General features: G+C 41.9%; 2 protein-coding genes across 2 annotated transcripts; both read right to left on the bottom strand.

Annotated features, from left to right (window-relative positions):
• Positions 1–13,492: 13,492 nt before the first annotated feature.
• Positions 13,493–18,446, bottom strand: LOC137094159 (uncharacterized). Its single transcript, XM_067459488.1, has 2 exons — positions 17,072–18,446; positions 13,493–13,755 (listed from the first exon to the last, which is right to left on the bottom strand). The coding sequence occupies exons 1-2, from the start codon at positions 18,191–18,193 to the stop codon at positions 13,753–13,755; spliced, it is 1,125 nt and encodes a 374-aa protein (XP_067315589.1). The 5' UTR covers positions 18,194–18,446; the 3' UTR covers positions 13,493–13,752.
• A 12,515-nt stretch (positions 18,447–30,961) lies between these two features.
• On the bottom strand, positions 30,962–64,732 carry card14 (caspase recruitment domain family, member 14). The gene is made up of 21 exons (XM_067459461.1): positions 64,291–64,732; positions 63,587–63,724; positions 63,162–63,368; positions 62,736–62,854; positions 61,893–62,045; positions 61,646–61,765; positions 59,712–59,837; positions 59,427–59,576; positions 59,229–59,339; positions 58,615–58,733; positions 57,395–57,444; positions 53,889–53,949; positions 53,582–53,798; positions 50,805–50,931; positions 48,746–48,983; positions 48,145–48,208; positions 47,407–47,521; positions 35,729–35,893; positions 32,115–32,233; positions 31,417–31,532; positions 30,962–31,266 (listed from the first exon to the last, which is right to left on the bottom strand). The coding sequence occupies exons 1-21, from the start codon at positions 64,499–64,501 to the stop codon at positions 31,059–31,061; spliced, it is 2,934 nt and encodes a 977-aa protein (XP_067315562.1). The 5' UTR covers positions 64,502–64,732; the 3' UTR covers positions 30,962–31,058.
• Between the last annotated feature and the right edge of the window lie 7,357 nt (positions 64,733–72,089).

Genomic DNA, 72,089 nt, shown 5'->3' with positions numbered 1-72,089 from the left:
AGAAGTGTGTTTTTGATGGAGTGGTGACGATAAAGGTTCACGATCGTGCTTTGGAAGCAGGTGGTGAGTAAAACTTCTTCAAATGTCTACACTCTAATGCTGGGTTGTTTAAACCCAATATTGGGTCAAATATTGACTAACCCAGCAATTGGGTTGTTTTAACCCAGCGATTGGGTTGTTTTAACCCTGTGGTTGGGTTAAATCTTTGCTTAAGACAACCAAATCGCTGGGTTAAAACAACCCAACTGCTGGGTTAGTCCATATTTGATCCAACATTGGGTTGTTTTTTACACAGAATTTTTTAGAGTGTATGTTGTTAGTTATCGGCGCGTGAGTAAACATAAGTAAACAACACGAACGTATAGTTAATTTATCAATGAAGCATGCGATGTAACTTATGGCTTATGTGTTTAAATACATTTCTTTAGCTGACCACTATAGGTGTCTGTTTGTTTATTGTAAAACCACCCCAAACATAAACCTAGGGGACATTCACACAAAGCACATTCAAATGCACTACTCCATTGTTCCCTTTCGAGAGGTTCCTCGTATTGCGTATGGGAAAAACTCCTTTTCTTGAGAATATGAAGCAAAACTTTATTAATAATGGTATCTATGTTAAGCGCAGTGCAGCTGCACGGCAATAGCCCGGCGCGAGGAACGCTCTGATTGGCCGGGTTGCGGCAAATGCATGAACCTATGGTGAGGCAGCTGAGAGGAACCAACCAATGGGGGCGCTCCAGAGAGACCGCCGAAAAAGGGGATTATATTAGCATACAGGAGGCTATACAAGACCCTGATTCCATAGGTCTCAGATTTTATCTCCTTCATCAACACCATCGCTAACCTCCGGAATCAAGCAAACCGCTGTCGAAAAGCAACCAGCGGAACATCACTGCAGCCCTGAGGACGGCGGATTCCCACCGGGTCTCTGCCTTCAGGCACCTGCATTCCAGCTGCACCATCCGGTGTTAAATATCCTTTATTCTGTGTGTCTATGTTGTGTTGTGCGCGCGTGTGTGTGTGTGTGTGTGTGTGTATTGCTGTTGCAACGCCACTTCAAAGAACTTCAGGCTTGTTATATGCAAAGATTCTCTCCCTCTTCCGAATAAGCCCCGCGGAAAGACGGAGCACTCCTCACTCTCCCTCTTCTCTCGTTCCATCGCGCTGTAGAAGCGCTGCGGACAGACAATGTTAGAGGACATGAGCAATCTCAAGCCGATCACTCTCTCCACTCTGCTGCCACCGCGGCTCCTTTCCTCCACCGCCGCCGTAGAATTTTCTTTCCTCTTCTCTCGTTCCGTTGCGCTAAGAAGCGCCGCGGACAGAGAATACTAGAGTAAATAAACAAACTCGAGCCAAAGCTCTTGTCACTATGCTGCCGCCGTGCTGGAGAAGCACCGCAGACAGACAGAGTTTTTCCTCACTCTTCCTCTTCTCTCGTTCAGTCGTGCTAAGAAGCGCCGCGGACAGAGAATACTAGAGTTGTCACGGTTCATCAGTCCGTCGTCTCTCTCACTGTGTGTTGTGTGGTGGTGTTGGGGGCGTGGTTTCTGATTATTGCCTGAGCACTATCACCTGCTGCACTCATCACCGCTGCCTTTATATACGTGGCACTAACTGCACACATTGTCAGATCGTTTCAGGCTCTGTGGTCCCTGGTGTGTGCTGTTCTCTCCCGGGAGATCGTCTCTGTTCCGGATTCCTGGATTCCCGCGGCACTTCAGCCCACTGCTTCCCCTGCGTCACGAGCCCCTGACCAGCTCACCGCCTTCACCGTTTTCTGGACCTGCCTGATTGTCCTGTATCCTGCCTGCCCGTTCTGAGTCTCTATGGTCTTCGGACTTTATGTTCTTCGTGCAGTTCTGTCAATAAATGAGTTATCGCATTTGGATCTTTCAGTCTCTTTCTAGTCCGTGACAGAACGATCTGACCACAAAATGGATCCAGCGAGAGTTGCAGGACTGCAGGAGTATCTCGCTAACAGTAACCAGAGGATGGATCGCCAGGATGAACAGGTGACAGCGACCACCCAGGCGGTACAGGCTCTCGTGGCGCAGGTGTCCGAGCTCTCCACCCAGCTTCAACAACTCAGACAACCCGCTGCGCCAGCCCCACCGACGGTTCCCCAGAACCCAGTCAACATCGGCGGCCAGCACGAGCCCCGCATCCGCACGCCGGAACGCTACGCAGGCGAGCCTAATCTGTGTAGATCCTTTTTAACCAGATGCTCACTGTTTTTCTCATTACAGCCTATGACATTCGCCACTGAGAATTCCAGAGTGGCATTGGTTCTCAATCTGCTGGCGGGCCGTGCTGCGCTGTGGGGAACGGCGGTTTGGGAGAACCAACATCCATGCTGCTCCTCGTTCCAAGCACTCTCGGAGGAGATGAGACGGGTCTTCGATCGTGCCATAGTGGGCCGCGAGCCGGCCCAAAGACTGGCGGAGCTTCGCCAAGGCAATCGACCCGTCTCCGATTACATCATCGAGTTCCGGACTTTAACAGCAGAGTGCAAATGGAACGAGGAGGCGCAGTGGGATTATTTCCTGCATGGGCTGGCTGACCGTGTCCAACGGGAGATTTTCACACTGGAACTACCCACTAATCTTAACGGACTCATGGAGTTGGCTGTGCGAGTGGACTCACGCCTAGAGTACCGTGACCAACGTTTTCAGACAAGGAGATTATCAGAGTACCGGGAGTTTCTGGCCAATGACACGGTCAGCCCACCCATCGATCACGAGCCCATGCAGGTGGGGAGAGCTCGGCTTTCCCGGGAGGAGAGAGAACGCCGGAAGACGGGAGGTTTGTGTCTTTATTGTGGCGCGGCGGGGCATTTCCTCAACCAGTGTCCGTTAAAAGAGCGAGCCCGACAGTAGAACGGGGGTTACTGTCGGGTGGAGCTGCGTTGGGGAAATCCTCGTCCGTGACTCTCCTGCCGGGTAGGTTGCAGTGGGCCATCGGATCCCATCACTGCCAGGCGTTGGTGGACTCCGGGGCAGAGGGTAGTTTTTTGGACCGCCACCTCGCTTCACAGCTCCAGATCCCCCTCACCTCCCTCCCCAACCCCATTGCTGTGCACGCCCTTAACGGACAGACTCTTCCCACCATCACACACACCACTGACACCCTCACTCTGATCATATCGGGCAATCACACAGAGACTATCAAATTTTTCATCACGGACTCCCCCCTCATCCCCATTGTCCTCGGTCATCCCTGGTTGCTGAAGCACAATCCCAGGGTTGACTGGGGACACAATTCAGTAATTGGTTGGAGTAATCAGTGCCATGCCTCTTGTCTTGTTTCTGCTCGTTCGTCTGTGTCTTGTTCTGTGTTTCAGGAGGAGACGACGGATTTATCTAACGTGCCTGCGGAGTACCTCGACCTGAAGGAGGTGTTCAGTAAGTCCCGGGCTGCTTCTCTCCCTCCCCACCGTCCCTATGACTGTGCTATAGACTTACTGCCAGGCAAGTCTCCGCCCAAAGGCAAGTTATACTCTCTTTCTTTACCTGAGAGGGAGGCCATGGAGAAATACATTTCTGATTCTCTAGCCTCCGAGTTCATCCGCCCCTCTTCTTCTCCAGCGGGGGCGGGGTTCTTTTTCGTGAGTAAGAAGGATGGTTCTCTGCGACCTTGTATTGATTACCGGGGGTTGAACAACATCACGGTAAAGAATACTTATCCTTTGCCGTTGATGTCTTCAGCCTTCGAGAGGTTACAGGGAGCATCCGTATTCACGAAATTGGACTTACGTAATGCTTATCATTTGGTGCGCATAAGAGAGGGGGATGAGTGGAAGACGGCATTTAATACCCCTAGGGGCCATTTTGAATATTTGGTTATGCCCTTCGGGCTTTCCAACTCCCCCGCAGTCTTCCAGGCACTAGTCAATGACGTGTTGGGAGACATGGTCGATCAGTTTCTGTATGTCTACCTGGATGACATATTGATTTTTTCTTCGTCTCTCCAGGAGCATGTCCAACACGTCAGACTAGTGCTTCAGAGGTTGCTAGAGAATGGGCTTTTTGTCAAGGCGGAGAAATGCGCGTTCCATGCACAGTCTGTTCCTTTCCTTTTATATCGTCTCATCCGAGGGAATGCGCATGGATCCTGACAAAGTTAAGGCTGTGATAGATTGGCCAAGTCCAGATTCTCGTAAGGCCCTACAGAGGTTTCTGGGATTCGCCAATTTCTATCGGCGTTTTATTCGCAACTTCAGCCAACTAGCCGCGCCTCTGACAGCGTTGACCTCCTCCAGAACTGTCTTCAGGTGGTCTGGTGCAGCCGAGGTTGCATTTTCCAAACTTAAGAGCTGCTTTGTTTCGGCTCCCATTCTGGTGACCCCTGATCCATCTAGACAGTTCGTGGTGGAGGTTGATGCGTCAGAGACGGGGGTAGGTGCAGTTCTTTCCCAGCGCTCTTCCTCGGATGACAAGATGCACCCGTGCGCATTTTTTTCTCATCGTTTATCCCCAGCCGAACGCAATTACGACATTGGTAACAGAGAATTGTTGGCAGTCAAACTTGCATTGGAGGAATGGCGTCATTGGTTAGAGGGGTCAGAGGTACCTTTTATCGTATGGACCGATCATAAGAATCTTGAGTACATCAGATCTGCTAAAAGACTCAACTCTAGGCAGGCTCGGTGGGCCCTTTTTTTCGGACGCTTCAATTTTTCTCTATCGTACCGCCTGGGTTCCAAAAACATCAAACCCGATGCTTTGTCGCGCGTTTTTGACCGCTCCGAACGCCCGTCTACTCCCGAGTGTATTTTACCTGAGAGACTGGTTGTCTCCACACTCATATGGGAGGTCGAGTCGAGGGTCAAGTCGGCCCTAGAAGGGGTAACGCCTCCGCCCGGCGGGCCACCGAGTCGGTTATTTGTGCCAGAGGGAGTTCGGTCCGACGTTATACGATGGGGTCATTGTTCCAATGTAGCTTGCCATCCAGGGGTAAATAGAACTAAATTTTTGGTCAAGCAACGATTCTGGTGGCCTCGCATGGCTCGCGACATCCGGGAATTTGTTTTGGCCTGTTCAGTCTGCGCCATTGGTAAGACTTCTAATCGCCCTCCCGATGGGTTACTCCAACCGCTGTCAGTTCCTTCGAGACCCTGGTCCCACATCGCACTAGATTTCATCACCGCCCTCCCGCCCTCACAGGGCAAGACGGTTGTTTTAACCGTCGTGGACCGGTTCTCGAAAATGGTTCATTTTATTCCTTTAGCCAACTTACCTTCGGCTAAGGAGACAGCGGTAGCTGTCGTTGACCACGTCTTTCGTTTACATGGCCTTCCGATAGACGTGGTTTCCGACAGGGGGCCCCAATTTATTTCTAAATTTTGGCGCGAATTCTGCAAATTACTGGGGGCGACGGTTAGTCTGTCTTCAGGGTTTCACCCCCAGAGTAATGGTCAGACTGAGCGGGCCAACCAAGATCTTGAGAGAGGGTTGCGATGTTTAGCCTCCAAGAATCCTTCGTCCTGGAGCCAGCAAATCTCTTGGATTGAGTACGCCCATAATTCGTTACCAGTGTCGGGTACGGGCCTCTCGCCATTTGAGTGTAGCCTAGGGCACCAGCCACCACTCTTTCCCAGTCTGGAGTCCGAAGTCGCGGTCCCCTCCGCCCACGCATTCGTCCAGAGGTGTCGCCACACTTGGAGTAGAGCCCGCGAGACTCTGCTCCAGGTGCGTGCGCGCACCAAGGCCCAAGCCGATCGCCACCGGTCTAAGCCTCCCGTCTACGTCGTGGGTCAAAAAGTGTGGCTTTCATCCAGAAACATTCCTCTCCGCTCCGTGAGTAAAACTGGCCCCCAAATTTATTGGCCCGTTTCCTGTCACCAAAATTCTTAGTCCGGTGACAGTACGCCTTACTACCTCCTGCGTACGGGAGGATACACCCCGTGTTTCATATTTCCAAATTAAAGCCCGTGTTTTACTCCCACATTAATCCGCCAGCCCCGGTTCCTCCCCCGCCGCGTCTCGTAGATGGGGAACCAACCTATACGGTAAATCGTATCCTGGACTCGAGACGGAGGGGACGCGGATTCCAGTACTTGGTGGACTGGGAAGGTTACGGTCCGGAGGAGAGGAGTTGGGTTCCCGCTAGGGACATACTGGATCACTCCCTTATTGATGATTACAATCGACAGGTAGGTCCTCCTGGGAGCTCCAGGAGGCGCTCCTAGGGGGAGGGGTACTGTCACGGTTCATCAATCCGTCGTCTCTCTCACTGTGTGTTGTGTGGTGGTGTTGGGGGCGTGGTTTCTGATTATTGCCTGAGCACTATCACCTGCTGCACTCATCACCGCTGCCTTTATATACGTGGCACTGACTGCACACATTGTCAGATCGTTTCAGGCTCTGTGGTCCCTGGTGTGTGCTGTTCTCTCCCGGGAGATCGTCTCTGTTCCGGATTCCTGGATTCCCGCGGCACTTCAGCCCACTGCTTCCCCTGCGTCACGAGCCCCTGAGCAGCTCACCGCCTTCACCGTTTTCTGGACCTGCCTGATTGTCCTGTATCCTGCCTGCCCGTTCTGAGTCTCTATGGTCTTCGGACTTTATGTTCTTCATGCAGTTCTGTCAATAAATTAGTTAACGCATTTGGATCTTTCAGTCTCTTTCTAGTCCGTGACAAGAGTAAATAAACAAACTCAAGCCGAAGTTCTCGTCACTCTGCTGCCGTGCTGTAGAAGCACCGCGGACAGACAGAGTTTTTCCTCACTTTTCCTCTCTCGTTCAGTTGCACTAAGAAGTGCCGCGGACAGACTTTTCCTCACTCTTCCTCTTCTCCCGTTCAGTCGCGCTAAGAACTGCCATGGACAGAGAATACTAAAGTATATAAACAAACTCAAACAGAAGCTCTTGTCACTCTGCCGCCGCCATGCTGAAGAAGCGCAGCGGACAGAGAATACTAGAGTAAGTTAGACGAGCGAACTGGGGGTGTTGGATATGTCAAAGGGCGGCTTACGTCACGTCCGTTTCTCACTGCAGCACGCGCTTACTGCCAAGGAAGTTGTAATGGCTGCCTTGTCATAATAGCGTGCGACCTTTCCACAGCACGCGTTCGCTGACTAGAGATCTTACGTCATAGCACGCGCTCACTGTCAGAGCATAACGGCGTCGGAATATGGCTGCCAAGCTAAGCCTATTTCACTCTATCACTTCTTCCAGTCCCCTCTATTCAGGCGGCTGGAGAGGTTTTGACACTGTGGACAATGTGTCCACTACACAGTGTGCACCCCTACATAAGCACTGTTAATTCAGCCCCACAAAATCACAAATAAATCCCGCTGCGGCCGGATTATATGGACATGGACTTCCTTATATTCTTCCAGTTCCCTTGGTTCAGGTGACTGAAGATGTAAATATTGCAGTCAACTAGCCTGTGGTCAAACACGCCTGTCTGCACACACGTTTTAAGTCTAGACTAGAGCATAACGGCATTGTAGAATGGCTTCCATACCACCCGAACTTCCTTACATTTTCCCAGTTCCCTTAGTTAAGTGACTGGAGATGATTGAATATTGCAGTCAACTAGCCTGTGTCAAAGATGCTCGTCTGCACACTAATGCTGTGTGCGTTTACCCCTGTGGACTCACTCACTGGCTTGCGCCGTGGGAATTCTACGTAGGTTGCGCCCACTACACAGTGCGCGCCACTGCACATTATTTACAACAACACACAAAAGAGCTTTTTCTATCAAGTAAATGTGCCCACTTTACAGTCTGCACTTCTGCACCCAAGCACTTTTCACAAAGCGCACTCGCTCGCGACACGAGCACTATAAATGTGAGGCGTGCGCCCACTGCAAAGCCTGCGCCGCCAAAACTTAAACACTATCCCCACAGTGTTACAAGCTCAGTGTTACAGCACAAGCAACGGGGTTAACAGGCCCCTATTAATAAGCGGCCCTCCCTTGAATCTAATTCAACCCCTGGCTTCACGAGCCCAGGCCTGGCAGGCGTATTCCTGGTATATCAAATCGGGTGTTGGACATATAAAACTGTAGCGTTACTGTAGTTCGGTTCTTGGGAGAAAGGAAGAAGGCGGGGTCGGCTGGACTGGGACTCGGGTTTTTATTCAAACTCTCAATAACAAACATAACAGGCGCACGTGGGCGCATCAAACAGAAGCAGCTGCTCCAAAGTGTTAATCAGTCAATCTCTGCTTTCACGATCACTCTTCACAGCCAGCACACAGTCTCAGTCCCAGTCCAAAACTCTCTCTGTCTCGTCTCTCTCTGTCGTGGCTTTTAAGCCGTCTCTCCACGGCAATTACTGCAATCAGACACAGGTGTTATTCATTTGCACTTGACCCACTTACGCCCCGCTCGGCTCCGCATTCTCTCTCCCTCTGCCGATCCCGCAAAACCACGCCTCCCCCGCCACAGTTACTAGCTACAGTTTTGCTCGCAGACCCCCGTGATTCAAGCCGTGGTCGAGCCCTCAGTGAGAAGCAGTGTCAGTCACATGTTTCTCGCTGAAGTGTTAAAACTGTCGCGACAAATTCCTCGTCCCGAAAATGGATGGCGGTCTCAGGCCCATTTTTCAGACATCTGAACAAAGCATTTAGACATGATCGTTCAAGATGCTGACAGTGAAACAAATCCTCGCGCACATTCGCCCTGAGGATTGGTTTTTCACAATAGACCTGAAAAATGCACACTTTCACGTTCAGATAGCCCCCCCACTACAGGCCATTCTTGAGATTCGCCTTCGAGGGGCAGGCTTATCAGTAGAGTTTCTTTTCTGGGCACTGTCTTAGACTCAAGACACATGAACGAGTGGCTTACGTCATAAGAACCACCACGTCTTGGTAACGTACATAAAATCGCCAGGGCGGCCGAGATCAGACTCTTCACCGCATAGCTAAGCATCTCCTTTATGGGCAGAGCACAATCTGATCTCCCTAAGGGCGGCTCATGTGCCAGGTAATCTGAATCGGGGTCCGGACATGTTATCCAGAGGACCCATTCCCCCAGGGGAATGGTCTCTTCACCCGCAAACGAATCAGCTAGCATAACACTCGCTGCGCAATATTTTTCTGCAAACGCAGGGACGCCCTGGCCCACGTTTGGCCCAGACTCCCTCTATATGCTCCCTCCAATCGCGATGCTGCTGCAAACCATCAAAAAGATCAGGGAGACAGTATCCACAGTGCTTTTAATAGCCCCACTTTGGAAGAACCGCACATGGTTCTCCGAACTGATTCAGCTGTCAGAGACAGCCCCATAGCCCATTCCTCTGAGGAAATACCTCCTCACACTGGCGAAAGGGAAGATATGGCATCCCAGTCCCGAGTTGTTGGCCCTCCACGTATGGCCCATCAACGGGTATCCGGAAACCTCTCTGACAAGTTATGAACACTATTTCGGAAGCTATCAGGCAGCTCTGCTTTGAAGTGGTAATTGGTTTTCAAATCAGTGTGCTGCGCGAAACATCGATGCACACTCATGCGAAGTAGCGGAACTGCTCACTTTTCTCCAAGAGCTAATGGACGCCAAGAGGGTCATTACCCCTCCACGCTCAAAGTTTATGTCTCCGCAATAGCAGCTAACCACGCTCCGATCGCAGCACATTCACTAGGGAAAAGTGATCTTATTGCACGTTTTCTTAAAGGGGCCAGGAGATTAAACCCGCCTCGCCCTTCCTCAGTCCCTATTTGGGACCTTGCCGTGGTTTTTGAAGCCGTGAAGGGTCCCCCTTCCTAACTACTTCAGACCACGAGCTTGAAGCACTTATCACTCAAAACCTGGCCTTGGTCATGTGGCACTTCCATGGAAGAAATCTGTGCGGCAGCAGGCTGGGTCTCTCCGCCCACTTTTATCAGATTCTACAATTTGGAGGTCCCAGCTTTTACAAGCAGTGCTTTTCTCCGTCTAAGGGCTCTATCTGCAGATCTATTATTTTATGATATGCAATTTTTGCTGAGTTCAGCAATTTTTGCTGAGATTGTATATCACTCTTCCATCATTTATGGGCGCATAGTCATGTTTCATAAATGATTAGTTAATCATTTACTAATTACTTGTAACGGAATATACAAAACATAGATAAAATGTTAACATATCACTTGATAATCATTTATGAATGTTTTGTAAATTATAAGTTCATTATTAACAAACCACTTATAAATGACTTACAACTGAATGTTATTATAAAGTGTTACCAAAGGGGCTCTTAATGCTTCAGCATACCAATATGTTTTGGACAATTTCATGCTCTCAACTTTGTGGGAACAGTTTGGGGATGGCCTCTTCCTGTTCCAAAATGACTGCAAACCAGTGCACAAAGCAAGGTCCATAAAGACACGGATGAGCGAGTTTGGTGTGGAGGAACTTGACTGGCCTGCACAGAGTCCTGACCTCAACACGATAGAACACCTTTAGGATGAATTACAGCAGAGAATGTGAGCCGGGTCTTCTCATCCAACATCAATGCCTGACCTCACAAATTTATTTTGTCATAAACACACTCCTAAAACGTGTGGAAAGCCTTTCCAGAAGAGTTGTTTACGTGTTTACGACTTCAAGTCACTTCTGCAGAGCAAGATGGAGGTGTACCATCATTAACTGCATAAAATACAGCAAGTTTTTTAAACTTTTTAAAGAAAATTAAAAACATCTTGCTTCAAGTATGTTTTACTTTGTTTTAGGTTTTATCTTATTTTATATATATAATATATAAAATATATATAAGATATATAATCAAATGATGAAGCCACTCTAAATCGTATCATTATTGTATTCTATTACATAGCTCTTTTTTATATATATAAAAATGTGACAATATCACTGCTAATAAGTATTATAGTATTCTGCCACGTTTCTAGTCGACATGCCCCCAAGCTTATGCTGCTTTCACAGGCTATCGGAATTATTTTAGTTTATAAATATTAGTTTACTAGTTAAAAAAATGGACATGAATGTGGCATCCTCTCAAGTCAAAATTTGAATGTGATAAGCTCATAATTACAAGTTCAGAAGTCGGAAGTATGGAATTTCCGATAATATGTGAAGGCAGCATTAAAGAAAGTCTGAGCTTCCTACTTGTAAATACAAGTATGTGCAAGTGGCATGCATATTCAAAAGTGCATTTAAATGTGCATTCAAATCATAAATACGATCTTAAACGCACCAATATACTTATTTGTTAGACCCTACCATTTCATAGACTATGAGTTCCCAGTTATTAACATCATAATCTTTTTCTCCCCCCCCCCCCCCCCCCCGTTTTAAACAAAATAAAGTACATTTATAACATACTTTTGTGTTATATAGGGTATATAAGGGTATAAGAGGGTTAAAAAGTGCATTTTACTTTATTCTCTTAACCATTAGATGGCACAAACATTTTCTTAACCTCATTTAAAGTTGATTCTGTGCTAAAAAAAAATTAAATGTTTTAAAATGTTGAATATTTATGTAAATGTGAATTGAACAAAATATTTACTATATATTGAGGCGAAGGTCTTGTTAATGTTTTTCAGTTTTGTTCAAGGTAATTAAAGAAACTTTTTTTCAGTTACGGAAGAAAATGGTATTTGGGGTAAACATTATAATAAATATGGCTGACTTTTCCTTTTGATGACATGGTTGGAATAAGGTGGTAAATATCATAGGCCTATATTAAGTTTTACCTCTGTGGATGCCATCACCATATTTATTATGAAACCATTATTAAAAAATATATAAAATTAATTATATAATTTGGTGATCCAATCACAAGTGGTCAGCCAAGAAACATTACCGTTTACACCTGGTGTTAACATGGATTTTAATGGCATCTCATCCTGTGACCTCTTGCTTTCAGATTTCATTTCAAGTGCTTCCATATATTTGTGTCTCTGAAAGTTATACACCCCCCCCCCCCAACACCTACCCCAACCACACTCTAGATTGTGTGTATTTTTATCTATTTATTTTATTATCTATTCAAATTTTTAATAGATTTTAATTTTAATAGAAATACTAGCCTTTTAAATCTATTATTAGTTTAATGCTTCCTCTGTTTTCATTAGCACCTCTTCTGCTCTTGGCCCACCATTGCAGCAGTAATTGATAATTAAAGAGCAATAACTCAGCAGTCAGTGCAATCTCTCAGCAGGAGCTGCCCACCCCCAGCACACACACGTGCCAGCATGTGCCGAAACAGCACACATTATCACTACACACACACTGACAACTGACATACATATATACAAAAAATAACTGTTGTGTGTGATGGCTGGATTATGACTACACTGTATAGCATTAAATATCATGCATATATGAAACGTATGATAAAATACATATATTGATCACATATTGGTTTTTTTATGTTTTATAGGAATTTTCCATAGACATAATGATTTTTATACTGTCCAAACATATTCTATTCCTTAGCCCTATGCCTCTATATCCTACCAATCACATAAAACCAAAAAGTGAGGACATGGTTTTTGGATATTGCCATCTTTGTGGAGACATTTTGTCCCCATGATGTAGGGTGTACCTGAACCATGCATGTATGCACACATATTTGGCTCACTATCTTTGTGGGGACTCTTAATAGACATAATTGTTTTTATACTGTAAAAACTGTATATATCCACTTACACTAACTCTACCCCTAAAGCTAGTCATCTGTTTACCTATGATTTATAAGCTTGTTTCCCCAAGGGGACCTCAATTTAGGTCTCCACGGTGAGTCTGTGTGCATTCAGGTTGAATTCCCCACTGGGATTAGAACGAACACACACACACGCGCACACACACACACACGCGCACACACACACACACGCGCACACACACACACACACACACGCGCACACACACACACACACACACACACACACACACACACACACACACACACACACACACACACACACCTCAATCATTGGTCTTTCAGGTATCCTCTCCAAGTACATAATGGCCAGGCAGGGGCTGGCAGTGTAATAGATGTAATTTTGGGATATAGCACATCCCGGGTGAAAGGGGATTTAATGTTTCATCTTAGAAGCGATTTGGAGAAATGTTACCCCCACAAGAGACTCTTAATGCTTCTCTTAGATGATCACCTCCCTGTCTGAGTGCGTTTACAATTCAGGTTCCTTGTTGGATATCTACAAACGCAGGAGGTGTCTTTAAACATTGGTGGTAAGGAATCTAGGCTGACAAAGGGTAAATGTTCATATTATTGTTCAGATCAGGGAAACAACACAAAGCTATCGATCGATCGATCGATCGATCGATCTATCTATCTATCTATCTATCTATCTATCTATCTATCTATCTATCTATCTATCTATCTATCTATCTATCTATCTATCTATCTATCTATCTATCTATCTATCTACAGTCCCTGACAAAAGTCTTGTCGCTTATCTATTTTGTAGAAATACCTGATATTAACCTGACTTTTAATTAATCAATTGGTGTTAGAAATAGCTCATATGAAAAGCTAAATACCCTCCCAAATGATGTTTAATGCACTGTGTAGCAAAGTTCGATATGATAAGGAAGGAAGAGGACAAGGGGTCGGCTGGACGGTTGATGCTGTATCTTTATTAAACTCAATATCTTTGCCAACACACACTGTGGTGTGGTATCTCAATGAACAACGATCGCTCAGTCACTTCCGGGTCGGCACTTCCGGCTTCCGGTAACTCAGTCTCTGTAAGGGGGGGTTTGGCATCAACCGTCCGGGCTCTCTCTCTCCTCGATCTCCGGTTCCACTGATGTTTTATCCCCTCTCCGCGCTCATTACTAGAACAAGAGACAGGTGTTATTAATCTGCTTCCAACCCACTCACGTACCGCTTGTCCCGCGGCTCTCTCTCCCGCTGCAGACCTCGCTGAACCACGCCCCCCTTGCCACATACCCCCACCGCCCGACTCAGGCCGGGGAGCCGTCCGGCCTGCAGCCCCCCCCCCCCCCCCCCATTCCTGGAGAGGAAGTCGGCCACAGCCATCTGAGCACCCGGCCTGTGGACCACCTGGAACTTAAAAGGCTGAAGAGCTAGATACCAACGAGTGATCCGCGCGTTGGTATCCTTCATGCGGTGGAGCCATTGGAGAGGAGCGTGGTCCGAACAGAGGGTGAACTCCCGCCCCAGAAGGTAGTAGCGGAGGGTGAGAACGGCCCACCTGATGGCAAGGCACTCTTTTTCGATGGTGCTGTACTTAGCCTCTCTCTTCGAGAGCTTACGGCTAATGTACAGCACCGGCCGCTCCCCCCCCTCCACCTCCTGGGCCAGGACTGCGCCCAGCCCCCTGTCCGACGCGTCAGTCTGCAACAGAAAAGGGAGAGAAAAGTCAGGGGAGTGTAACAGCGGCCCGCCACATAGAGCAGCCTTAACTCGGGTGAAGGCCTGCTGGCACGGCTCCGTCCATTGGACCGTATCTGGTAGCCCCTTTTTAGTAAGGTCAGTCAGAGGGCTGGTGAGGTCCGAATAATTTGGAATAAACCGTCTATAATATCCCGCCAGCCCCAAGAACTGCCTTACCTCCTTTTTGGTCTTGGGCCTCGGACAGGTTGCAATTGCGGCGGTCTTATCAATTTGGGGACGCACCTGCCCATGACCCAAGTGGAAGCCCAGATACCTTACCTCCACCCGCCCAATTGCACACTTCTTCGGGTTGGCCGTGAGCCCCGCTCCCCTCAACGACCTCAAGACCGCCCGGACATGCTGCATATGCCGCTGCCAATCGTGACTGTAAATCACGATATCGTCCAGATAGGCAGCAGCATATGCGGCATGGGGACGCAAAATCCTGTCCATGAGTCGCTGAAAGGTAGCGGGTGCCCCGAACAAGCCGAAGGGAAGCGTGACGAATTGGTGCAATCCGAACGGCGTGGTGAAGGCCGTCTTTTCTTTGGACAATGGAGACAAGGGGATCTGCCAATAGCCCTTCGTTAAGTCCAATGTCGAATAAAATCGAGCCGTGCCCAGCCGATCAAGCAACTCGTCAACCCGCGGCATTGGATACGCGTCGAATTTCGACACTGCGTTCACCTTGCGGTAGTCCACACAGAACCTGACCGAGCCGTCGGTTTTAGGAACTAAAACGATCGGGCTCGCCCAGTCACTGTTGGACTCCTCTATTACTCCCATATCGAGCATTGCCCCTAATTCTTCCTGAACTACTTTTTTCTTGTGTTCAGGTAAGCGATACGGCCGGCTGCGAACTACCACGCCCGGCTCGGTCTCGATATGGTGCTGAATTAAGTCGGTACGTCCCGGTAGGGGCGAGAACACGTCGGCGAATTCCGCCTGTAGCTTTGAGAGATCAGTGAGTTGGGACGGTGAGAGGTGATCTCCCCCAGGGGCCAATGCGACCGATTGTGCTTTGATGCTCGCTTCTGGCCCGAGATCATCCTCTCCCCCGATCACCGTCGCCAACAACACTGATTCCACCTCATTCCATTTTTTCAGGAGGTTGAGGTGATAAATTTGCCGTGCCCCGTTCCTATCGGACCGTATCACTTCATAATCGAGGTCTCCCACCTGTCGTGCGACCTCAAACGGCCCCTGCCACTTCGACATTAATTTAGAGCTCGATGTAGGGAGTAATACGAGCACTTTCTCTCCCGGTGTAAATTTGCGTAGTCTCGTACCCCTGTTATACGACCGGCTTTGGCGGTCCTGGGCTTGCAACAAATTCTCCCTAGATAGCCGCCCCAAGGTGTGGAGTTTTGTTCGCAAGTCCAGCACATATTGAATTTCGTTTTTGGCCAAAGAAGGTCCCTCCTCCCAAGTCTCTCGTAGGACGTCCAGCACCCCCCGGGGCTGTCGTCCGTAGAGAAGCTCGAAGGGGGAAAACCCCGTGGAGGCTTGTGGGACCTCCCGCACAGCGAATAAGAGGGGTTCTAACCACCGATCCCAATTTTTGGCGTCTTCCTGTACGAATTTACGGATCATGGATTTAAGAGTGCGATTAAATCGTTCGACCAAGCCGTCTGTTTGTGGGTGATAGACGCTTGTCCGAATCGATTTGATGCCCAATAACCCGTATAATTCGCTTAGCGTGCGTGACATAAACGCCGTGCCTTGATCAGTGAGGATTTCCTTCGGAATCCCCACTCGGGAGATTAAACGAAACAGTGCGTCCGCAACACTCTTCGCCGAGATGTTGCGGAGAGCCACTGCTTCCGGATATCGCGTTGCGTAGTCCACGATAACTAGCGCAAAACGATGTCCGCGTGCGGATCGCTCTAATGGCCCGATGAGGTCCATCGCAATTCTCTCGAAGGGGACCTGCATTAATGGAAGGGGGCGCAATGGCGCTTTTGGGGAGGCCAGTGGATTCACCAACTGACATTCAGGACAAGACGCGCACCACCTGCGCACATTGTCGTGAATGCCTGGCCAAAAAAATCGGGTCATTAAACGATTCAGCGTGGCCGCCTGTCCCAGGTGGCCCGCCATTGGGTTAGAATGAGCCGCCTGGAAAAGCATTTCCCGGCGGCTCTTTGGTACTAACAACTGGGTTGTATCTACCTTTGTCTGAGCGTCTTGGGTCACTCGATACAACCTGTCCTTAATTATGGCAAAATAAGGATACGTGACGGGCAGGGCGGGTTGAAGGGACTGACCGTCGATAGTGCGGACCTGTTGGAAAGCATGTTTTAGGGTATCGTCCTGAGACTGCTCCAGAGGAAAGTCATCGCGGTCCGAGAGAATCAGTCTCTCGACCCCGCTCGGTTCCTCTGAAGCCGTTTCCGAGGGCCCCGTATCAGTCTCGCCAACCTGCACCCGCACCGCCCCGTTCCTAGCCTGGCTCCCCCAAGCGGCATCCGCGCATATCGACCCCAATAACGCCGGAAAGGCGGGCCAATTCGTCCCCAGAATTAGCGGATGCCGGAGGTGGGGACTAACCGCCACCTCAACACTATGATTTTCTCCCCTGAACTGAATCGTGACTGGTACAAGCGGATATTCCACCACATCCCCGTGCACACACCGCACCTTAACCATGCGGCTTGTATCCAATGCCCCAGGCTGCATCAGGCTTTGATGGATCGAGGTTTGGTTACATCCTGAATCCACCAAGGCCTGATATGTACCCCCCTTGATACTCACAGGAACTTGGTACTCTCCTGCTTGATCAGGGGTGGTCCGCTGGACGTCCGGGACCCGGATCATTGTCCCGATATCCATCATTGGACATCGGTCCACAAAATGGTCCGGGTCACCGCACCGCCAGCAGGCCAGCCCAGGCCTGCCCGCCGCCCCTGCGGCGGGGAGTGGGTTGGAATATGAGCGCGGAGGGGGGGTGGAACCGGAACCGATATCCCCGCCCGACCCCAGCAGCCCCGCCCCCCTGGGCGGGGCCCTCGAACTCCCGTATTGCCCTGGGCCCATTCCACCCCGACCTCTGGGGGGAATACGAGGGGGCCCTGGAGGGCGGGACCTAGGGAGAGGGACAGGAGGAGAAGGAGAGACAGAGGGGGGAGAGAAAGAGGGAGAAGTTAAACGGGGTTCGCCGACCCCTGGGCACGCCACCAGATGGTCCTCCGCCAGGTTGATGGCCGTCGTCAGCGACGTGGGCCGGTGGCACTGGACCCACTCGGCGGTCTTCTTGGGAAGCCGAGCGATGAACTGTTCCAGTACCACCAGATCGACGATGTGGTCCACGTCGCTTCCACCGGCCAATAGCCATTTGCGGCAGGCGTCCCGGAGCTGGTGGGCCATCGCGAAGGGCCGGCCGGTCTCCCCCCACTCAAGCGAGCGGAAACGCTGACGGTGTTGTTCGGGGGTCCGACCGACCCGCTGAATGATGGCCCTCTTCAGATCGTCATAATCCAGGAGGTTCGCCACCGGCAGTTGTTGGGCGGCCGCCTGGGCTTCTCCGCTGAGCAATGGAATAAGGCGCACCGGCCACTGTGCCCGGGGCCACCCGCAGGCCTCCGCCGCTTTCTGAAAAAGGTCTATGAAGGCCTCGGGATCGTCCTGTGGCCCCATCTTGTGTAGGGGCACGTGGACCGGTGCGCTGGCGAGCCCGGCGGCTTCGGTGTGAACCTCCCGGTCTATCCAGCTCCGGAACCTCTCGCGGTCCTCTTGCTGGCCGCGGACGATGGCCTCGAATCGACGCTCCTGGTCCGCCCGCAGCTCCAGCATGGCCTGATGTTGATTCTGGTGGAGGGCCGCGAGAGAGGTGATAATGTCCGCAAACGGCGTGGCGGAGGGCGTTGGAGTAGTCATGGCGGCGGCGCGGTCCTACTTCCTTCCCGGGTTTCGGCACCACTGTAGCAAAGTTCGATATGATAAGGAAGGAAGAGGACAAGGGGTCGGCTGGACGGTTGATGCTGTATCTTTATTAAACTCAATATCTTTGCCAACACACACTGTGGTGTGGTATCTCAATGAACAACGATCGCTCAGTCACTTCCGGGTCGGCACTTCCGGCTTCCGGTAACTCAGTCTCTGTAAGGGGGGGTTTGGCATCAACCGTCCGGGCTCTCTCTCTCCTCGATCTCCGGTTCCACTGATGTTTTATCCCCTCTCCGCGCTCATTACTAGAACAAGAGACAGGTGTTATTAATCTGCTTCCAACCCACTCACGTACCGCTTGTCCCGCGGCTCTCTCTCCCGCTGCAGACCTCGCTGAACCACGCCCCCCTTGCCACACACTGAAATAAATAATTTTCACAGAAGAAATATTTATCATTTAATCAAGACAGAAAGGTCAAATTTTGGCAAGACAAAAGTTTTGTCGCCTATACAGAAATGTAACAAATTTACTGCAAATACAAAAATATGTCAGCAAATTAAGTTGTGGCGCTGTGAGATCCAAATTTAATATCTTGTATAACTTCCATGAGCTTGAAGGACTGCATCCATGCGGTTTGGCAAGGATTCATACAATTTATTAATGAAGTCATCAGGAATAGCTAAGAAAGCAGTCTTGCATGCCTCCCAGAGTTCATCAATATTCTTTGGTTTCGTCTTCCATGCGTCCTCTTTCATCCTACCCCACATATGCTCAATGATGTTCATGTCTGGTGACTGGGCTGGCCAATCCGGGAGCATCTTGATCTTCTTCGCCTTGAGGAACATGTGGAGATGGAAGTATGCGATGGAGCACCGTCCTGCTGCAGAATTTGGCCTCTTTTATGGTTGGGAAAATAAGAGGTAGCTAAGATTTCTTGGTATTTTAGACTATTGATGTTCCCTTCCATCCTGCAGATCTCTCGCACACCCCCATACTGGATGTAACCCCAGACCATGATTTTTCCGCCACCAAACTTCACTGTTTTCCGGGTGAATCTCGGATCCATTCTGGCTTCAGTAGGTCTCCTGCAATATTTGCGGCGACTGTGGTGTAATTCAACTGAAGATTCATCTGAAAATCCACCTTCTGCCACTTTTCCAGCGTCCCATCCTTTTAGCAGGCTGTGGGCCTTGGCAAATGCCACACGGTTTTTCAATTGTATTTTGTTTAGTGCTGGCTTCTGGGCACTAATTCGACCATGGAGGCCATTTTGAGACAGAATCCGACAAACTGTTCTGGTTGACACAGGGACTTCAGGTGACCAGGTCTCGTGGAGCTCTGCTGCAGTGGAAAATGGGTTGGCCTTGGATTTTCGTGCCAACAAACGGTCCTCTCGAGCAGTTGTCTTGCGGGGTCTGTCTGACCTGGGCTTGTCAAAAACGTCAAAAATCTATCTATCTATCTATCTATCTATCTATCTATCTATCTATCTATCTATCTGTCTGTCTGTCTGTCTGTCTGTCTGTCTGTCTGTCTGTCTGTCTGTCTGTCTGTCTGTCTGTCTGTCTGTCTGTCTGTCTGTCTGTCTGTCTATCTATCTATCTATCTATCTAATCTATCTAGACTGTCTTGAAGATCAATATTAATTAATGTAACCATGATTCACAGATACTTTTAATGGTTTCTTCAATTAATTAAAATATTTACTACAAGCTTTCTGTAAAGCCCACAAAATGGTATGTTAAATAAAAAATGCAGTAAAAGTACAACAAAGCAAGAGTTTTTATATTATTATTATTATTATTATTGCATTAAGGGGTTCTGAAATTATCAAAAGCTGTTCCATTGTGGTCGGTGGTAACTGTAGTAGTGCTTCTTCCTGAAATAATTTATAGTTTTATGTTAGTATACCCATGCGTTATAGTTTAAAAATAAAAAGTTATCATCAGAGAGGCTATGATAATATATATATATATATATATATATATATATATATATATATATATATATATATATATATATATATATATATATATATATATATATATATATATATATATATATATATATATACAGTATTGTTCAAAATAATAGCAGTACAATGTGACTAACCAGAATAATCAAGGTTTTTCGTATATTTTTTTATTGCTACGTGGCAAACAAGTTACCAGTAGGTTCAGTAGATTCTCAGAAAACAAATGAGACCCAGCATTCATGATATGCACGCTCTTAAGGCTGTGCAATTGGGCAATTAGTTGAATTAGTTGAAAGGGGCGTGTTCAAAAAAATAGCAGAGTGGCATTCAATCACTGAGGTCATCAATTTTGTGAAGAAACAAGTGTGAATCAGGTGGCCCCTATTTAAGGATGAAGCCAACACTTGTTGAACATGCATTTGAAAGCTGAGGAAAATGGGTCGTTTAAGACATTGTTCAGAAGAACAGCGTACTTTGATTAAAAAGTTGATTAGAGAGGGGAAAACCTATAAAGAGGTGCAAAAAATGATAGGCTGTTCAGCTAAAATGATCCCCAATGCCTTAAAATGGAGAGCAAAACCAGAGAGACGTGGAAGAAAACGGAAGACAACCATCAAAATGGATAGAAGAATAACCAGAATGGCAAAGGCTCAGCCAATGATCACCTCCAGGATGATCAAAGACAGTCTGGAGTTACCTGTAAGTACTGTGACAGTTAGAAGACGTCTGTGTGAAGCTAATCTATTTTCAAGAATCCCCTGCAAAGTCCCTCTGTTAAAAAAAAGGCATGTGCAGAAGAGGTTACAATTTGCCAAAGAACACATCAACTCAAAAAAGAGAAATGGAGGAACATTTTGTGGACTGATGAGAGTAAAATTGTTCTTTTTGGGTCCAAGGGCCACAGGCAGTTTGTGAGATGACCCCCAAACTCTGAATTCAAGCCACAGTACACAGTGAAGACAGTGAAGCATGGATGTGCAAGCATCATGATATGGGCATGTTTCTCCTACTATGGTGTTGGGCCTATTTATCGCATACCAGGGATCATGGATCAGTTTGCATATGTTAAAATACTTGAAGAGGTCATGTTGCCCTATGCTGAAGAGGACATGCCCTTGAAATGGTTGTTTCAACAAGACAATGACCCAAAACACACTAGTAAACGGGCAAAGTCTTGGTTCCAAACCAACAAAATTAATGTTATGGAGTGGCCAGCCCAATCTCCAGACCTTAATCCAATTGAGAACTTGTGGGGTGATATCAAAAATGCTGTTTCTGAAGCAAAACCAAGAAATGTGAATGAATTGTGGAATGTTGTTAAAGAATCATGGAGTGGAATAACAGCTGAGAGGTGCCACAAGTTGGTTGACTCCATGCCACACAGATGTCAAGCAGTTTTAAAAAACTGTGGTCATACAACTAAATATTAGTTTAGTGATTCACAGGATTGCTAAATCCCAGAAAGAAAAAAAAATGTTTGTACAAAATAGTTTTGAGTTTGTACAGTCAAAGGTAGACACTGCTATTTTTTTGAACACACCCCTTTCAACTAATTGCCCAATTGCACAGCCTTAAGATATCATGAATGCTGGGTCTTATTTGTTTTCTGACAATCTACTGAACCTACTGGTAACTTGTTTGCCACGTAGCAATAAAAAATATACTAAAAACCTTGATTATTCTGGTTAGTCACATTGTACTGCTATTATTTTGAACAAGACTGTATATATATATATATATATATATATATATATATATATATATATATATATATATATATATATATATATATATATATATATATATATTAAAATTAACTCTCTCTTTTCTTCCTTCATGCTTTTTATATTTCTCTATCTGTCCTCAGAACTCTATCTTTCTTTTTTTTCTATATCCCTCCTTCTCTGGGAAAGGCCTTTACCCTCCCCCTCTCCCATTGCTACTAGATTTATTGGTGCAGGAATCGAAGTAAGTTCAGCACCTTTGCTGACGTTCTAATGCCGAACACAGCATTAAAGATCACCAATCACATGGCTCTATATAACACCAATGAGCACTTCACGTATAGATCTAGTTAACACAGCCGCAAGGTCACAATGCCAGAACATGAGACGAATGTGCTAGACTTATATGGTAATAATAGACAGAGCAACTTCAATCAATAAAACACTTAAGAGTTTTCATTAGGTAATCAGAATGACATGGGCTTTTAGAGCAGTAGGGAGTGAGAAAAAGTTGCATTTTAAAAAGGTCAATAGCTATTTGCATGCTCACCCCAGCAGTCAGCTTGAGGGGAGGAACAAATGAAGACATTGACTCTCATTTGTCTGAATGTTCATTCACTGATCAGATTCACATAGGGTGAAGATGTAATCTAAACTGTGATCTAAATCATAAAACTAAGAATAATTCCATACATTGTAACAGAAAATCTTTTCTCTTAAGAATTCATTCACAAACCAGTAATTCACATGTAACACTGGTTGGCATTAGCAAATGGCGTATTTGTTTTGGTCACTTTGGACAGCTCAGAGGGGTTTATATAATCATAAAGTCCCAAAATTAAACAATTAGGAAAGCTTTAGACACATACAATATATTGTCAAAAGTATGGGTCACCCCTCCAAATTGAATTCAAGGTGTTCCAATCACTTCCATGGCAACATTTGTATAAAATCAAACACCTAGGAATGCAGACTGCTTCTACAAACATTTGTGAAAGAATGGGTCGCTCTCAGGAGCTCAAGCGTGGTACAGTGATAGATTGCCACAAGACTATTCATGAAAATTTCTCACTACTAAATATTTCAAGTTCAACTGTCAGTGGTATTATAACAAAATGGATGCAATTGGGAACAACAGCAACTCCTCCACAAAGCTGTAGGCCATATAAAATCACAGATGGGGGCCAATGCATTCTGTGGTGCACAGTGCGCAGAAGTTGCCAACTTTCTGCAGAGTCAACAGACCTACAAACTTTTTGTAGCCTTCAGATTAGCTCAAGAAAAGTTCGTAGAGCACTTCATGGAATGGGTTTTCATGGCCAAGCAGCTGCTATCAAGCATGCTGCCACTGGATTTGAATCACGCTTCTCTGTCTGGCAATCCATCAAGTCTGGGTTGGACCTGACTGCATTGTGCCAGGTGTAAAGCTTGGTGGAAAGGGGATTATGGTGTGGGGTTGTTTTTCTTGGCCCCTTAGTTCCAGTGAAAGGAACTCTTAATGCAATCCATATTTCAGCATACCAAGACATTTTAGACAATTTCATGCTCCCAACTTGTGGGAACAGTTTGGGGATGGCCCCTTCCTGTTCCAACATGACTGCACACCAGTGCACAAAGCAAGGTCCATAAAGACATGGATGAGCAAGATTGGTGTGGAGGAACTTGACTGGAGGAACACCTTTGGGATGAATTACAGTGGAGACTGTGAGCCGGGCCTTCTCATCCAACATTAGTGCCTGACCTCACAAATGCACTTCTAAAAGTATGGTCAAAAATTCCCATAAACACACTCCTAGACCTAGTGAAAAGCCTTCCCAAAAGAGTTAAAGCTGTTACAGTTGCACAGAGTGGCCAATTCCATATTAAAACCTACGGATTAAGAATGGGATTTCATTAAAGTTCATGTGCATGTAAAGGCATGAGTCCCAAAACTTTTAGCAATATAGTGTATTATGCCATTTTTGTTAATTTATTATGTTTATAAATTAAGAAAAAGGCAGAAAAGTAGGTGAATAAAAAGTATGAATCTAGGTGTGCAAGAGAGACAGAAGAGGTGTGAGTAAGAGAGAGAGGGTGAGAGAAGAGAGAACAGACAGTATGAGGAAGGATCATATGAAGCTTTAATAGAATCCTAGAGTCGGTTATGATCTGTCCTCTCCAACTGCAGCTTTAATAAGAAAAGCTCCTTGCAGGGGGCAGATTAAAAATATCATTTCCTGAGTTCAGCTTCTTTTCTTGCTACAGGCATGCAGACGGGAAGGAAGTTCATACAGAGACACACTGCAGAAGGTATATATAATAACAGACAGATAAAGATCACTTCACACATATGTTCACATACATTCTACTATAGTAATGCATCAGTCTGCAGAAAGTGCATACAGACAGACACAAATTGCTAAACAAAAACAAGAACAGATATGGTTTGTCAGACACAAACTGACACATGCGTTCTAAAGCTGGTTTAATCAAAATCTGGCAGCAATGTTTTGATTTGTTTTCATTTTCTAATTTAGCATACCGGCTGCCTATATGGCTGCCACACACACACGTGCAAACACAAGCACACGCACACACACGCACGCACGCACACACACACACGTGCAAACACAAGCACACGCACGCACGCACGCACGCACGCACGCACGCACGCACACACACACACACACACACACACACACACACACACGTTGGTCTATGTGGTTTACAGGGACTCTCCATAGGCGTAATGGCTTTTATACCCTACAAACCGTATTTTCTATCCCCTTACACTGCCCCTGCCCCTAAACCTACCCATCACAGGAAACATTCTGCATTTTTACTTTCTCAAAAAATCAGCATTTAGTATGTTTTTAAGGCTGTTTGAATTATGAGGACATTTGATATGTCCTCATAAACCACATTTATAGTGTAATACCAGTGTAATACCCATGTAGTTATACAAATTTGTGTCCTCATAAACCACATAAACAGGCTCACACACACACACACACACACACACAGACACACACACACGAGTAGCTTTATACCAATCTCAGACCTTCATGACAAGTCTTTCTAATTTCATTCACAATCACTGAATCTAATCCATTAATATCATTATTTTTAATCACAGAGCTGACATGCATCATTGTTCAGCTTTTTTTTTATCATAAAGGGATCCATGGACAGGTTTGTATTCTGCATACAGGCCTGTATGTGGTTAGTTCAGTATTAGGACTGATATTTGGAAGAATGATGAACGTTCTAGCTCACAGCTGAGCCAAGCATGGCCACAAGGCATCTGCTCTTCCCGCTGGTGTCATCTGGAGATAATAAGCCAGTCCAGCTGGATTCAAGACCACAGCCAACGCATTGCCCGGCAAGGGGTTTGGAAAGATATGACCACCTGCACAGTTAGAGAAGGTGTGAGTGGAATCTGGCAGCACCAGTGGTTTGACTTGAGGCCTTGAGGTATAAGAGTGAAAAAAAGAAAGACAAATGCAAATATGCATTGCTAGGCCTCATATGAAACAGTCTACAAAGACCATGTATGGCCAGGGATAATAAAGAAAGCAACCATAGCAGACAGGGAAATTAAAGCTGAACTTTTGGCATCCGTGCTAAATGAAAGTGAGGGTGAGATCTGGCAACCTGTGGATGTAGAGGGAGTGTGTGTGAGACTAAGAGCCCCCTGCTAGTTTGATCTGCCACCTGAGGGCACTAGTGTGGTGTAAGCCAGGTATCACACTCTGGCTGTCACACACGCTGAGTACAAAGTAACACATTTTTAGTTACACGTCTGCTCAGGCATGACAAATACACACAGCCTCAGATTGCAAGAAGGCTGCCAAAAACCTTCACTGCTTAGAATCAAAGCAGAAACTAAATGATTTGCTTTTATTTATTTATTTTGTGCTCAGTGAGAACACTAAATAAACCACTAATTTTATGCAAATCATTGTGATGCACACCCCAAAGAATAAAAAAAGTCCACTACTTAAATTGTAATAAAATAAACCAATAAACCAGTTTTTTTTTCCACAATAGTTGTTTCCATTATGTTAATTTAGTGACAGTGAACTGTACAGATTCCACATTAATGCATCGCACTTCTATATTTACTTACACTTACACTGTGGATTTAGTTGTTTTTTACATACCTTGCCAGTAAAACACAACCATGGATCAACAATTGAGTGTCCACACAACAAAGAAACTGAAAATCTTTCAGAAATCTTTTAAAACATGTGGTTCTTAAAAATGTACTCATTGTATTCATGCTGGTTTCATAAATAAGCACACAAAAAGTATTATGCCAAACTAATTGACAGTTCACCCCAAATGAATAATTCTGGAGTAAATAAAATAAACTGTAAAATAAAATAAATATATTTGATTTGATTTTAACCAAAACAATTTGGTTAACGTTCTTCATGATACATTTTTGGGTGAATTAAACATTTAAATTTTTTTAAAAAAGGTTTTATTTTCAAGAATTTAATTTGCTTAATAAGCACATCTTTAATTATATCAAGACATTTTAAACACCCTGAAATATCTGACATTCATGCTTTTTATTATATATCTTTTATACAGTTTTAACAGTGTCCTCATTTACCCCTAATTCTGAAGCTCTAATAATTATGTTGGCTCTGACCATTACCATACTCTCTGATGTAATGGAACCACTAACTAACCTGTGATCTGCTAGAACCAATTAAAGGCATTATATAACGAGCTGGGTGCTACGTGGGACGCATGAGCGACTTTGTGCTAGAGCGCTCTGAAGTAAACCGGACAGACACTAAAATCAGATTGTCTGAGCTTAATTCCCCCTGACAGTGCATCTGGACTATACGTCTCCCGGCAACCTGAGGAGGGGGCTTTGCTGTGGTAACCTAAGGAGAAGCTTCCACAACTGCAGGCTGTCAGATACAAAAGACAGAAAAGATAGAAAGCTCTCAACACACACGCACACATAGATGCACCTCTAAAAAACAGACCACATACTGTGGTCTGTTTTTACCTGAGTTTTTACCTGTGGTCTGTTTTTACCTGAGCAGTGAGGGGTTCCAATCTTGTGTATATTATCCCCATGTATCTGCTCAGTTTCCCAGTAACTGTTCGGCTAGACATCTCTAACAGTGTCTCAAACAACCCTGAAACAGCACCAGTGATAAAAGGGTCATGATTTTTTTCTTTCTTAGAATTTGTCTAGCTCCCTCCCCCACCCTTTTCTCCTCCAGTTTCTAAAGCTAAACACATTTCCAAATTCGATTTGCAGTGTCGTGAGGATCATTTCTCTATGTGCCGGATGCATGTGATTCACAATCGGACTTTTCAGAAACATCAGACCAACCGCTGTGTGTTGTGAACTCATGATGACCCAGCAGTGTGTCAAGGTTCCCATGCAGAAGATTTAGAACTGTTAGAACATTGTACGTCTATTTCTGTACTTTAAAAGAAATGTCTGGTTTTACAACTTACAAGAAAATACAAGAAAATGCAAGATACAAGAAAGCCAACTGTTTATGGTCAGAGTATATGGCCAGAGTTAATGCCAGCATGAACATTGAGTTACCAGCATGAACATTAACCTCGGATCCTGTCCATGTTACTGAGTTTGCTAGTGTAAAAGTTTGCTAGTGTAAAAGCACCAAAAAATAAAACACATAAATAAATAAATAACAAGAATTCCATTTGAGAAAAATAAATTATATATATGTGTGTGTGTGTGCGTGGGTGCGTGCGTGCGTGTGTGTGTGAATATATATATATATATATATATATATATATATATATATATATATATATATATGATTTTTTATTTTTTTTCCCACTGGGAGATCAACATAGTTGGCTTGATCGGCTTGAGAAGAGTTTTTGGAAAACAGAATGTAAATATTACTATAAATGATTAACTACACAGCATTTATAAATGGCAGGGCTTTAAAGCGAGGTCGTGACACGGTTTGTGAACGTCATCTTTACTGTAATGAAATGGCATCCTTGTCAGAATGTAAAAGGTCAAACCGCAACGAGTTAAACCAAAGTCACAAAAACAGACGAGAACAAATCTGAGTGTTTAACCATGGTGGAAGTAGTCAACTGCATGCATGTGGGTTTGCGCATAGTATGTGTTTTCCACCACACAAATCATCACTGTCAGCTCTTCTCTCTAATCCCAAAAGCAGTGGTTTGTACTGAGAGGTTTGTCACCATCTCAAATATACTATAACACACACAACAAATCACTCTAGTTGTTTCCTGGCAACGAGAATTGTTCCAGAACGCCAGTGGAACCAAGAAAAAAAAAAAATCCAGCCTCAGCGAGGAAATTGATTTGGTGAACTGCTCTACAATGCTAAAGTCAATAGCAGAAAGGCATGTGCATTGATTTGGCTTGGTATTATCTTTACAGAAAGAGAAAATCCAAAGCAACAGTACAAACCAACAGCTGAAAACAACACAACTACACCAGCAAAATTATTTATAAATAATCTAGGAGCCATCTCTTGTGTATCTCCACATTTATTTTCCTTTCTCCAGAACACTTTATATTATTATTCTCCCATCAACCACTCCCTTTTATTTTTCCACTGCTCTTTGGCTCCCTCACGTGGTAGAAAAGCAGTTGAAATACACACACACACACACACACACACACACACACACACACACACACACACACACACACACACACACACACACACACACACACACACACACACGTTAGTCTATGTGGTTTACAGGGACTCTCCATAGGCGTAATGGTTTTTATACCGTACAAACCGTATTTTCTATCCCCTTACACTGCCCCTGCCCCTAAACCTACCCATCACAGGAAACATTCTGCATTTTTACTTTCTCAAAAAAGCATAATTTAGTATGTTTTTAAGGCCATTTGAATTATGAGGACATTTGATATGTCCTCATAAACCACCTTTATAGTGTAATACCAGTGTAATACCCATGTAGTTATACAAATTTGTGTCCTCATAAACCACATAAACAGGCTCACACACACACACACACACACACACACACACTATCTATCTATCTATCTATCTATCTATCTATCTATCTATCTATCTATCTATCTATCTATCTATCTATCTATCTATCTATCTATCTATCTATCTATCTATCTATCTATCTAAAATAAGTCTCAAATCTGACCTAACACAAAGCACTTTTGTAGGCTTTATAAGTCCTGTTGTGATGATTATTATTGTAATTGTTGATTACATTGTTCAAACGTTTGCTAACATCTCTCATGTTATGGGAAAGTACATATTTACAGTAGCGTGTCAATGAAGGGAATGCTGATGCTGGTTTTCCTAGTATTGTTTGTTTACTTCAAACACTGTAAAAAAAAATTTTTAAAAAAGAAGTTACCTGGTTGCCTTAAAATTTTGAGTTCATTGAAATTAAATTTTTTAGTTAATACAATAAAACATTTTGAGAATCGACAACCTTTACTTAAATATTCTTAAAAGATTTTGTAAGTATATTGGTTAATTGTGTGTTTTATTTGTGATGACACAATGAAACATGCCACATTGATTGATTTTCTCACATTTTTTATGTGGTTCAGATACAATAATATTTTGAGTTTCTATTTATTAAATAAATTTCCTTAATTGTATCAACTCACATTTTTATTTTAAATAAACTTTAAAATTATATTAAAATGTTTAAGGCAGCCAGGTTACTTACCTTTTTAAGTTAAATTAGTATTTTAAGTTTTTTATTTTTTTTATTTTATTTTTTTTACAGTGAATGCATATAAATTTGATTTGCATTAAAAAAAAAAACAATTCCCCTGTGTTTATCCATTTATTGATGAAGAAAAAAAGCATTTATTTGGTTAAGTTGGCCTACACATCAATGAAGAAAAAAATACATAATCAATAGATATACTTTATAATATATGTAAAAAAATAATACAAATATAGTATACAAATGGTGAGACATATGTCCTAGGATTTCTAAGAAAATAGAATATACAATAAAAGAGAACATTTACATTGTAATGTGTATTGTCTATAATTCACTATACAATAGTTATTTAATCTCAGTTTTAAACTGTCTGCTTTCAAACTGTGAAAAGTAAAACATTTAGTTTTACAAAGTAAAAACATTCCCAATGAAAGACTAGTGGAATGCATGCAAGCTAGTTGAGATTAGATAGAAAGCTTGAGGGGAAGTGCTCTATATCCTCATTCTTTGGATTTCTGTACAGTAATGACGTATTGTGTTCAAGTTGAACAAAGACGTCTATTTGTGAGCCTGAGGTAAACAGTTCTTTCAAGTATAATATCAACACAGAAGTTTGCACTGATGCTACTGAAAGTAACTTAAGTAACTGGCTTACTGTAAACAAACGTTTTTACACACTGTGAAATCCCATCAAATATAAATCTATTGTGCTGTTGTGAACATCTTATCTTATTAAATGATTTAAATATCCCTCAGTAGCTTTGATTTACAGCTTTCTTCAGTGAAAATGTTTAAAAACTTTTTTTTAATCAACATTCAAAAACAGTGGAACAATTTTAAGAGTAAGAGTAGACCTTATCACCTTACATCATGTCCCAATAAAACACCTTATATACCTGTTCCTGAGCAATACTTTAATATTTAGGAACATTTTTTTTTTTTAAAGTGCTGATACGCAAACTAAATGATGGTCATGGAGCCCTCAGGGTGTCCTTACTAAAGTTATAATTTCTTTAAAAAAAAATACAACTGACCTCAAACGTTTAAAAACTAACATTGTTTGATTATTGCACCAAACACATGGTTAAAACTGAAAAAAGGCACTAATTTAAGTTAAATAACACTTTGCCTGTTACTTAGCTCTGTAGCAGACCTCCATTTTTTGCTCTGCCTAACATGCTGTGTTTTAATCTTTCATTAAAAGCATCAAGCAACCAGGCTCAATTATTCATAATCCATGGATGCAAAGGTTTCTTTGGTTATAAAGCTGACCAGTCACAGCATTTCTAGAAAAATTTACATCAGACTACACTGTAACCCCAATTGCTATGCAGGGTCTGCATAGTATAACAGCAAATGTTTGACGAAGAATTATACATTTAACGTAATACTAATAATGAGCTGCCTGTGGTGAGGGAATTTTGACTTTACACCCTCACTCCCATTAGTCCCTCACCAGGGATCTGCCTCAACCCACACAATCTTATTTTGCTCCTCTCTCACCACAGTTTTAACAGTGTCCACTAGGGCAGCACTGTCACTCCAGCTCTCTGGTGGAATGCTTCGGTAAAGGCAGGGCAGTTTATCCAGAAGGGGCTCCTCGTTGCAGGAACACTCCAGCACCTGAGACTCAGTCACAGAGTTCTGCCGTAGTTTGTGTCTAGGAAACAATGACAGAATAGATAAATACAGTAATCGTAATGCTCCCAGAAAAGTATTTTGCCTTACAAATCAGAATCTTTATATCAAAGGCTACAGAATGTAGATTGATTTGATAATGCTCTTACAGCCACAGAGAAAATTATAATACCTCAATTTGCGGAGACTTCTCTCTGTAGACATGATGTAAACAATGATGGGGAAGATTTCCGCACGGTGGAGACGACGCACACAGTCCAAACCCAGGGGTAACACACAGTGTGTGCCCTATATAAAGGATATCAAACAGGACAGCATTATATATCCATACTTTTCTGGACATACACATGGTCTAATATATGGCTTATATGTTTTACCTAATATATACTGTAGGCAACTATAAATATTTTTAAATATAGGTCACTTTCAAAGCTGCAAATTCTGTGATATAAAATGGTCTTACCAGAATCAGTGTTGGGGGCAAAATGTGGACATTTTTGGTCATTAAAATTAGTTGAATATTGAATAAAAACATTTTACTACAACTGATTATGAATTCATATCAATTACAGATTGACAAAATGTTGATGTCAAATGTCTGTCTGATATACTATGACATCTATCTGTCGGTCAATCAGTCTATCTATATGTTTGTCTGTATGTCTGACTTATTTTTCTTAAAGTAAAGTTTCACCTCTGACCTCTGACACCGCTTTCTCTTTCCGGTTAATTATTTTAAATCCTATTACTGTATTGTATTATTGTAAAACCAGTCTTTGATATTTTATTTTAACTTACTGAATAAATCTGCTATCTGAATCCTGTTTAGCAGGCAAGTTAGTAATATGATAGCAATGTTGTATGACACACCCGTTTCATGATCTTCTCCACTCCCTGCAGTGTATAGCAACGGTGTGTTTTTGAGTCACATTCTTCAAGAATTTCCCCCTTCTGCATTTGTACGGAATGCTCACTGGCCATCAGCAATTCTAAAATATAAGAGATGTATGACAGAGGTGAGAAAAGGAGGAGCGACCAGAGAACAATGCAGATAAATAAGACTATACAGAAGGGAAATTAAAGCCAGACAGAAAGAAGAGGTGGCCATATAGGTCAGTATACATCACCTGGTCTTAATTTTCTTCATTTACATTAATGCCAGGACAAATTATTATAATAAATAATTATATATTTAATATAAATATAATTATATAAATATTTTTTCTTTAAAGTTTTAAAATAAAGTGCTTGTGTTTTTTTCCCTTCTCTTTCTTGTCACTGTTTATATTGTAGCCTAGGGAAGCTTTTGTCCGCCATGGAATAAAAAAATGTAGGAAAAAAAAGATAATTGCGAGTTTTTATCTCACAATTCTGACTTTTTCCCCTTCACAATTATGCGTTTACATCTCGCAATTCTGACTTTTTTCTCTCAGAAGATACAAACTGGCATTTGCCATTTATAAAGTCAGAATTTTAGGATATAATAATAATAATAATAATAATAATAATAATAATAATAATAATTTTTACAATAACACAGTTTTCTAATACCTAAAGTGAAACAAACATTAGCAAATAAAACAAATAAAATGCAGTACAAAAATAATACAATAAAAAGAAACAATAATTCATAAAATAGTAATCATTGCAAAACAACTAATCAACACAATAGAATACTAATCATCACAATGTATGTAAGCAATTTTAAAAAGATGGGTTTATAGCAACTTCTTGAAACTTGCAAATGTGGGAGCATTTCTATCAGTAAAGGGAAGTGCATTCCATTACCTGGGATTACCACAGCAGGGAAAGTTCTCTCCCTAATAGATTTTAATGTAGAAGAAGGATGCTGAAGAGTAAGAGAATCAGCAGAATGAAGGGAATGAGAAGGCGTGTACAGGGTGACTAAGGGTGTTTTCAGGCCTGTACATCTTTTACTTTGTTCCAGAACAGGAACTTAAATGGCATTTTCAATTTGGTTTGGTTTGCTTTCACAAGGTGACATTTCAAAGCATACCAAAATGCATTTATGCATTTCACATACAAGAAAAACTGTCCTCTTATTGGTCGGTTTGCTCTGTATCATCCATCAAGATGATTGAAAAGTTAGCTCCACGAGCTTATTGTGGCTTAATTGTAACTGTTGACAGACGGTATATAAATGAAGCCGACAATCCTGCATTAATAATAATAATAATAATAATAATAATAATAGATTTTATTTGTAATGCACTTTATATAAAAATAAAAAAAATCTCAAAGTGCTACAGATCTAAAACAATCAACAAACAATTAGAAGTAACAAATCAATCTGCTAAAAAGGTGGGTTTTAAGACCACGTTAAGATCCGCAAGTGGTCATGGAGAACATTCCACAGACTTGGGGCTGCTGAGCAGAAGGCCCGATCTCCCATAGTACGGAATTTGGTCGTGGGAGTTTTAAGTAGACACAGAAAAACGGAGGTTACGTGTGGATGTTTGTGTGGTGAGGAGTTCCTTAAGATAGGTGTGTGCGTCACCATGGATGCACTGGTGGGTAAGGAGAGAGATCTTATACTTGAACCTCAGTGAGACAGGAAGCCAATGGAGTGATTTTAGAATGAGGGTTATATGGTCGTATTTGCGCACCCTCATGAGGATCCTAGCAGTGCTGTTCTGAATATACTGCAGCTTCTAGAGATTTTTGCCAGAGATGCCAATAAGGAGCGCATTGCAGTAGTCTAGCCTGGAGACAAAGGTGTGGACAAGCTTATCCACATCTGCCAGTGTTACTATGGGACAAAGTTTGGCAATGTTTCTGAGGTGGAAGAAGGTCTTACACAGTGTTTGATGTGAGCTTCAAAAGTTAGTTGTCATTCCATTCTGACCAGGTTGGTGACTGATTTAGAAAGTTGAATGTCCTGATATGAGAAGGCAATGCTGGTAATAACAGAATTCCGGACCTGAAGTGAAGGGCTGACTAGGATTGCTTCAGTCTTGGAGCTGTTTAGCTGCAAAAAGTTTTGCTTCATCCACGCCTTTATCTCATCCAGGCAAGTGATCAAAGTGTGTGAGGTCAGCAGAGGGGGATGAACTTGTCCTAAGGTAAAGTTGAGTGTCAGCAGCATGGCAGTGAAAAGAAATCCCATGCCTGCTGATGACACGGACAAGGGGGAGCATGTAGAGTATGAACAGGGTGGGCCGAGCACTGAGCCTTGAGGGACACCGCAGGTGACATTGTGTGACAGGGATGTAGCTTCTCCCAATGCAACATATTCAGTTCTCCTAGTAAGATAAGAAGAGTACCATTTGTGGATAGAGCCTATATAATATATAGCCTATACAATGCCATTAGAGTGGGAAGCAGGGCTTTATATGGGACAGCATTCTTGCAAGAAGAGCAATTACACAACATTTTAAGATGAAGAGGTGCTCTTTTTTAGATCTTCAGTCAAAAAAAGTTTAAATCTCGTCTGGGTAGTGCACTTATATGTGCATTATGGTCAGTGAGTGAAGAGTAGGCAGACTTGTTTTGTGTAATGATACTTCTTGCTTCGTTGGGTCAGATTGCTTTCTCACCTCAACCGAATCACTCCAGAGTTTGTCTGCAATTGGGCCGAGACCACCTCTTTCAGGTTATCTCAGAGCGTTTGATTTGTTGCTGATTCAAGCACGATTCCCGTATTCATACCTAAAAGAACCAAACTAAGTGAGAAAACGCACCAAGTTCCGAAACAAAAACTCCAAATGAGCCAGGTGTGAAAGCACACATAAGGAATTCTAAAGTTAATGGTCCCACTTGGTGCGGTTAGTTGGAGCAGGTGTGAATGCAGTAATTGCAATCGGGTGGACAGCAAAAGCAGACCAAACTAACAAACACTGGAGTGGTTTGTTTGTGGGGAGAACGTGATCCGAACTCAAACAGATCTGCCTAAAGAACTGCGTATTTTTGGAAAAAGTCTTAGCCATTTGCAGTGAATTTATAAACATTATTTTCAAGCCACATCCATGCTTCATTCACAAAATGTGTCGTTTGCCTAAAGTGATATATAGAAACTATGTAGTATATAGCAGGGATACAATCAGCCCATGGAGTCATCTCTCAATAGTCTGACTTACAAAAGCGCTGCAATTTCCTGTACATTAATTCTGACCAATCGAAGAGCAGGAAATATGTTCAAAATGTTAGTCAGTTTTAGAAGGCTTTCACACTGGAAGTGTTTTCTGCGTTCCATGTCCGAGCCCAATTGTTTTTTTTTTTCTCAGAAGTGTGAGTTTATATCACACAATTCCAAAAAAAAAAGTCAAAAATGTGAGATAAAAAGTCACAATTACCTTTTGTATTTTTTATTCAGTGGCAGAAACAAACTTCCATTGTAGCCTCTTCATGCTGTAAAGAGGGAGAAAACCCTCTAACTCCATAACGGGAGAGTTAGCTTTACCTATTTTTTCCTCTTTTCTTTTCCTCTTGCTTGAAAATATTTTTTTTTTCTTTTCTTTTTTTACCTGGCTCACAGAGCTGATAACCTTCTTGTTCTCCCAACCGTTTGTGCAAGACACGGCCAAAGATTGTGGGAAGGAGGAGCACTGGGCGACAGATGGGAGGGAACTGAGGTGTGACCAGTGTGTAAGGCATCAGAGTCACACATCTGCTCTGCACACAACCATAACCTACAGAAGAGAAACATTTACTAGACAATTAAGATCAAAACAAACAAGCAAACAAACAAAAAATTGCCTGACTTATTTATTGATTGGAAGTTTCAAAGTAAATAGCATTTCACACACAGAGAGACTGCAAATTATATATACAGGTCCTTCTAAAAAAATTAGCATATGTGATAAAAGTTCATTCTTTTCCATAATGTAATGATAAAAATTTAACTTTCATATATTTTAGATTCATTGCACACCAACTGAAATATTTCAAGTCTTTTACTGTTTTAATACTGATGATTTTGGCATACAGCTCATGAAAACCCAAACTTCCTAGCTCAAAAAAGTAGCATATCATGAAAAGGTTCTCTAAACGAGCTATTAACCTAATCATCTGAATCAACTAACTAACTCTAAACACCTGCAAAAGATTCCTGAGGCTTTTAACAACTCCCAGCCTGGTTAATTACTCAAAACCGCAATCATGGGTAAGACTGCCGACCTGACTGCTGTCCAGAAGGCCATCATTGACACCCTCAAGTGAGAGGGTAAGACACAGAAAGAAATTTCTGAACGAATAGGCTGTTCCCAGACTGCTGTATCAAGGCACCTCAGTGGGAAATCTGTGGGAAGGAAAAAGTGTGGCAAAAAACGCTGCACAACGAGAAGCGGTGACCGGACCCTGAGGAAGAATGTGGAGAAGGACCGATTCCAGACCTTGGGGGACCTGCGGAAGCAGTGGACTGAGTCCGGAGTAGAAACATCCAGAGCCACTGTGCACAGGCGTGTGCTACAGGTGTCGCATTCCCCAGGTCAAGCCACTTTTGGGCTACAGAGAAGCAGCACTGGACTGTTACTCAGTGGTCCAAAGTACTTTTTTCGGATGAAAGCAAATTTTGCATGTCATTTGGAAATCAAGGTGCCAGAGTCTGGCGGAAGACTGGAGAGAAGGAAATGCCAAAATGCCTGAAGTCCACTGTCAAATACCCACAGTCAGTGATGGTCTGGGGTGCCATGTCAGCTGCTGGTGTTGGTCCACTGTGTTTTATCAAGGGCAGGGTCAATGCAGCTAGCTATCAGGAGATTTTGGAGCACTTTATGCTTCCATCTGCTGAAAAGATTTATGGAGATGAAGATTTATTTTTTTAGCACTGGCACCTGCTCACAGTGCCAAAACCACTGGTAAATGGTTTACTAACCATGGTATTACTGTGCTCAATTGGCCTGCCAACGCTCCTGACCTGAACCCCATAGAGAATCTGTGGGATATTGTGAAGAGAAAGTTGAGAGACGCAACACCCAACAGTCTGGAAGAGCTTAAGGCCGCAATCGAAGCATCCTGGGCCTCCATAACACCTCAGCAGTGCCACAGGCTGATTGCCTCCATGCCACGCCACATTGAAGCAGTCATTTCTGCAAAAGGATTCCCAGCCAAGTATTGAGCGCATAACTGAACATAATTATTTGAAGGTTGACTTTTTTTTGTATTGAAAACACTTTTCTTTTATTGGTCGGAGGAATTATGCTAATTTTTTGAGATAGGAAGTTTGGGTTTTCATGAGCAGTATGCCAAAATCATCAGTATTAAAACAATAAAAGACCTGAAATATTTCAGTTGGTGTGCAATGAATCTAAAATATATGAAAGTTAAATTTGTATCATTACATTATGGAAAATAATGAACTTTTATCACATATGCTAATTTTTTGAGAAGGACCTGTATATTTCTAAAACTGAATAGACTTTGTGAGACTTAAACAATGTTTAGTTATAATCAGTTTTGTCAGTGGTATTTTACTAAAATAAATTAAATGTTTCCAATTAGTTTAGTTTAGTGTTGCATTTATGCAGCCTCCAAAATGTATGTGTAGGGTAATTAAGAAGACAAGAAGTGAAAAGTGAAATTGTGAAGTAAAATAAAGAACTGAAATTAAGAAGTGAAATTTTGCTAAAGTGAAATTCAAAAAAACAAAGAAATGATCTCTCTGTTCAACAATGGAATTGTATTTACACTTGTTCTCAGTAATTCCTCAGATCACTGAAATTCTCAAAACTATCTGTTCAATCTTCACATCATTGTGTCACTTGTGCACATCAAAAAAGCAGTTTCTCATTTATTTGAACAAGTTGCAAATGCTTTTGTACATCCATGCAAATGACTTTGTACAATTCTCTCCTGTTTCCTTAATTATCAATTGCTTATGTCATGTTGATCAAAATGTATTATCATGGGTCTCTGTTGAATAGTCTCACCCATACAACATTTAGGCATTACAAAGTCTTTACATGCAAAATGGTTGAACAAGTTGTGTTGCATGGCAAGTTTCCATTAGACGTTCACATTTCTACTTTTGTTTTGTTGTTTTGTTTTTCTTTCTGCTATGAAGTGCTCTCTTTTCCTTTCTGTATCACAATGAAATGGTCTGTCAACAAATTACAGTACAAACAGTAAAAGCGTAAATGTGAATCTTGTCAAGACTTTTGTAATCAAAATCCCACTTACACTAAGGTGTAACCTACAATTTACAATAATTGTCATCAAAACTTTAGCCATAGTTTACATCAGAACATCCCTCCAGAGTACACTGTATATTGACAACATGACTAAACAATTTGACTGTCTTATCCGTAGACAATGATACAAGTACTTGTCATTCAGATGGCAATGACATGTTCATTGACACATACACTCACCTAAAGGATTATTAGAACATCATACTAATACTGTGTTTGACCACCTTTCGCCTTCAGAACAGCCTTAATTCTAGGTGGCATTGATTCAACAAGGTGCTGAAAGCCAGGCTTGTGCAAAATTCTGAATTTCAGAATTGGCCTCCATTCAATTCATCAATTGGAATTTGAATTGAATTGACTACACCCAACAAGAAGTTGAATTTGATTTTGAATGACAGGAAATGGAATTAAATTCATGACAATTCAAAGAAATTCCACAAGTCACACAACAGAAAGAATGTGTTGAATCTCACATACATTCAATGTAGGAAGGTTACTTTGGAAATGTAACTGCTTACATTTGTAACTGTAACTGCTTAGAAGTTACTGTTTACTTATGTGGTTTGGATTACTTTATTTGGATTGCTTTATCAATGCAAAGCAATTTTGTTTTAGTATGATTAGTAACTAATTAAATTACACATTTTACCTCAGTATAGTGTAACGATTACATTCATTTTGTAATTTAATAACACAATTGCATTAAAAGTAAAGCAGGGGCGAGCTGGGCGTTGCCATCTTGCGAGCGAGTCATCGCCTGTCACTCCCGGATAACAGAAAATGGGCAAAAAGGCGGGATGTAGGCGGAGCTTAGGTGACGCAGTGACTATAGATGGCAGATGAATGGCTATCCACCTGTAACCACGCCCTTAATTATGCAGAACTTTAAGGCTTTATACAACGAAAACGAATGAGTTATAAAAAAAAATCTCCCCCCTCACAGTTATCATGAAGTTTACAGAAGGAAATGCAGTTTACATTACTTCCGTATTGGCTTCAAGAGAGATTGCGGGAGGTTGCCGCTTGGTATCTACACTGTAAAAAATATTACACAGTATCTACTTAAAAAAAATATGGTAACAATATTAGACAGAATATTGAAGTAGTTTTTATGGAAACTGTGCAATGTGCTTTTTTAATTTAAAGGAAGTGTATGTAAGATTGTGGCCAAAACCGGTTCCTGCAATCACTATCCCCTCTCCCCCTCCCCCCTGACTAGAGGTTGCCAGATAGGCTGCAGGATCCAGCTGGAACATTTGTAGCTGCAGCTGTGGTAACTAGAGCAGATCTGGCAACCCGGATGTCAAAACACTACTGACTTTGTGATTGGTAAAGAGGTGGAGTTTGGAGCTTCAGGCCAAAACACAACATGTCAACATCAACATAAGTTGAGGGCTTCAACAAAAACTAAACGGGCCCTGTACAAGCTCCTGTTCCGGATGTTGACACAGAAACGCATTTTCGAATGCACCCGTCCCCTAGATTGGTTCACAGCGATCGACCTGAAGGATGCGTACTTTCATGTCTCTATTGTCCCTTGACACAGACCGTTTCTACATTTTGCGTTCGAGGGGAAGGCAAACCAGTACAAGGTCCTGCACTTCGGGCTGTCCCTTTCGCCTCACGTCTTCACGAAGGTCGCGGAGGCAGCCATTGTTCCACTCCGAGAACGCGGCATTCACATTCTCAACTTTCTCGCCCAGTCGCGGGAGCAGTTATGCGGACACAGGGACATGGTGCTCAGTCACCTCAGCCTGTTGGGCATTCGGGTCAACCGAGAGAAGAGCAAGATCTGTCCTACACAGAGAATCTCTTACCTCGGTATGGAGCTGGATTCGGTCAACCAGACTGCGCGCCTCACGGAGGAGCGAGTCCGGTCGGTGTTGAACTGCTTGAATTCATTCAAAGGCAGGACAGCGGTCCAACTGAAACTCTTTCAGAGGCTCCTGGGGCATATGGCAACTGCAGCCGCGGTAACGCCGCTCGGATTGCTTCATATGAGACAGCTTCAGCACTTGCTCCATGGCCGAGTTCTGAGGTGGGCGTGGCAGAGCGGCCAGTACCGTGTCCCACTGACTCCGTACTGCTGTCAAACTTTCAGTCCTTGGTCAGACACGACAAGTGTCCAGGCATGCTGTGCTATTCACGGATGCCTCTACCATGGGCTGGGGGGCCACGTACAACGGGCATGCAGTTGCGGCAGCCAGCACCTTCTGGAGAGTGGCGACTCCATCCCCCAGGTCCAGCTGATATGGGACCAGTTCGGGGCCGCACAGGTAGACCTGTTTGCCTCTTTGGACTCGACCCATTGCCAGTGGTACTATTCCCGGTACCCTCGGCACAGATGCACAGATGCACTGGCGCACAGCTGGCCCCAGTGCCTACGCAAGTATGCGTTTCCCCCAGTGAGCCTTCTTGCACAGACTTTGTGCAAAGTCAGGAAGGACGAGGAGCAGGTCTTGCTAGTTGCGCCTTACTGGCCCAACCGGACCTGGTTCCCAGAACTAACTCTCCTTGCGACAGCCCCTCCTTGGCCCATTCCCCTGAGGAAGGACCTTCTTTCTCAGGGACGGGGCACTCTATGGCACCCGCATCCAGACCTCTGGAATCTTCATGTCTGGTCCCTGGACGGGACGCGGAGGTTCTAGATGGACTGTGGTAGTCCAAGCAGTCGTAGATACCATCTCTTCAGCTAGAGCCCCCTCTACATTACATTTACATCTAATCATTTAGCAGACGCTTTTATCAAAAACAAGTAATTCTGTCTTTGCAAGATTGAGTTGAAGCTGATGCTCCTTCAACCAGTCAGAAATGTCTGTTAGACAGGCAGCGATACGAACACTGACTGTAGGATCATCTGGCTGAAATGAGAAGTAGAGTTGAGTGTCATCAGCATAGCAGTGATAGGAGAAGCCATGGCACCTCTATGCACTGAAGTGGAACCTGTTCGTTGAGTGGTGTTCTTCCCGCCGGGAAGCCCCCGAAGGTGTTCGAATGGTGTCGTGCTTTCCTTCCTGCAAGACGGGTTGGAGCGAAGGCAAAGTGTACGTGGCCGCAATAGCGGCGTACCACGACGCAGTCAAAGGTAAGTCCATAGGGAAGCACGACTTAATCGTCAGGTTCCTCAGAGGTGCGAGGAGACTAAATCCTCCTCGCCCGAACTTAGTTAGAACTTGGGACTTAGCTCTAGTGCTCAGCGCACTTCAGAGCCCTCCCTTCGAGACTTTGGAGTCAATTGAGCTTAAAAGTTTGTCAATGAAGACGGTGCTCCTGACCGCATTGGCCTCCATTAAGAGGGTATGGGACCTGCATGCACTTTCGGTCAACGAATCGTGCCTAGAATTCGTGCCTGGTAACTCTCACGTTATCCTGAGACCCCGGCCTGGATACTTGCCCAAGGTTCCCACCACTCCCTTTAGGGATAAGGAGGTGAACCTGCAAGCGCTGCCTTTGGAGGAGGCAGACCCAGCCCTGGCTTTGTTGTGTCCGGTCCAGCCTCTTCACGCTTACATTGAGCGGACTCAAAGCTTTCGGACCTCAGAGCAACTCTTCGTCTGTTACGGAGGCCAGCAGAAGGGAAAGGCTGTCTCCAAGCAGAGGTTAGCCCACTGGATAGTGGATGCTATAGTCTTGGCTTACCAGTCCCAAGACGTGCCTTGCCTGTCAGGTTGCGAGCGCACTCCACAAGGAGTGTAGCATCCTCCTGGGCGCTGGCTCAAGGTGCCTCGCTGACAGACATTTGTAGAGCTGCAGGCTGGGCGACACCTAACACGTTCGCTAGATTCTATAGCCTCCGCGTAGAGCCGGTATCTTCCCGCATTCTCGCCCCAAGTGGCCAGTAGCGCTAAGTGCCCCATTCTAAGTGTCGGCTTGCAACGCCACTCCCGCCCTCTGGGCCGGATACGTGAGTCTATTGTCTCCAGTTGTGTTCCCCGGTAAAATGGTTAACCCTGTCGAGCTCCTCCGTCACCCCTACGGTGTTGCACAGACATTGCGGACCGTCTGGCCTGCACCCGTATGCTTGTGGAACGTGGCTGTAGGCTGGGTCACATATGTAGCGGTTCCCTCACGGCAACCCCATATGTGTATTCTCCACGGTACCAGCTAGCCTAACGGCTAGCTCCGTTTCTTTCCCTTGACAGAGCTCGCTCTGTCGTCTCTGGGTGTGTTCTTTCCCCCCTACAATTAGGTTGGAACCACCCAAGAGACTTCCATATGTTGCACTACCCTGCTAGGTTAGTCCTTATGTATATTCCGCCACCAGGCCTTCGCTGAAGGATGTGGCTCCGCAGCTGGGGCACGCTTTCCCAGCGTTCAGTAGTCACTCTGAGTGGGTCTCGCAGAAACAGCCGTGACTGATCTCCCTGCTTGGAGCCCTGACTTCCGTACCATACTAGACGGTCCAGTGCGCTCAAGCAGGACGCTGGAAGGGCATCCTGGCGTTTTCAATAGGGATCCCAATTCGTCGGTCTAAGTCCAACGTACATCGAACGTGACCGACTTAAAGGGAACGTCTTGGTTATGTATGTAACCCTCGTTCCCTGAAGAAGGGAACAGAGATGTACGTCCCGTCACCAGGTGCTGTGCTTCCGCTAGGAGCCAAGTCACTAAGTCGGCTCCTCAGCAGAAAAAAGCATTGATCTGCCATTCCACTTCCTATTTATACCCGCGCTGCGGGGCGGAGCGGAGCGTGGAATGTGCGGATCACATGCCAATCTCTGATTGGCTCGTTTTTACATACTCGAAGTAGATAGGTCTCTGAGATCAGATCCCAATTCGTCGGCCGACGAAGGTCTCCGTTCCCTTCTTCAGGGAAATAAATTACCCCCCTCAATGTCATTTAATTTGTTTTGTTCCAATGTTATTTTCATTTTAAAGTAATCAAATAACACAAATTTGTTGTAAATGCAGTTATCATAAATCCAATGCAAAACTCACTTATCAACACTGATGCATCTAATGCTCAATCACTCCTCAAATGTGTTGTCATTGAGTCTGCATTGTTTTGGTCTGAAAATCTTTCCTGCAACACTAAAGATTCTCGAAGCTGCTATGGCAAGATGGACATGTATATGAATTTCTTTGAATTGTTCTTGTATTTAAATTCTGCTTCCTTTAAAGGGGTACTTAAGCACTGGGAAGATGATTATTTAAACTGGGTCATCAATATAGTAGAAATGTGAAATTATTTTTGAATTTGGTGCCTTCTAGTTGGAGAAGACACTTCAATTAAAAACTGAACGTGTCTGTTCAATATAATGAGTGAGTCACCGCGCGAGTATCACAGCACTGAGCACTAACTGCAGGAGTGAGATAAATGAGCTGAATTCTCATGATGAGAGCTGAGGTAATCGCGACTACACTCACGGCATACATTCACAACGCGAGTTCAGTCTGGCACGTTTCAGTTCATGCCGTTGCAAGCTTAACTTTCATAGAAAATAATTTGAGAAGTTAAAAGACGTACATTTCTCACAATAGCTCCGTTTAAATGAGTGCCTGTAGCTGCGAGCTGAGCTCTGAGTGAGATCTCCCATCCCCTGTACGCGGGTTCAAAACATGCGGAAATGGCTCCCTCTGCTGGCTGTAGTCTTTAGAATTTGGCCAAACATTCAGCATTCAGATAGGATAGCATCTTGCAGTTGATGGAGATTTGTGGGATGCACATTCAGGGCACGAAGTTCCCGTTCCACCACATCCCAAAGATGTTCTATTGGGTTGAGATCTGGTGACTGGGGGGGCCATTTTAGTACAGAAAACGCATTGTCATGTTCAAGAAACCAATTTGAAATGGATCGAGCTTTGTGACATGGTGCATTATCCTGCTGGAAGTGGCCATCAGAGGATGGGTACATGGTGGCCAAAAAAACATGGAAATGGTCAGAAACAATGGCACTAAGGGGCCTAAAGTCTGCCAAGAAAACATTTCCCACACCATTACACCACCACCAGCCGCCTGCACAGTGGTAACAAGGCATGATGGATCCATGTTCTCATTCTGTTTATGTCAATTTCTGACTCTACCATCTGAATGTCTCAACAGAAATCAAGACTCATCAGACCAGGCAACATTTTTCCAGTCTTCAACTGTCCAATTTTGGTGAGCTTGTGCAAATTGTAGCCTCTTTTCCCCATTTTTAGTGGAGATGAGTGGTACCCAGAGGGGTCTTCTGCTGTTGTAGCCCACCTGCCACAAGGTTGTGTGTGTTGTGGCTTCACAAATCCTTTGCTGCATACCTTGGTTGTAATGAGTGGTTATTTCAGTCAAAGTTGCTCTTCTATCAGCTTGAATCAGTCTGCCCATTCTCCTCTGACCTCTAGCATCAACAAGGCATTTTCGCCAATAGGACTGCTGCATACTAGATTTTTTTTCCCTTTTTACGCCATTCTTTGTAAACCCTAGAAATGGTTGTGCGTGAAAATACCAGTAACTGAGCAGATTGTGAAATCCTCAGACCGGCCTGTCTGGCACCAACAACTATGCCAAGCTTAAAATTGCTTAAATCACCTTTCTTTGCCATTCTGACATTCAGTTTGGAGTTCAGGAGATTGTCTTGACCAGGACCACACCCCTAAATGTATTGAAGCAACTGCCATGTGATTGGTTGATTAGATAATTGCATCTAATAAGAGTTACAAATGATTTACTCTTATCATCTGATCATGGTTGTATCTCTCTATTAGTGTTACTCGATCTTAGCGCTGCATTCGATACTATCGATCACAATATTCTTCTGAATATACTCGAAAATTATGTTGGCATTAGTGGAACTGCATTGGCATAGTTTAAATCGTACTTATCTGACTGTTATCAGTTTGTAGCAGTAAATGAAGAGATGTCACACCGATCACAAGTTCAGTATGGGGTACCGCAAGGCTCAGTGTTAGGACCGTTGCTTTTCACCCTGTATATGCTACCACTGGGAGATATCATTAGGAAGCATGGCGTTAGTTTTCATTGTTATGCTGACGATACTCAGCTCTATATTTCCTCACGCCCTGACGAAACCTACCAATTCACAAGATTAACGGAATGCATAGCTGATGAATAGTAATTTCCTGCAACTTAATTCAGATAAAACTGAATTTTTAATTATTGGGCAGAAAAGCTCCACAAGTAGTAACCTAGAATACTGTCTAACACTTGATGACTGCTCTGTCAAGCCCTCTTCATCAGTGAGGAACCTGGGTGTGCTCTTTGATACCAATCTTTCATTTGAAAGCCACGTTTCTAGCATCTGTAAAACCGCATTCTACCATCTTAAAAATATATCTAAATTACGGCACATGCTCTCAATGCAAAATGCTGAACAGTTAGTACATGCATTCATGAGCTCAAGGTTAGATTATTGTAATGCTCTACTGGGTGGTTGCCCTGCTCGCTTAATAAACAAACTCCAGCTGGTCCAAAACACAGCAGCTTGAGTTCTTACTAGAACCAGGAAGTATGATCATATTAGTCCAGTTCTGTCAACACTGCACTGGCTCCCTATTAAACATCGCATACATTTTAAAATCTTGCTTCTTACTTACAAAGCACTGAATGGTTTAACTCCCCAGTACTTAAGCGAGCTCTTAACACATTATACTCCATCACGTCTATTGCGGTCTCAAAACTCTGGCCAGTTGATAATACCTAGAATATCTAAATCAACTGCAGGCGGTCGATCCTTTTCCTATTTAGCACCTAAACTCTGTAATAGTCTTCCTAGCATTGTTCGGGAAGCAGACACACTCTGTCAGTTTAAATCTAGACTAAAAACACATCTCTTTACTATGGCATACACATAGAACATTTTTAACTTTCATTATTCAAATCAATTGACTTATTGTTAGGCTGCATTAACTAGGTCAGCCGGAACTGGGAACACTTCCCATAACACCTGATGTACTCGTTACATCATAAAAAGAGTGGCATTAACACTAATGTTAGTCTCCCTGTTTTTCCCGAGGTTTATCCCGGATCTGGATCCTGTCCGGATCGGATGGTGGACCTGCCTGGACATGACCAACGCATCCTGGAGTGTCTGCTGAGCCGTGTCAAATGGTGTCTCCTCCGAATTTGCCTCACCGGCACGTCATGCTCAAAACCCGTCTCAGGCTCAATAACTCCGATCTTTCATGTATTCATACTCTTGTGTAATCGACGCCCCATCATAAATAAACCTGTCTCTTCCGTGATACCCTGAAATTTTGAATATTCCGATCTAATATGATTTCTGACCTGTAAGGTTGCCAGAATAATAATCATACACGGTGTGTTAATAGGCCAGAGGAGAACTGGCACCCCGACTAAGTCTGGTTTCTCCCAAGGTTTATTTTTCTCCATCATGCCCTGATGGAGTTTTGGTTCCTTGCCACTGTCGCCTTTGGCTTGGCTTGCTCAGTTGGGGACACTAAAATTTTGGGACACTAAAATTATGATCAAAGTTATTCAACTAATTATACAAATAAAATTTATGAATTAGGTTTTATTTAATTCTATAAACTATAATACTGATATGCCAACATTGTCGCTATATGATAAATTAAAATAAGCTTATAACATCACTGTTTTCTCCAGTACAGCCAAATCTAATTTTGTTGCAATATTATCCTGTTTGACACTGTGAAGCTGCTTTGACACAATCGTGATTGTAAAAGTGCTATATAAATAAAGTTGATCGATTGATTGATTGATTACTGAGAAATTGAACAGGTGTTCCTAATAATCCTTCAGGTGAGTGTATATTTACTTTTGAGAGATGAACTACGGATTTTGAGCAAGAGACTGGCTTTTGCAGGTAATCCATGATGTTTTGCTATTTGTACGAATTGTTTTGAGAAATGCACTTAATGTTTTGCAAATGTCAAGGATGATTCAAGAAATGTACCAAAGCGACTGAGCAAAACAATAATTTCCAAAATATTTCCTTTACTAAAATAATTATTAATGGAACTATGAAGAATCAGAAATTCCTTATGTTTTCTATGCCTATAACTAAAACAGATGAGTGAGTTTGTTTTGTACTAACTGTCCAGTGCTGTGCTGTTGTTGTCTTCCACACTGACCCACAGAGGGTTTCTACTCTGTTGACACGTGCTGACGATTCTCACATCTCTCTGCTTCTCATTAGATGTCGTTCTCTCCTGTGTACAGAAAACAAGTACTGAGGACTAATGTAACAGATTCTACCAATCTTCTAGCAACCTGTGCTAACAATGCTTTTTCATGACACATCTCAACAGAATCTAACATTGAAAGTCTACAATAATTTAGTGCGTGCCTGATTCTCTAATCTTTTAAAAACAGGATATAAAAAAGTTGCCCTCTTAATGGCAAGAATGCATGACTCATTTTTCTTTAATTAGATTGACTGTTTTCTGTCTATGGCTAGTTTCATAGTTTTAAGTTATGCAGTATTATTCACTGAACAAAGCCCTTCATACCACACCCAGAGTTCAATATTTTGGTGAGTAATATTTCCCGTAATTAACAATGGCGATACAAATCTAGACAAGAATTTGTTATATATTTCACAACTATTCATTTGAAACACCGACTATGACTAACCTATGACAATCGTTTTACAGTTCAGTTAACCATTCCATTAACGTCATGCGTAATTGATTCAACACTGAGCAACATTGCCTGTGAGCTTTATTAGCATATTCTAAATGCACACAAATCACAATAAAAAGTTAAAGAACCTTCGAAAAATGATTTCTGCAATGGCTATTTGGACTGTATGAATTTACTGAGGGACACTCACCTTTCTGTGTGTTTTGTTAGGGTAGGTCATATCCTCTATAGCCCTGATTAACAGCCTCTGTGCTCTGAAAAATGAGAAAAAGATAATATGAGTGTTCAGATGTGTGTGTAAAGTTACAGTACTATTGAGAAATATAATTAAAATGTTAAAATATTTAAATATATTTTCATTATATTTTAAAATGTAATTTTCAGCATTACTCGTGTCACATTGATCTGTCACAAATCATTTGAATATGCTTTAATGCTCAAAAACCTTTGTTATTATCAGTTGCAAACAGTTGCTTAATATTAAACACCATTTATTTGAAACAGAAATCTTTTGTAACATTATAAATGTCTTTACTGTCACTTTTGATCAATATAATGAATATTTGCTAAATAAAAGTATTTCTTTTTTGCAAATAATTTTTTTTTTGCTGACCACAAACTTTTAAAAGGTAGTATAGATTATGAAACTACAGGTCTAATGGGTCCACATTATCACACAATGATTTTAGAAAATGTGTGCTTTGCTTCGGAATCCCAGGAACATTAAGCAAGAATATTTTACAATGGAAAAAAAGCATGCCAAAAGGTAAATTCTGCTATTATTTTACTACCTGTAGTAGTTGGGTAGAGCCCCACTCTGCAGGTCTTCCAGGTGAAAAGGGTGCACATGACTGGCCCACCAGAAGCCGTCGTTGGAATGGTGAGTGTTTGTAACATGGACAATGTCGTTACACTTGACCGGCAGAGTTCCTGCTACATCACCTGACAGCGTCATATTAACACGGATGTAGAAGGAATCACCCGACATCACTTCACCATTTTTTAGCTGCTGTAGAAGGTTCTCGTATGCTAGAAGAAAATCAACACATCTTTATTTTGGTTTAGTAAATCTCTGACCTTAATGGGCAATCTTGACAATGTACACGTCACATTAAATAAGCCATCCCAAATCAAGATTAAACATTATAAAGTGTTTTGGTTCAATTAATGAACATATAGAGTTGAAGTCTACACACCCCTGTTAAAACAGCTGGTTTAAAAAATTAACACAGAAAAACTTTTGCACTTTAAATGTAAGAGTTGGTGTGTCAAGTGTCCTACAGCAACATTAAAGTCTCAGTGAGTTTTCTTCCGGAGGCTAAAGTGAAACGAAATATTGAATAGTGGGCAGGGTTTTACCTCAGTGCTCTTCCTCTCCATCTCGCACTGATAGCAGACTAATGGTTGGAGGGGAGTAGTTAAGCATTTAACTACCGTTATCTGAGATGAAACGTTCTCGGCGTTTCCAGGCGTTTCCAGACCGATTTTGATTAAAGATTACAGCGACAAACAATTTTTGGTAACACTTTACAATAAGGGTGCACTAATATGCATTAATTCATGCTTAACTAATGCACAGATAATCATGAGTTAATGTATTACTGATGGTGAACTAACCCATTTATTAATGATTACTGCATCAGCAACTAATGAAGATTCTACATGATTAATAGATTAAGTAATCATTAAATTGTTATTAGTTAAATATGTCATAATGTATTAATTCCTAATAACATATTATATTAACTAATAATGTAAATTAACATGTTAATTACCACAACGGGTCAAAGCCATGCATTTCAACTTCCAGTTGTCTGCTTTAATTATTCATTAGCTAATGATTTATAAAGGTGTCATTATGTTTTGGCTTTACTTGTTGGGGCACATGACTATTAACTAATTGATTAACTAATACACAATTGAGGTTATGGGTTTTGAATTAATTTTGAATTAGTTAATAGTCATGTGCCCCAACAAGTAAAGTCATAACATAATGATACCTTTATAAATAATGCCTAGCAATAATGCCTATTAAAAGACTAGGCATTATTGCAGGTATGCGAGTTGTCATCATCTATTTTGTAGTGTATTTTAAGTTGTTCAGTGTCTTTTCGGCATAGATAATTTGTCAGTTTATTCCAAGTTAAAAAGGGGGTGAACATTGTCGCTTCAGGAGTGAAAAAGCAAACATATAGAGCATTTTGGGGTGTGCACACTTGCCTATGTATTTTAAAAGTAAATATTTCGAATATTTTAAAAAGTGTATTGTAAAAGTTTTTTTTACTTTTAATAAATGTTGTGTCATCAAAAGTTCTGATATGATTTATATTAATTTCATTTTTACAACACAAAAAAACAACTGTTTTAACAGGGATGGATAGACGTTTTATCAGTGGCGGACAAAGAAGACAAATCAAGAACTTGAGTAAAAGTGCAGATAACCTAATAAAGTATTACTTTAGTAGTATAAAGTACTAATTTTCTGCAAATAAGCAAACTACAGGTTTAAAATACACAGGGAGAGTAATCAATGGAAAACAAAACAAGGATCAAGAACAGGAAAATGAGCACAGGTGCAACATTCTTGTCGGAAAATGTTGTCACAACTCTCTATCCCTAAAACTAACCCTACCCATAACTTATCACTAAAACCAGAGGGAAATGATAAGTGAATAACGCTGAAATAACACAAATCTAACCTTGGTTGTAAACCTAAACTTGACATAAATTGTAAACTTGCCCCTCAAATCTGATTGGTTGTTTGGAATGTTGATCCAGTAGCATGCTGTACTTGGTGAAATCACATTCACCACCGCGTATGATCATGCAATTGTTATTCTTTGCTCTTACCATCTTGGCTGGGTCTCAGTGTAATGTGGCATGGTCCCTGGACCTGCCCCAGGGCCCACAGGGCCTCCTCCATAGTGGTGTCCTCTAGATCCATTTGTACAGCTCTCTGCTCCTGCTCATACTTTAGCTACAAATACACAATTTTGGCTTTAATTAGTTCCCACTCCATTTAACTGCAGCTTAAACCTGAATATCTAACCAGAGATAAAAGAAAAATATATGTTATCCTTTCATTATTCAAAGAGAAAGAGAAAATGAGAGCTTTTTGTTTTCTGTCAGTGCATTTTATCTTTGAAAGAAGGAGGAGAGACCTGCCACTGTTTTTATCGCTGAATTCTCTTTATGTCTTCTACCACTTTGTTTTTCAGAGAAAATGTAAAAACACCACTGAAATATAGGCTATTGTCAACATAACGACAACTGTGACACAATCGCTGGGATACTTAATATGTACGCCCCCAACATTTGCATGTCAGCCAATCTTCATTTTCAGGTGGAACTGTGAGGGATGTGAGGACTTTTCATAGCCTTCCCATAGTAGAATGTCAACAGTCATGGTTGATGTTTATTTATGATAAACCGCAACAATTTAATTCAAAGTTGTTCATTTGCTCGGCCCATTTCACCACGGAGAGTTTGTCTAACCTAAGGGCAATATCAAGCAGGATTCGCTCAGCGTCTAAAACTGAAGGAAGAGCCAATTCCATCCATATTCCTGCAAACCATAAGTAGTGATTTTATCCACTTCTTGACTGTCGAACCCATTTCGGATTAAATTGAAATTTTCTTAGTAAGACAACATTACAATAATATCCCCTGTGTTGTCTAGATCTAACGCAAGATACTAGTTTTGGAAACTCATAGAGTAGCACACATACAGTTTGTCAAATGACAAAAGTTAATATTTCCTGCCAGTGTTGTCATAAAATACAACAGTAGATACATATGTCGCTCCCTTTTGACGGACTGAAATCTAGATTAGCCTATATTTCATCATTAACACATAACTCAGAAGCTAACTACGTTTACTACTACTGTTTAGTTGCTTACAGATCACTCACTCGATCCTTGTAGTTAACGTCACCTTTTTCATCATCTAAGTTGAAACGATAGTCATTTGACAAGGCTTAGTCAATTTGTTAAATAATTATACATTTTTGAGAATTTAATTATTTTGCAGCGGGTGAGTAGTAAACATGACACTGACTTTTTTAAGTGGCTTCTACATTAATTTGTTTGGCTAAATAAATCAACTTTTAAGTCAGTACTCTACTGTCAAACTGTAACGTTACTGTACAAACAACATATTTATGTACTACCCAGTTCAGTTTGTGATTCAAAGTTAAAATTGTAAAATCATTGCCATGATGGATGGTATAGATGTGTTAGCTGTCATTGAGCCAGTGAAACCTGGACCTGTAAAACCGTATCTGGACAATATTTGACCTTAAAAGGGTACTTCAGCGCTGGGAAGATGAACCTGTATTTAAACTGGGTCATTAATGTAGCAGAAATATGTAATTATTTTTGAATTTGGTGCTTTCTATACTGAGAAAAGACAGAAAATTGATTTTTGTCTTATGGGGATAAAAGACTACAATTCCCAGAATGCTTCGCTGCCCTACGAGGCCACTCCCAAAGCCCCAGCTACTGAATCACTGATCACTTTCCCACCGTCTTCCTCTTCATAAAATCAGTTCAGTTAGAGAACAGACACTACACTGAACATGTCTGTTCAATATAATGTGATTTAGCCGCTGAAGGAGTGTCACAGCACAAACGTAGCAGGAGTCAAATTACATTTAGCCATGATGAATGAGCTCTCGTGATGAGAGCTGAGGTAAACGTGACCGCGCTCTCGGCATACATTCACAGCACATGTTTAGTCTGGCACATTATCAGTTCATGCCTTTGGAAGCTAAACTTTTCATAGGAATTCATTTGAGAAGTTAAAACGCTGACTTTGCTCCGCCGGCCGCTCCATTTACATGAATGCCCGCAGCTGCCAAAATGTTACAGATGATGCAAATTGACGATATTTGCGTCATGTGAGTAATTTTTCCAGAAATAAAATGCATAAATCTCTCGTCTCAGGGGGATATGAGGGGGGAGCACGATCATTTGAATATACTCCAGGGTTTCTACTGATAGAAAGCCATATGCTAATCGCTGAAGTAACCCTTTAAATAAGCATACCCTCTATTTAGATCAATTATCAGAGAACAATTTAAAATATTGTTTCAAATCATTCTAGGACACCTTTAACAACAAAATTAATCTTGGCACTGGTGGTGGTACATAACATATATCTGAATTGGTAAATCAGAAATGCATAAATAATGTTGAGAATAATGTTATAATTTATTTTATTTTATATTGGTATAAAAAGCAATATAATGTTTGCAGTTATGCTCAAATTTGTGAAAGCATCTTTCTTGCTCTTCTGATATTGCTTAATTGTATCACGTTATGATGTAAAAATTCTGATTTTAAATATTATATAAATACTTTTTTTTTTTGCAACAATACCTTGGATTTTGTCATTTTTGACACAATCCCTTATTTCTTAACTGGCACACTAAACAAATCAATGTAGAAATAGGTTATTGATTGCATCTGAAGCACTGAGTTTTACATCCAATCACAATAATGATGTTAATAATTTAATCAGACAATGTATCGACAATAAAGTAATATCCCAGCAGTTGAGTCTACAACACTAGCCAAATCCCCCCCCCCCAAAAAAATGGTAGAGTTCAAAATCCAGACATTCTCACCTGAAGTATCTGAGTTCCAGGGCTGATGCCACTGTTATGAGCAGATGATCCTTCCATCACATGATGCACGAACACACCGGTCTTATTACCCCCGATGACCTGTAGTTGGTTCAATAGCATTTCTCCCTGAAAAAACACGGTGAGCGCACGACCAGTGATGCGCAGGGCCTGTGGTCTGGACCGCATTAGGAAGGGTGGAGCTGATGCTCTTGTGAAACTAGATTTATACAAAATGTTCTTTTTTTAGCAGTGTGACCATTTTAAATAAATAAATGTGATTATGTTTTACCTTTCATTTTAATTTTACCTGTCAGTAGGACTCCTCTTGGCAAGTGATGTGGGTGATAATGAATCGCTCAAATGATTTCCTATCAAAATAGAGATTAACAAGAGGTGTATTGTAATTAATTCTAAGAATGTGCATAAAAAGTATGTTGACACTGTTTTCTGTCTGAAACAAATGTCTGAATGTCACTGTATTACATAGCAAAATACAGTAAGCAAATGGATTTTGCAGAAAAATTATGCTAGAGCTGTATTTTAAAGAAGATGGAAATGCTCAGAATAGTTCCTCTTCTTACACACAGTAAACGTGAAAACGTAAACTTGATTTTCTTAATCAGTAAATAAATGGAATACTTGTACTGAATTTCATGACATACTTCCATTACATACCTATATGTCAAATAAAACAACTCACTAGCTTCTGTAGTGCTCTTACCACTTATTCAGAATAAGATATTTCAAAGTTTTTAATAGAAGTATGTCATGAAGCTCAGTAATAGTTTAATTCGTTTAATTACTGATAAAGACAATCAAATATAAAAACTGAAGAGTAGATTTTTTTGTGACAGGTATAAAAAGAGCCTCTCAGAGTGGCAGTGTCTCTCAGAAGTCAAGATGGGCAGAGGATCACCAATTCCCCCAATGCTAGGGTGAAAAATATTGGAGCAATATCAGAAAGGAGTTTCTTAGAGAAAAATTGCAAAGACTTTGAAGTTATCATCATCTACAGTGAATAATATCATCCAAGGATTCAGAGAATCTAGAACAATCTCTGTGCTAAGGGTCAAGGCCGGAAAACCACACTGGATTCCTGTGATCATTGGGCCCTTAGACGGCACTGCATCACATAAAGGAATGCTACTGTAATGGAAATCACAACATGGGCTCAGGAATACTTCCAGAAAACATTGTCGGTGAACACAATCTACTGTATCATTCGCCGTTGCCAGCTAAATATATAGGTCAAAAAATAAGCCATATCAAAACATGATCCAGAAGTGCGGGCATTTTCTCTGGGTAAGGCTCATTTAAAATTGACTGTGGCAAAGTGGAAAACTGTTCTGTGGGCAGACGAATACAATTTTTAAGTTCTTTTGGAAAACTGGGACGCCAAGTTATCCGGACTAAAGAGGACAAGGACAACCCAAGTTGTTATCAGCGTTCAGTTCAGAAGCCTGCATCTGATGGTATGGGGTTGCATGAGTATGTGTGGCATGGGCAACTTACAATTCTGGAAAGGCACCATCAATGCCGAAAGGTATATACAAGTTCAGCATATGCTCTCATTCAGACGTCGTCTCTTTCAGGAAAGACCTTGCATTTTCAAACATCACAATGCCAGACCACATACTGCATGAATTACAATATCATGGCTGTCTAGAACAGCCTTTCTCAAACTTTTTTCAGTCAGGGCACCTTTCAAAAGTGCATAAAATTTCAAGGCACCCCAGTTTAAAATATATTTTAAAAACACTGCATAACCCAAATTTAAATGCAAATGTCCTGTTTATTTAGACAGGACAGTAATGAACAGAGCATAATAATCCATTTCCCAGTAAAAACTGTCCGGTTCTGTGGGGCTTTTCTTTTTAAAAAACGATCCATGCTGCTGTTGCTTGTTTCTTGCTCTTTGTGAAATCAAATGTATTTTCGCGGTTAAATTATAAAACAATGTAGCCAACTGCACAGTCACGCGACCCCGGTGAGTACGTCATGACAGTTACTGATGTGAGATGGATTTTTATGGTTAATTTTATATATATATTTATCTAAAATGAATTTACAATTTTATTAATCCGCTCATATGTTTAACTCTTTCACACGCAAATGTAAAACATTCTGGCTGACCCCCCAGCGTGAGTTTTTCAAAGCGACCGTTATTAATGTGTCACTTTATGGTTTCCATGGTGACGCGTCATTGCTTGTCATGTGACACACCGCAGCAACAACAGAGCTGAATGAATGATTATCTGCTTTTGTCATTTTTCCTTTTTTATTCAAAATATTCACAAATTTGTTAGATATGGCCTGAAATATCTGATATTCCGATTGTCAAATATATACAAGTGGAAGTGTTTTGTTGTTTAAACACCTTTATAACAATCGCGTTAGTTGAGCTGTATGCACGATTGGGCGCCGCCATCACCGCCGCAGGCGCAGTTCAGAAAATCGGATCTGTTGGATTTACAAGACGTAAATTCATCCACTTCTCCCAAAATACATAAAATTAAGTGGCAGGTGAACTGGGAGAAGAATAGAGTAAACTTTAAAGTTACTGACACAATGTGTATCTGATATGAATAAAGCTAATTATAATGGAAAGGATTATTATTGCCTCTTCATTTTTCATCATTGTGTATTTTACAAACTCTAAATGTATTGTTTTTTTAGTACGTATATGTATGAAACCCAAAATAAACATGGCTGAAAACACTGAAAAGTTGTGATATATGACAGCTCTGAGCGCACCTGTCTCTGGCTCAGTGCAAGCCAACGCGAAAGCACATTTGAATTTACATTTAAATGAACGTGATGCACTGACCGTTCTAATCACATGTGTGAATGTGTGATCGTACGTGCGAAAGGGATAAAAATAAGAAGAATGTATTTATATAAATTCAAATATATTTTATATATGAAATTTCAGATTTTTTTTTTTTTTAGCCTACGTAATTTTTTGGCGGCACCCCTGACACAGTCAGGGGGCACCCCAGTGTGCCGCGGCACCCACTTTGAGAAAGGCTGGTCTAGAAGAAGGATCCGGGGAACTGAAATGGCCAGCCTGCAGTCCAGATCTTTCACCCATTAAAAACATTTGGTGCATCATAAAGAGGAAGATGTGACAAAGAAGACCTGAGCCTGTATTAGACAAGAATGAGACAACATTCCTGTTCCTAAACTTGAACAACTTGTCTCCTCAGTCCCCAGATGTTTACAGATTGGTATAAAAAGAAGAAGGGATGCCACACAGTGGTAAACATGGCCTTGTCCCAACTTTTTTGAGATGTATTGATGCCATGAAATTTAAAATCATCTTCCCTTTATACATTTTCTCAGTTTAAACATTTGACATGTCATCAATGTTGCATTCTGAATAAAATATTAATATTTAAAAATTCCACATCATTGTAATCTGTTTTTATTCACAATTAGTACAGTGTCCCAACTTTTTTGGAATCAGGTTTGTAATTTAAACAAATAGGCATGTTCTTATACTGTAGCATGCAGAAAATATTTAGTATATTTTGATTTCATAGTAAATATCTTGTTTGTCAATAAAGGGAATAAGAGGTGTTTGTTCATCACATGATCTAGTGAATTATTTAGCAAGCAGAAATCATACAATACATTTATCTTAATTTTGAATATATCTTACTCCTAACAGAATGTTGCAAATTAATGGCATATTTGATATTTTGTGATGTATTGCTAAGACATTTTAAGTGTATTTTTTTGGGCACTGTATGTAACTGAGTGAAAGCATGAACATTTGTAAAAAATTGTAATGTAAGGGGGGAGTAACAGTACCTTTAGGAATGATAACATAATCAGAAGAGTCATCGGTCAGTTCCTGACTGCTGAAAATGGAAGAAAGAGGTGTTTTATTTTTTCATTATTTTAAATACCAGTTCTCTAGAGAATCCACATGAAAACTCTCTTCCTCTCTCAGGTCTGAAGATATTTTTAGATCGGCCTACTACACAACACCTTTATCTCCACCACAAGGTTAATGTACATACGGAAACAGTGTGAATTTACGAGTTAGTTTTATGATAGTGTGTCTGAGTCATGGGCACATACAATGTACCATTAGGATCACAGGGACTAGAAAACAGGAAACACTAATGGTTGGTTTAATTATACTGTAGAAGACATACACACAATAAAAAGCCCTCAATCCTGTTTCCCACCGGATGCAAAACAGGGTGTTTGCATTACCTATTCATTTTGGTGACAATATTAACAGATTATAACACTCTGTAAATAATACCACCTGCGTAAATCACCTTAAAACAGAGACACTATTTGAAAGTGTCTACTGTGGTTGATGCAAGTTCCACATGCAGTAACATGTAAACACTTCTATTCAGTAAATCTGACTTAATCCCTTATTTAAAGATTTAATCACTTTAAAGCAATGGTTTTGGATTTTGTCTGTGTAGATTAATTAATGAAATTAAATGAAAAATATATATTAAATGTTGTCCTCCTCCTCATGTAAATTATATTATACAATTATCAAGTTAAATTATTACAATAATGTAATTGTAACATACTACTCTGAGAAGTAGAGGATCCAATTGCAGCTTTATAGAAAAGGGGTAATCCACACTCATAGTCAACAAACAGGCAAGAGGTCATAACAGGTAATCAGTCCAAACAAACAAACAAATCAGGGGAGAGAGTCAAAAGGGTAAACGGGCAAGAAATCCAAAACCAAGAGACAAGTAACAAGGGAAAACGTTTAGAAATTCTGTGTGAACACGAGGCTTAGCCATGAGTGACAGAATGAACATGGTTTATACAGGCTGAGGTAATGGAGAGCACTCGGACAGGAGGATGGGATCTTATGCTTTCCAAGTTAGCTTGCTATTGCTAACCTCTCCAAAATTGCTTGCCCTACCTTTAATGAAGCTAAGTTGAAAAACTCAAAACCAAACTGTTATTTTCACAGTGGCACTGCAGTGTGAAACAGGCTATATCGTGAGATTTACAGTTAATTACTATGGACCAGATAAACAACTTACCTGTAAATGTCTTCAATATCAATTCTGGAGGGAAACTGGAACTCTCGTCTACGGAGAGATTCAGCACAGGGGGGCTCCACTTGATTGGAGTTGATACTGTGGATAACTTCATCACTGAACTGTAAAAGATTGATTTACGCATGCACGCACGCACACACACACACACACACACACAAATTATTACTAACAATGCATGTACCGCTAATTGGCAATTAAGTTCTGTTTATATAAACTTTTTTTTTTTTTTTTTTATGGATTTTGACTGGCTAATCAGTAGCTGGAAATAAAATGTGCTTGATCAAGTGTGGACTTCACTATTAAATTAAATTTGATTATTTTCAACCATAACCATATTTTTCCATTAAATTAGAACCATTTATGTCTCTTTTAAAACCAACTTTTGCTGTGTCCCAATTATCCTTTTTTAACCCTAAAAGTACTGTTTATTTCGGTCCATTAAGTGTGTAATCCAGGTATTTTAAGTGTACTTTTTTTTATTTGGGATTTTCAGTATAAATACACTATTCTCACTACTTATACTACAAAACGGCATAGAACAGTGCATAGGTATGCAAATTGGGGCACACTAGTCTTAGATAAGTGTACAAATGTACCTCAAATGAGCTGAAAGACTCAGGAAGGATCGCTTTCAAGCGACATAGCCGTCTTCTTGGTGGAGGACTGGAAGGAGGGTCCTCACTGCTCTCGCAACTGAACTTCCTTTCCTAAAAATGCATTGTACTTGATAAATTATTGTGGTAAACTACTGTATGTTGTGTATTGAATTTATAATATAAAATTATCCATTTTACCCTGGAATTTTCTCTTCTTTCTCGTTGCCTGCTACAGGCTTTCATGGTGAAAACCTTCTCCTGTAGCTCCATTAGTTGGCCTCTCAGCATGTCCTTCTCTGCAAGACTCCGTGCGATCTGAGCCTGGGCCTCATCACGGGACAAATATGCCTGTAAAAAAAAAAAAATAATGAGCAGTAACTGTCATAAGAAAGCTTTCATTTACCAGTAGTAGACTCAGTAGTGGAAAAAATATTTAAGAATTGTGTATGATATTTGTTAATTATGAGTATTGATGATACTGACCTTGTCTCTTTCAGCCTGCACCTCTTCTAGCTGACTCTGGAACAGTGTGCTCCTGTGCTGGTACATCTCACAGTCCACAGTCAACTTCTCCACCTCCAGGGCTAAATAATCCTTCTCTTCTAGGAGCTAAAAAGGGTGAGAGCACGGTGGTGGTAAGAAATAAAAATGGACAGTAGAGGTGAAAAAAGACAGACACTTGATGCAAACGATAAAAATAGTAATTTCTCCTCTTAAGGTGATAGTTCACTCAAAAATTAAAATGACCTCATGATTTACTCACGCTTAAGCAATCCTAGGTGTAAATCAATCAATCAATCAATCAATCAATCAATCAATTTTATTTATATAGCGCTTTTACAATCATGATTGTGTCAAAGCAGCTTGACAGTGTCAAACAGGACAATATTGCAACAAAATTTTATTTGGCTGTACAGTCGTCTGGGGAAAATAGTGATGTTATCAGCTTATTTTAATTTAGCGACAATGTTGGCAGATCAGAATTATAGTTTATAGAATTAAATAAAACCTATTTCATAAATTTTATTTGTATATTTAGTTGAATAACTTTGATCATAATTTTAGTGTCCCCAACTGAGCAAGCCAAGCCAAAGGCAACAGTGGCAAGGAACCAAAACTCCATCAGGGCATGATGGAGAAAAATAAACCTTGGGAGAAACCAGACTCAGTCGGGGTGCCAGTTCTCCTCTGGCCTATTAACACACTGTGTATGATTATTATTCTGGCAACCTTACAGGTCAGAAATCATATTAGATCAGAATATTCAAAATTTCAGGGTATCACACAATAGACGGGTTTATTTAGGGCGGTGCGTCGATTACCCAAGAGTATGAATACTTGAAAGATCAGAGTTATTTGGTATAAATAGCCCTATTCGGACGGTAATTGTTTCTCTTAGGGTTGTAAGGTATTTTCAGAGGCTAGTCTGTGATTTTATTGCCATCCAAATTCAGAATGTCAGTGTTTTCCTCCCACCACTGCAAAAAATCTCAGCTGAATTACCAACTGTGGTCATTTAATTGCCGTCCGAAAACCAGATATCTGAGTTTTCAAAAAGAGATTCCTATACCCTCTTTGACCACTGCAGAGCACTGTATCGTTTGGCTTTGCTGTAATTTGGATGCATTTTAAAGATCTAACTTACACTTTTATTACTGAAATCCTGGAAATGTACAAGAATAATCTTATACCACTCAAAAGAGAAAGAGAAGAAAAACATTTGAAATGGGACGTTATTACGGCAATAGTTAACGTTATATAGGTTAAATTAGCAGCATTATATTTACCTCATGTAAAGAGGCTGTATTAAATAATTAATAATTTACTATTATTAAATGAAATATGAAATTATTTGTATTATTCTAAGCCAACATTTTCATTTACAGCAGACACGTGAGCAGCGTGTTACCAGTTTTGTATAATCACAAAACTCAATCCTCCACCGTGTGACTAAATCGCCATCCGAATCACTGAGGTTGCATGCAAATTATTTTTATGGACGTCCACATAAGAAACATTTACCTTCTGAATAGGGCTTATTATGTCATTCTTCTTTTAGATAATACAATCTGAATATATATATATATATATATATATATATATATATATATATATATATATATATATATATATATATATATATAAAAAAATGTCATGGCTAATCCAGGCATTAAAATGGCAGTGAATAGGCCAAACGGCCCCAAAAGAGTGGATCCATCATTAAAAAAAATTGGGCTTCAAATTTTGGGCTCCTATTCACTGCCATTATAATGCTTGGATTAGACATCTAGGATGGCTTGAGGGGGAGTAAATCATTAAATAAGAAAAAAACAAATACAACATACAAGATTTAAAGAAAAAAAAAACAAAGACAAAACAAACAAACAATATTAAGGTTAAGGAGAGACCGGTTTTACCTCCTCTTTCTCTTGCTGGAGTCGTTCATTCTCCTCACTTAGTCTACTGACATCCTCAGCAAGTTCTAAACGTCTGGTCTCTGTCTCCTTTAAATCATTCTCAAGGATATCCTGCTGTACCTGATTAAAAAATAAAGAGACAGACATATTTACCGTGAAGGTCAGCTAGATAAGATTGAGTCCTAAAATTGGTTGACTTGATATATTACTATAAAAACAAGTAATATATATATAGTCTCTTATTCACCGGGGAGAATATCTCAGTCTCCAGTAACTTTGCGCGTACAGCATTGAGTTCATCTTTGAGCTTCTGTGTGTCACTTGGATTCTTTAAGGAACGTTGCCTCTGGAAGTCTGTCTCTTTCTGTGACTTCCTTAAATCACACTGCAGCTGGTAAATCTGTAGAAGAGGTGAGAAGAAGAGACTGAATTATGCCCTGATGTTATTGTAAAACAAGCCAGCATTACTGCTTTTTGTTGCTGATTATACTGTAGTTTTTCTTTCTGTCCTCTTAATGGATCTCTGCCAAGTAGAATAAAAGGACACAAAAAAGTGTTCTGTTTGTTTTGTTAATGTAACAAACCAAAAAAAAAGGAAAAAAAGGAAAAGCAAAAGGGTTCACGGTTTCTTGTGAACAGCAGCTTAAAAAAATACATTGCCCGGTAACCATCTAAACAAATTCAAACCAAACAAAACAACTATGAAAGTATGCTTGCAATTGCTATGTAATACATTCCGTACTAGACGTATTCATACAATGTCATGTATAAACATTTATGTTGCTTATACAGCATGTACTTTTTTTAACCTTAACATTTGTCTGGTATTTTTGAAATCTTTACATTATCATTTGGAAAGTTTTCCATGTCCACCAGAAAAGATAATTATTTTTACATAAGTAATGACATAAACATGAGCAAATATGTTGTTGAACTAGTACTAATCAACAGATTTTGAAATATGCTACACAGACAAATTAATTTCTATTTCATGGAATTCTTTTCTCTATCAGGAACATGAATGAAACAATTTGTTATTTTAACTTACTGAAAGTCCAAGTAAAAACAGAGACAAAATCTAGTTCCTTACCTCCAGTTGCAGGTCTCTGTTGCGTACAATGGTTGCAGACTTCTCCTCAAGAACTGCAGTATATCTGACATAAAGATCACATTTCTCATCCTTCAGTTTGAGCAGTTTCCTGTTTAAACCTACACAGATGACAAGCAGACATTTAATAGGCAAAAGAGGCAAAGAAACACTGTTTGATTGTGCGAAAACATTGTACCACACAATTAACTTTCTCAAAGCACATAATTAATTAACATGTAGTAATTTAATAAAAATAAAATTAACTTTCATTAATTGCATTAATGATAATTACATTTTACATTTAATTGTAAACTGTAGTTAATATTATAAAACTTGATATTTTAGTTACATAAATGACAATTTTGCTAATGATTTATTAATAAAACATTATAGCCACATTGATGTGAAGCTGTGTCAAGTGCACACCATCTAGGTGACTGCGAAGTTGTCCATGCTCTTCCTGCATCTGGCTGAACTCTTCGTTGTTTTGTTGGACCTGTTTCAGTTTCCCCTCCAGCTCACAGCATCGAGCTTTTTGCCGTACAGCCACTTGCCGTGCCACTTGTAGCTCTGTCTGCATACTGCTCACAGCACTAACTAGGTACTCTGTCAGCTCAGTGTAATTTATCAGGCCTGGAAAGCACAGAAGCAAGGTTTAGCTAATTAGCCTTGACACACACATGAAAATATATCCATTCGTAACTGGAGTTACATTGTTTAATGGACAGTTTAAAAGTTTAGATCAAGGCCTGGGGTTCAAATCAACAAGCTACCCACTTTAACTACAATACATAAGCTTTGCGTGTGCTTCATGATCAGAAACTGAGTAGGATAAAGGCGCACTGACTGACCACTGAAGCCTGAAGGTTCAATGCTGGGCTCACGGCCTGTGATCTGTGTGTAGAGAGTTGGGTAATGAATCATCAGACCTTCGAGCAGAGCCATTGCTCCATTACGACCCTGTATATGCAACATGTCAAGCATATGACCTGCAGAAGAACATGGACAATTCAGACATTATATTACAAATACTGTAAGATGCATTAGAATGTTTTTATTTTCAATACTTATCAATCAACTATAAAAAATTCCTTTAAGGAAGAGTTCACCTAAAAAATAAAAAAAAATTGCTCACCCTCATGTCATTTCAAACCCATATGCTGTTATTTTCATCCAGTTTCAAAAACGTATGTTGACATCACATGTGTGTTTCAGTAAGTGATTACTATGCACTGCTTTTGAGCATTGTATGGCAAGCGGTTCTACTTTTGCAATGTCTACTTTTATAATTCACTGAAAAAATAATAGCATACAGCAGGTTTGGGACAACATAAGAGTGAATTATCACTTTTATCGCTCTAATCCAAAACAAAACTGTCCTGAAAGAAAATATCTTAATTTCCACCTTTCCATTAAATTATAAGGTAAATATTAGAACACGTTTTTCTTTTCCCCTTTTTTTCTTTTTTAGTTTGCACTTCATTAACTTGTCATGTTCTGGCATACAGTATTTCCAACATCTCTTCCCTGATTTCCATAAGTCAGAGTGTCTTACTTGTCCTCATGGAGCGGTTGGTGAAACGGGGATTGGTAAAAATCTCATCCTCATCCAGGTTTGTGAGGACACGTGCCTGGCGCAGGTAAGGGATGAGAACACAGGGACGGACGCCAAGAGAGATCGCATGGCGGTTATCATCAATAAGGACCCACAGTTCTTCTTCCTCTAGATCCTTTAAGTCCGGAGTGCTCAGGACACTCTCAGTCATGCTGAAATCCTGAAATCAGACACTTTGCCAAACATAAAAACACAGAGGATTTTAAAATTGCTTAATAAAGTAAAAACAATAACTGCAATAAAAACAACTCCAATGCAGGCGTAAACACAGCAAAAGTGAAATGAGAAATGAGAAGGAGTGAGAATGTAAGACAGACTAAGTTAAATCTCCTCCCCTTTTACAGTCACAGGTGCGTGAGGAAACCTGAATAACAAGTAGAGGTTTTCCAGACAACACACACACACACACCGTCATACACACATAGACAGAGCATGTCATGAATTTCCCCTTAAATAAAAAGAAGCACACATTTTAAACATTACTTAAAGATGGCTGAAAATAAAGATTGTTTATTTTAATCATAGAGGATTGGTTGAATTGTGATGTAGTTGTGTTGCTCAGATTACCATTATCCACTAAAGCAATACAGAGATTTTATTTACATAGCAAACCGTAATTTATATATGAAAACATACTCATCAGCTGTTCTTGTCTTATTCGTCTGTCAAGCAAGTTCCTATCTAAAGCAAATGAAACAGGCTGTGAACAGGTACAAAGTCCAACAGGAAAAAAGGAAATGAAAGAGGGATTCTAAAGTTGGGAAATTACGTCACATGCAAACACAGCATGTACATCCTTTGCTGATAATAATCTGCCTTTGCAAAGGTATGATAGTGTTGCTAGTGCAAAATCTGCTTACGTCACATTAATGTCAACTGTCTGTAAGGGACATACTTTAGTGTTTCACCGTGCCAAGGGAAACGTCTTCATGTCAAAAAAAGGAACTAAAAAAGTACTAAATAAAACCCCCAGAGTGGTTAAACGCTATAACAACGTTTAAATCAGTCATGGTGACATACACAACAGAAAAATCTGCATTCTAGTTGTTGTTCTTTAAAGGATCCCCAAGAAACCCTGACTTCAAACTAAAATATAGAATATGTATTTATAGAATAAAATATATCTACACCAAACAGCTTGCCAATTAACTGTCAAAGCTGTTCACTTGGATATTTTGTCATTTCAAATCTTACTGCACATTCCAAAAGTTCTAAGTGAGATATGGTCATTCAAAGTATTTTGATGAACAGTGACCAGTTGTGCTGATGTAATAAATATGTCTACTTTGTAAACACAACATCTTGGAAAAGCCTCAGTGGCCTCGGTGAAGCATAGTTTGAAATAAGTTAAATTTGCCTCCATGTCCTCTTTTTTCAAAGATACATGTCATGATTTTTATGTTCAGTTAGTTCCCTTTTGTTGTTATGGCTGTGAACAACTGTTTTTTTGGAGAAAAAAAAATCAGTGAATTAATAAATGTCATGTTAAACGGACAGACCATTTACTGGAGTCAATTCTCCTAAGTAGGATTTTGCTATACTTTTATATATATATTGTAGTAAAGTTTGTTGTGTATGGAAGGAAGAAGACAGGGGTCGGCTTTGACTGGGACTCGCTTTCTTTATTCAGTCTTTTCAGAAATAAAACAAACACACGTGTGTGTGGTAACTCCTCCTTCACAGCTCACACTCCGTGTCAGACTCTCAGTCTCTCTGTTGTGTATACGAAGTCACAGTCCAACTTTCTCTCTCAGCTCTCTCCCGGCAGCGGCTTAAATGCGCTCTCTCCCTGCCAATTACTGCAATCAGAAACAGGTGTTCGTCATCTGTGCTTGACCTACTTACCTGCCGCTCCACTCTGAGCTCTCTCTCCCGCTGCAGACCTCGCAGAACCACGCCCCCTTTGCCACATACCCCCACCGCCCGACTCAGGCCGGGGAGCCACCACACAGAGCCGCCTTTAACTGAGTGAAAGCCTGCTGGCACTGCTCCGTCCACCAAACTGTATCTGGTTCTTCCTTTTTAGTTAGATCAGTCAGCGGGCTGGCGAGGTCCGAATAATTAGGTACAATCCTCCTATAATATCCCGCCAGCCCCAGGAACTGTCTAACCTCCTTTTTGGTCTTGGGTCTTGGGCAGGCCGCAACCGCTGCGGTCTTATTAATTTGGGGACGCACCTGCCCATGACCCAAGTGGAATCCCAGATATCTTACTTCCACCCGCCCAATTGCACACTTCTTCGGCTTGGCCGTGAGCCCCGCCCTTCTCAGCGACCTGAGGACTGCTCGCAAATGCTGCATATGACGCTGCCAGTCACCACTATAAATTCTGATATCATCCAGATAGGCAGCGGCATATGAAGCATGCGGCTGGAAGAATTCGGTCCATCAGACGCTGAAAAGTCACAGGTGCCCCGAACAGCCCGAAAGGAAGCGTAACGAATTGGTGTAATCCAAACGGTGTGGTAAAAGCGTTTTTTTCTTTGGTTACTGGAGACAAGTGGATCTGCCAGTAACCCTTTGTCAAGTCCAGTGTCGAATAAAAACGAGCAGTACCTAGCCGATCAAGTAATTCGTCAATCCGTGGCATGGGATATGCATCAAATTTCGACACTGCATTGACTTTTCTGTAATCCATGCAGAAACGGACCGAGCCGTCAGGTTTTGGAACCAAAACGATCGGGCTCGCCCAGTCACTGTTGGATTCTTCTATAACCCCCATCTCCAGCATTGCCTCTAATTCTGCTTGAACCACTTTTTTCTTGTGTTCAGGCAATCTATATGGTCGGCTGTGCACAACCACGCCCGGCTCGGTCTCAACGTGGTGTTGGATGAGGTCTGTCCGACCCGGTAGGGGCGAGAACATGTCGGCGAAATCCGCCTGAAATTGTTTGAGGTCTATGATCTGGGAGGGTGAGAGGTGATCTCCCCCTGGGACCAGAGCGGGAGATTGTGACTTTTGAACCGCCTCTGGTCCGAGATCATCCTCTCCACTCACTACCGTCGCCAGCATCACAGCCTCTGCCTCAACCCATTTTTTTAATAAATTGAGGTGGTATATCTGACGTGCCCCGTCCCTGTCGGATCGAATTACCTCATAGTTCAGATCACCTACTCGTCGTGTGACCTCAAACGGTCCTTGCCACTTGGCGAGTAATTTGGAACTAGAGGTTGGGAGTAATAGCAGTACTTTCTCTCCCGGTGAAAATTGTCGTAATCTAGCCCCTTTGTTGTGCAGCTGTCTTTGTTTGTCTTGAGCCTGTAACAAATTCTCCATTGAAAGCCGCCCCAGCGTGTGGAGTTTTGTTCTCAGGTCTAACACAAACTGAATTTCGTTTTTACTAGCGGATGGTCCGTCCTCCCAAGCTTCCCTAATGACATCCCAAAACCCCTCGGGGTTGGCGGCCATAGAGAAGCTCGAAGGGGGAAAACCCCGTGGAGGCTTGGGGGACCACGCGGACAGCGAACAAGAGAGGTTTTAGCCATTTGTCCCAATTTTTGGCGTCTTCGTGAACAAACTTACGAATCATTGTTTTCAACGTGCGATTAAATCTTTCTACCAGCCCGTCTGTTTGTGGGTGATAGACGCTGGTCCGAATAGATTTAATGCCCAATAATTCGTAAAGTTTGCGGATTGTCCGTGACATGAATGCCGTGCCTTGATCGGTGAGAATCTCTTTCGGGATTCCCACCCGGGAGATTAGGGAGAACAGTGCACTCGCAACACTTTTCGCCGAAATGTTACGCAGTGCCACTGCCTCAGGATATCGTGTTACATAATCCACTAGGACTAATGCAAAGCGATGTCCGCAGGCTGACCGCTCTAATGGCCCGATGAGGTCCATACCAATTCTTTCGAAGGGGACCTGCATCAACGGGAGGGGGCACAATGGTGCTTTTGGTTGGGCCGGTGGGTTTACCAACTGATATTCACGACAAGACGCACACCACCGGCGTACATTCTCGTGAATGCCCGGCCAAAAGAATCGGGCCATGAGACGGTTTAGTGTTGCTGTTTGCCCTAAATGCCCGGCCATCGGATTGTGATGAGCCGCCTGGAAAAGCATTTCCCGGCGGCTTTTATGAATTAACAACTGGGTTGTAGTCTGTTTTGTCTGGGTATCTTGGGTCACCCGATACAACCTGTCCTTTAGCAGAGTAAAATAAGGAAAGGTAAGCGGTTGATCAGGACAGAGGGGATGGCCGTCGATGGCACAGACCTGATTGAACGCATTTTTGAGCGTTTCATCCTGGGACTGTTCCAGGGGAAAGTCATTGCGTTCCGAAAACACTGGCGTTTCCGGAGTGCTCGGTTCTCCCGGATCAGTGCCCAGTGGTCTCGGTTCCACCTCCCCCGCCTGCGCGACCGCCACCTTCCCTTTCTCTTTTTTCCCCCAAGAGGCATCCACACACAAACATCCCAATAATTTATTAAAACCTGGCCAATTTGTCCCCAAAATCAGTGGATGCCGGAGGTGCTGGTTAACGGCCACCTCAACTCTATGTTTTTGACCCCTGAATAGAAAATCGGGGGCGGCGTGCGGTGCATCGGGGATCCGGACCAGTGTCCCCACCTCCATCCCCGGACACTGATCAATAAACTGTCCGGGGTCCCCGCAACGCCAGCACGCCGGCCCAGGTTTCCCCACGGCCCTAGTGGCTGGCAGTGGGGTCATGAATTGGTGTGGAGAGAGCGGGTGCCGGGAAGCCGGCAGACCGGGATCCTGAGCTCCTCCCCCTCCTCTCGCTGACGGCTGGTACCCGGCGGCTGGATCGGCTGGAGCTCCTGATCTCCACCGTGGAGCCGGCCTTGGCGTCAGCGTACTGCGTGACCTGGGTAGAGGGACAGGTTTAGAGAGAGAGGAGGGGGAAAAAGAAGAGAGAGAGAGAGAGAAGCTGATGGTAGGGTTTCGCCGACCCCTCGGCACGCCACCATTTCATCCTCCGCCTGCTGGATGGCCTGGTCTAGCGACGCCCGGCGGTGGCACTGGACCCATTGTGCAGTCCTCCTCGGCAGCCTTGCCACAAACTGCTCCAGTGCCACACGATCGATGATGTCCTCGACGTCACTCCCAGCCGCCATCAACCACTTGCGGCAGGAGTCCCGGAGCTGGTGCGCGAAGACGAAGGGCCGACCGAACTCGTCCAGGGTTAGCGTCCGGAACCGTTGCCGGTGTTGTTCCGGAGTCCGGCCGACCCTCTGGAGGATTGCGCGATTCAGGTCGTCGTATACCAGGAGATTCTGGACTGGCAGTTGGTGGGCGGCTACTTGTGCCTCGAGCCGCATTGGCCAGTCCGGTTTGGGCCATTCCCGATACCCGGCCGCCCGCTCAAAGAGGTCCAGGAATGCCTCAGGGTCATCCTCCGGACCCATCTTGGCTAAAGTCATTGGGGCGGCCGAGTCGATGGTCTGTTTCTGGGGAACGGCCCGAGAGCTTCGAACCTTTTCTGTTGTTCCTCCCTCACGGCCAGCAGGTCCTGGTGGTGTTCTTGGTGAAGACCCGCGAGCGATTGGACAATGTCCGCAAGTTGGGTCCTCGGCGGAGTTTGCATGGTGGCGGCTCTCTTCTTCCAATCCCGGGTTTCGGCACCAGTGTAGTAAAGTTCGTTGTGTTAGGAAGGAAGAAGACAGGGGTCGGCTTTGACTGGGACTCTCTTTCTTTATTCAGTCTTCTCAGAAATAAAACAAACACACATGTGTGTGTGGTAACTCAGTTTCTCCACGATATGGATCGCTCCTTCACAGCTCAGACACTCCGTGTCAGACTCTCAGTCTCTCTATTGTGTATACGAAGTCCCAGTCCAACTCTCTCTCTCAGTCATAACATAACATAACATAACATAACATAACATAACATAACATAACATAACATAACATGCTGGTGTCATTTTGTACAACCCAACAAAAAAACAAAAACACCAACAGAAAAATGTAATAATGGATGAGAATGTGTCCAGTAGTAAGGCTTTTTTCATATAAATTTATAATCTATATTAAATTGGACAAACAATGGATTGTTATTCTAAATTCAGCATGACTATGTTATTCATTGTAGATGCCAATCTTCCATCTCAACACACATAACAAAGCTTGTATGAAGATATTAGGCAGTCATTGCCCAGGCTTAAATGAAGGGTGTGTATGACTGAAATATAAGACTCCTGCTGTTTTACAACAGTAAACAAAACCTGTGCTGCTATCATGTGCCTGAAGACTCAATGTGGCATTACACACAATGGGTTTTTATGTTTTATGGGAACATTCCATAGATGTAATGATTTTTATATGGTAGAAACTGTATATATTCTATTCCCTAATCCTAAACCTACCCGCAAGCTGTTTTCCTCATGTGGACCAAAAAACAAGGACAAGGATTTTAGATATTGACATCTTTGTGGGGACATTTTGACCTCAGAAAATATGTTACCAGGACGCACACATATATACATTCACTTAGCTGAATTAGCTGAATGAGGACATTCCATAGATTGTATTTATCCAAATTAGAGAAAAGGTTTGGGAATTACAGCTCTTGAGAATAGCCATCCCTACTCTTTGGTCCCATGTTTTTTCTCAAGGGACCAGGAGTAACTGGACAATTGAATCAAAAGTGTGGGCTATTCCTTTGTTATTTCTTCATTAATTAAGCAGGTAAAAAGGTCTGGAGTTAAATCTAAGTTTGTTATTTGCATTTGGAATCTATTGCTGTGTACCCACATCATGTGTTCAAAGGAGCTCTCTTTGCAAGCAGGCTTGTGTAAAATTCAGAATTTCAGAATTGGCCTCCATTTAATTCATGAATTGGAATTTTAATTGAATTGACTCTGCCCCACAGGACGTTGAATTTGAATGACAGGAAGTAGAATTAAATTCATGACAATTCAAAGAAATTCCACAGTCACACAAAAGAAATAGACATAATCTCAAATCTTACATACATTCAGTATATATGAAGGTTACTTTGGAAATGTAATCGCTAACTGTTATACAGTAAGTCAACCATTATCAGGGCTGGACTGTGGCTAAATTTCGGCTCTGGCATACCCAGCACATCCGGCCCATGAGTTCCCCGTAGGGCTGGGCGATATTACGATATTATCATATATCGACGATGTCTAGCAAATATGTCGATATCGATAACAGTCAGTGTTATTAGACGATAATCGACATAATAAAAATGACGACTGATAAACTCACAGGACATTGTGTTTCTGATGCATAACTACAGTAGCCTATATGTGTTAAAGCAAAACATTGAATTATGGATAAGACGTTGGTTGTGTTTTCATTATACACGCGCAAAGAGAAGCACATTGGCTTGGCTAAATGTTTTAAAACGCTCTAAAAATATTATTGCCTATTAGGCTAAATTATAAATATAATAGCCTATTAATAATACAAACCTGTAAAACATCTAAAATAGCTTACTAACGCTAAAAATAAAACGAAAGAGGAACCTTTGGGGGAAAAAATAGCTCAACGGGAAAAAAAATAGCTCAACCTTAAACGGTTGAAAATGTGTATAAAAGCTAACCATAGGCCTGTATTTTAAATACTATAAAATAAAGGTGTCAGAATAAAATTATTATAATATAAAAAATGAAAGAAAAATATATTAAAGTGATGTAAAAATGCGCATTAAACTCACAGCTCGTGCAGTGACGGAGCGCAGTTCTGAACAGAAACGCATGAGCTGCTCGCGTCAACACTGCACTTTGCTTCATTACATATTTTCGTTT

The sequence above is a fragment of the Pseudorasbora parva genome, chromosome 12, assembly GCF_024679245.1.
Source record: "Pseudorasbora parva isolate DD20220531a chromosome 12, ASM2467924v1, whole genome shotgun sequence".
In the NCBI taxonomy this organism is placed as follows: Eukaryota; Metazoa; Chordata; class Actinopteri; order Cypriniformes; family Gobionidae; genus Pseudorasbora; species Pseudorasbora parva.
The sequence above is the reverse complement of the archived record's forward strand: the minus strand, read 5'-3'. Positions and strand labels throughout refer to the sequence as shown.

Excerpts from the sequence above, each read along its gene's own strand:
- LOC137094159 (XM_067459488.1), bottom strand. The coding sequence starts at position 18,193 with ATGACTACTCCAACGCCCTCCGCCACGCCGTTTGCGGACATTATCACC.
- card14 (XM_067459461.1), bottom strand. The coding sequence starts at position 64,501 with ATGACTGAGAGTGTCCTGAGCACTCCGGACTTAAAGGATCTAGAGGAA. Across the intron at positions 35,894-47,406 it reads CAACAGCACAGCACTGGACA|GTTATGGTTGTGTGCAGAGC; the intron begins GTTAGTACAAAA and ends TCTCTTCTGTAG. Across the intron at positions 31,533-32,114 it reads TGGAGAAGATCATGAAACGG|GGCACACACTGTGTGTTACC; the intron begins GTGTGTCATACA and ends TCCTTTATATAG.